Source organism: Sinohyriopsis cumingii, chromosome 1, assembly GCF_028554795.1.
Source record: "Sinohyriopsis cumingii isolate HCF-2022 chromosome 1, ASM2855479v2, whole genome shotgun sequence".
In the NCBI taxonomy this organism is placed as follows: Eukaryota; Metazoa; Mollusca; class Bivalvia; order Unionida; family Unionidae; genus Sinohyriopsis; species Sinohyriopsis cumingii.
In genome coordinates this window covers 187,647,122-187,719,210 of record NC_142961.1, presented here as the reverse complement: position 1 = coordinate 187,719,210, position 72,089 = coordinate 187,647,122, and the positions used below count along the sequence as shown (strand labels likewise).

At 39.3% G+C, this 72,089-nt stretch overlaps 1 long non-coding RNA gene across 2 annotated transcripts; it reads right to left on the bottom strand.

The window, feature by feature from the left end:
* Positions 1–15,634: 15,634 nt before the first annotated feature.
* LOC149808545 (uncharacterized) lies at positions 15,635–68,532 on the bottom strand. Of its 2 annotated transcripts, none has more exons than XR_016419838.1 (3): positions 68,463–68,532; positions 18,841–19,023; positions 15,635–16,272 (listed from the first exon to the last, which is right to left on the bottom strand). It is a non-coding gene; the product is annotated as an uncharacterized LOC149808545 (long non-coding RNA). The 2 variants fall into 2 exon arrangements; XR_016419839.1 differs by lacking the exon at positions 68,463–68,532 and adding an exon at positions 67,377–67,509.
* Positions 68,533–72,089: the final 3,557 nt, after the last annotated feature.

Below are 72,089 nucleotides of genomic sequence, written 5' to 3'. Positions count from 1 at the left end.
GCCGACCGCTTTCTTTTAGTCAACCGTTTTATGTATTTGTAAATAAGTCACACTAATCACATACAATCACCGATTTTAACAAATTTGATCTCAATGTTTTCATAAGATCCGATAATTTATCGCCTTATTTCTTTTAATGAAAAGTCGCTATATTATGATCCTCTCTCTGTGATATGATATAGGATTTTTGTAGGTTTATAAGCTATTTATATTTGCGTTTCGCTCCCCGACGAGTTCTGTAACTAATTGTGACGTACTTATACACAACCTGACCTATTTTTAAAAAATAAATGATGCACTCATTACAGTAAAATCACAACTTATTAATTTAATTAATTAATTAATTTATTATTATTATTATTATTATTATTATTCGCAGTAGCAGTAGTAGTACTGGTAATAGTAGTAATAATATAAATAAATTTACTACTAATATTAGTTGTAGTAATGGAAGTAATAATAGTAGTAGTAGCATTATTGCTAAATTGTGAAAATACTGCCCTGTGAAAGTTTTCACTAATATGGCTATCTCTTCGTCCCATGCCTCAACAAAGAAAGTATTATCTTATAATTTTGTAATGACCTAGGAGTTGTTCGTCAAACTAAAGACATCAACATAGGTCCGACATAAAACAATTGGTGCCTTCTTGTTCCAATCCCGGAGGGATAGTTAAGCGGAACATGAACATTTAGTCCCGTATCAACTCTGACATGATTGCAACATATTTGCTGGCCTTGGTCACGCTATCTTCACCAACACCGAACATCTGGATAGCTCTCTGTCCGAGAGAACTTCAAACCCAAATTTCTGTCCAACGTTAGACGTATTCTACGAAACATTTTCAAAAAAGTATGTATGTATGTATGTATGTATGTATGTATGTATGTATGTATGTTTGTTTAGCTATCTTTTGCGCTTGATATTAAATTATCAATATTATTAATTTATTCTATACGTTTAAAATCTGCTGAAAAAGATGGCATTTAAATTTGTAATGTGCGCTTTATTTATTGTGTGGTAACCAAGCGTCAGTTGGTGATGCTACCCCTTTTGATCAAATTTCACGTCGTTGTTGTTGTTGTTGTTGAGTTGCATTATAGAGGTGTGCGTCTGCAATAGACATGTACCTCTGTTTAATGATGCCACAGGCACCTTTTTGATTACTCCTGAGGGAAGGAATGGTGCCACATCCCCCAGGCATTTATGTTCTCAACGAGAACTTCTTGATTGTAGCCGTTAGATTGTAGAAGCATTATGTTCTTAACAATCTAGATGTAAGGCTCTTACATGAGTGGGAACAGTGAAAGCGCGCACTCATGTTAGTTTACATTCAGTCTGCATTAAGATCGCCCCAGGTGTCAACCCAAACAGTATGGAACGTCCGCTGCGATTGGTCGGCAGCGATGACGTCACATTAGGACACCTGGTCGTGTTGCAAGTGGAAATCGTTCCACATCTTGCCACGTGTACGAAATCCGAGCGTGGTGAAGGAGGAAAGGTGCTCGACAAGCCAGCCATGGATGTTGTTTACTTCCCGAAACGCCAGCCCGTACGTATTTCAAATTAAGTCCAGTTGTACTAATGGACAATAAAAATACCAATATTGTGTAAGCCACCTGTGCAATTTGTTCAAATCATACTAGTCTGTTAAATTTCCTATCCCTAACTGTTCTATCTAATCTAGTACGAGGTGTACATAAACGAATTCCCTATTTTTCCCTATTTAAAGTAATATGCCTAAGCGACATTTAAAAGTTTTGTCACTGTTAGGTTTTTGGTAGTTGTGAATTTTGAGAGGTGGTCCAATGGTTCAAATTTGTAAGTTTTTTGGTAAATTCAAGGAGGGAAACCAAGCCAATTTAGGTTTTCCTATTATATAAGAGGCAAATTTTTAGTCCTTAGAAAGGCTGTTTAGGTGGTGCACCTCTGAATGGTTCTCCACCCTGATTTATGAAGTTTCTTGGCGGTGAATATCGTCTCCGGGGGCGGTCTTTCGGAGGGCCTGATTCGATTAGGTCTTTTAGAATCCAGTCTTGCATTCGAACCTGGTATGCTATGTTTGGTGATTACAGATCGTGATGGACCCTCACAATGGTAGCGATCATGACTGCTAAGTTTAGTGGACATTCCTGGAGTAGTTCACCTCTCTTTTTGAAAGCAGTGTTTTTTTTTACTTTTGATTTACTCGGCTTGGTGATGGTGGTTGTTTCCTCTTCCCATTTGTTTAGTATAAGGGTGTTCAATTTTTCCAAAAAGAGAGCGGCTTCCTCTTTGTTGTACCAAATGTCAGTTAAACCATAATCCTCTGTGTATCCCCAGGCAATATGTCTGTTTGCCTCATACAGACTGTGTTTGCCCACCTTTGGGTCTGCTGGATTTGCTGGTTTGGGTGGAGATGTAGCTGGATTTGCAGACTCCGATTTGTCAGATAGGGTAGGTGATACGGATTGTAGAGGTGGTGGTGGCGGTGATGGAGTTAGTTTTAGCTTCTTCTTCGACTTCACAGTTTGAAGAATTGGTGTTACAGTTGTATTTCTAATGCTTTTCAACATAGGTGAAAGTTGTGGTGGTGGTGGGATTCCCCGACTGGTTCAAACTGCTGCTCTTCCATAATTGTCGTCATTGTAGAAGCTTCCTTGGCGGTCGCCGCCCTTTGTATTTGTTGTAGTTCATTGGTCTGGGTAGAGTTGGTAGTGGTGGTGGTTGTCCCAGTTAATAGGGGCGTCTTTTTCGGGTGAAGGTGACCTTTTGTTTCGTTCGGTCTCGTTAAAGGCGTGGTAGAGTGGCTAGTCGCCTGTTTCGGGTCGAGTTTCCTTCTCTGCCTACGTTGCCTATTATTACGTGAAGTCCGTTTAACGAAGTATGTCTTCCTTCTCGTCGATTAAATAGCCTCCCTCATTACTGGTTTCCCAGACAAGTAATAATGTTGTTCGTCTCGCTCAAGCTCGTAAGCTCCAATTAGTAGCCTGTTGAAGGCTCTAATGGCTCTCAGGGGACAGGGTCCAGTTTTTATGTACAAATTTAATGCCGCAATCAGCGACCTGGTATAAAAAATCATAAAAAATCAAATACACAAGTGAGGTCAAAAAGGTCCATATTTTTAGATACCTATATGAAAACAAAGCATAAGAATAGTATTCACTTGACCAGAGAAGTCAATGGCAGTTCACAGCAGAAGAGGTTTATGCACCCCAACCCCTATTTTATACCTGCATTTTTCACATCCAAATGCCATTTTTGACAGCATGTGGTGCTCACAGTGCAAACGCAAGCCCTTTTCCTGGATGAAAATTTTGAAAAACATTGTCTACTAAATAGTTTGATGCAATTCAGAATAGTTGTCATCCAAGCCGTTTTTGAGATACTCTAGTCGCCTTGAACCCACATGTCTACTGCTATGGGAGGCTAGCTCTTCTTCCTAGCCAACTATTGGTATTTCACTATCAACATACTGCAGAGCAACTATGGAAGGTGTACATGCCTGACATCAATTTCAAGAACAATACAAGCCCAAAACACCTAGTTCACAAATATATCCATAACTATAACCACTAAACAATAATAGCTGAAAAAGTCACACCATAGCCTTAAGTTAAGAAATTTGCCAGGGGCCAATTTACGAAACTGGACCCTGCCACCTCAGTGCCGGTGCGGGGATTACTGCGATAGCCGGCAGCCATTCTTTTTGTGACGCCTGACTCGCTTTGTGCGCTCTGTGCAGTACTGCTTTCCATCGCTGTCCTGTTATCTCTTGCTCTGTTCAGGTGGCAGGGTCCAGTTTCGTAAATTGGCCCCTGGCAAATTTCTTAACTTAAGGCTATGGTGTGACTTTTTCAGCTATTATTGTTTAGTATTGATAGATATGGATATATTTGTGAACTAGGTGTTTTGGGCTGGTGTTGTTCTTGAAAGTGATGTCAGTCACGTACACCTTCCATAGTTGCTCTGCAGTATGTTGATAGTGAAACACCAATAGTTAGCTAGGAAGAAGAGCTAGCCTCCCATAGCAGTAAACACGTGGGTTCAAGGCAACTAGAGTATCTCAAAAACGGCTTGGATGACAACTATTCTGAATTGCATCAAACTATTTAGTAGACAATGTTTTTCAAAATTTTCATCCAGGGAAAGGGCTTGCGTGTGCACTGTGAGCACCACATGCTGTCAAAAATGGCATTTGGATGTGAAAAATGCAGGTATAAAATAGGGGTTGGGGTGCATGATCCTCTTCTGCTGTGAACTGCCATTGACTTCTCTGGTCAAGTGAATACTATTCTTATGCTTTGTTTTAATATAGGTATCTAAAAATATGGACCTTTTTGACCTCACTTGTGTATTTGATTTTTTATGATTTTTTTATACTAGGTCACTGATTGCGGCATCAAATTTGTACATAAAAACTGGACCCTGCCCCCTTAAGGAAAATTGATCATTTTTTGATGGTGCAGCCAGCCACATCTATTATACTTTTCTGTTTCTTTGTGTATATTTAAATAATTTTTATGCGTTAGCTTTATTATATCTCCTTCCTTTTTCCATATATTACTTAGTGTTGTATGTGATGTTGTTTGGAGAGGGAGGTAACTGTGTTTTGTACCTCCATGTGAGAACTGTTTGCATCATGACAAAGTAGCATATTTTGGATATAACTTTCTAAATATGGGAACAAAATGGTAACCATAATGTATTGTCTTCCACTTTCTGTAGCTGTCAAGGTTTTGCACCTCTATTTTTATGAATAATATTCACATTTCAATACAGACACACCTAAACAATTGCATAGCATGTCAACATGTATTCTTTAAAGTAATTTAACTCCACAGGAGCAGATAGAATTCAGAGGAATCATACATAAACATACTGTTGTGAATATTGAATGTCACCAGTGGAACTTTCTTAGAAATAATGATGCATATGGCATATTACTTGCTGTATTTTGGTGAGAAGAATGAAAGTTTTAGCACACCGACATAGTTTCTACCTTCATGACCCCACTCTGAAGTTGACATAAGAGATTCATATCTCACACTTGGGTGATAATAGAAAATGTTTCAATGTTATGTATATATCTTGAAATTTCTAGGTTCAGTTAACAAAGGGGGAAAAGCTTAAAATTAAGTGGCAGCTTCATGGGTTTGACAATGCACATAGTTTCTCCTCTGAAAGTCTTATGTTTTCACTGAATGTTAAAAGTACATCAATATCACTTGTTTCTTTTCTTTTTGCAGGTGTCAGTTTGCATAGTAAGAGATTAGGATTAATCGGTTAGTCATGCTGAAAGAAACAATAGCTTCAATCTCATCCAGATACTCATTCTGATCTAAGTGCACAAGAGAGTGACTTTGACAGACAGACTTAGCTTCTGCAGGAGTTGTTTTATGGTACGTGCTTATCAAAAGCCAAGCCGGTGATATGCTTTTTTATCTTGAACTGGATTTTCCACTATTAATATTTGTTCTATACCTTATCTTATTATTTACTATGATTTTATAAACTCCAGAAAACATTAAAGTCAGTTGTAAGTAAACTGGTGCCTGAGAAGAAATTTCTCTGTTAAACTGTATTGAGTAATTTGTATATGTATGGTCAATTTCATTGGCTATGTATCAATGAATTTATTTGATATGTCACTCTTTGTAAGTTTTAGAGTCCTACACATCAGTATATCAATATTCCAGCATTGTCTAATGTTAATTGATTAAACTTTGACTTTTCCAGACTAGCTAGACTTGTGTTGCGATTACCCCCCCCCCCAATATTCACTTACACAACACTGATGTCGCTATTAGCATCTCCAGAATGATAATGAAAAGTTAGGAACCACTTCTTTTATATCAGTCTAAGAGTACTTCTAAAGCACATGATTTACTTAAATGTGTGATTTCTTTAAGTTTGCTAGAAGAGTTTAGAGAAATTTTTCACTTCTGTCACTGACACCTAACATATCATTTCTATTATTCCCTCCTAAAATTTATAACTTCCAGATCCCTTCTTGACATTCATGAAACATTGTAAAGGAATTTTGATTTTGTACTGATGCTATGGCGGTAAACAAAGACCAAGAGCATTGTAGGTTGCAAACAATTTGAAATCTTTCAAGAAATGCAGTCAGTCATAATTCACAATGTAAATAATGCAGTGTTTTTTGCCACAAAGAGGTAACTTTTTTTAAAAGCATAATACCATTTTCAGTTTTGTGCACAAAAAGTTTTCCTTTATGCCACTGTACTAGATAATGTCTAAATATGTGATATAAACACAACTTTTGACATAAACCATTTTCAGCCAAATCCTTAAGGTGGCAGGGTCCAGTTTCGTAAATTGGCCCCTGGCAAATTTCTTAACTTAAGGCTATGGTGTGACTTTTTCAGCTATTATTGTTTAGTATTGATAGATATGGATATATTTGTGAACTAGGTGTTTTGGGCTGGTGTTGTTCTTGAAATTGATGTCAGTCATGTACACCTTCCATAGTTGCTCTGCAGTATGTTGATAGTGAAACACCAATAGTTAGCTAGGAAGAAGAGCTAGCCTCCCATAGCAGTAAACACGTGGGTTCAAGGCAACTAGAGTATCTCAAAAACGGCTTGGATGACAACTATTCTGAATTGCATCAAACTATTTAGTAGACAATGTTTTTCAAAATTTTCATCCAGGGAAAGGGCTTGCGTGTGCACTGTGAGCACCACATGCTGTCAAAAATGGCATTTGGATGTGAAAAATGCAGGTATAAAATAGGGTTGGGGTGCATGATCCTCTTCTGCTGTGAACTGCCATTGACTTCTCTGGTCAAGTGAATACTATTCTTATGCTTTGTTTTAATATAGGTATCTAAAAATATGGACCTTTTTGACCTCACTTGTGTATTTGATTTTTTATGATTTTTTATACTAGGTCACTGATTGCGGCATTAAATTTGTACATAAAAATTGGACCCTGCCCCCTCAACGCGAATTGAAATTTCACGCGGGAATAGGATCATAAATTAACCGTGTAACCGAATGATACAACACACGTGCTTTCTTGCTATTGGTTAGTTGCTGGGACATTTTATTTTAATGCATTGTGTTAACCACGTACTTGATTGATATAAAAACTTATGTAAACAGTTGCTCTTTCCGATTTTCAATCGTATATGCTTTGGAATAATATCTTGAAAAGTAATCTTTCAAATCGTGTCTTTACGACATTACTTATCATTCTGACATTGAGAAGTTACAAGTTGTCTTCAAGAAATTTGCATAATTGTTCTGTGATCGAGATAATTTAGTGACATTATATTGATCAACTTAAGACACAACTGTGACTTTTTCCTGAGACAAATTCGAACATTATTTACACCCATTTGCAAGCATCAGATCGGTGAGTCACAATTATCTATTTTGTATTATTATTTAAAATTATACTCCATTAAAAATTATTACGATGTAATATTCGTATTATTATTCTTATTATTGGTATTATTATTATTAGTAGTAGTAGTAGTCGAAAATTACTACTAGAAGTACTGGTACTAGTAATAGTCTTAGGTTATAATAATATATACTATATCTATATCTATAAAAATCGAATAGTACTGCTTCGTTAGCTTCGTTAGCTCATAAAGCCATATGCGATATTTAACTTGTTTATTTAAATATAGTGTTTATGTTAATGATATTAGTCTTACTGGTTATTAGTGGAAAAAACCCTAACAATCCGTGTATTACTTAGTACGATCCGATCATGTATATCGTTAAATATTATAATTATTCGCAACATAATTATCCGGTCTCGTTAATATGATACAGGAGTTTTGTAACTAATTGGGACGTACTTATATACAACCTGGCACATATACTTTAATAATTTATGCACTCACTTTCTTAAAAAATCTCCGGTACTAATCGTATATTACTGATAAAAATGTACGCATCCATATTCGCTCAATTATCATTAAAATGATCACATTCCATTGAAATATTTTCAATTTCTGTACCTAATTAAGACCTACTTTTATACAACCTGGCATATTTAATTTGATAATTTATTTAATAACTTTATGATTATTATTAGTAGTAGCAGTAGTAGCAGTAGTAGTAGTTGTATCAATAGTTTTATTAATAGTAGTAGTATTAGTTGCAGTATTAGTAAATGGTGAAAATGTTGGATTTCACTACTATAGCTATCTCTCGCTGCATGCCAGCGGTCGCCTCTCGCTGGTTGAAAGTTTCGGCACTATCGCTGCTAGCGAGTGGTTGTTAACATTTCTAACTTTGTCTTCTTGGACCCATTAATCTGTAGCCGCTGAAAATTGTTTTCCTGCCGTTTGCGGTGGCATGTAGGGCCTCCGGAGTATTATGATTAAATTTGTTGTTTTAAACCAATTGTAAATATTATGGTTTTCAATATTTATTGTACATTATTATTATTATTATTATTATTATTATTATTATTATTATTAATAATAGTAGTAGTAGTAGTCTACAAGCACTACTAGTAGTACTATTACTGTTGACAGTAGTATTAGTCTTAGGTTATAGTCTATAATATATCTATAATAATCGTATAGTACAGGTTATTGGTGAAAAATTCCTAACAATCCGTATATTCCTTAATAAGATCCGATTATTTATCGCATTAAAATATTTATGAAAAGTCGCTGTATAATTAATATCTCTCGTTGATATGATATAGGGTTTTCTATGATTATAAGTTATTTATGTTTTTTGCTTTACTCCTTGCCGTGTTCTGTAACTAAGTTAGAATTACTTATATACAACTTAACATATTTATTTTAATAAATTATGCACTCACTATAATAGAATCACCACTGTACTAATCGCACAGTACTTCTATTCAGCTTTGTTACTTCTGATTTTATCCTGCCATGAGGCCAAAATCCGACATGCGCAAGACGGACAGCATGGCTCAAAATGCATTGTGCGCTTTTCAACATATTCATTTAAATGCAGCGGTTATGTTTTTGATATTAAATTGCTGGTTAGTAGTATAAAAGAATCCTAACAGTCCGTATATTACTTCGTAAGATCCCATGATTTATAGAATTACTTTCTTCGATGAAAACTCGCTATATAATGATCCGCTCTTTGACATTTATATAATTTTTTGTATATTTATAAGTTATTTATATTTATATTTTACTTCAGACAGCATGCCTCATAATGTTAATGATAATAGCATTGCAGGCTATTAGTGAAAAATTTCTAACAATCCCTGTATTACTTAATAAGATCTGATTATTATTTTGCAGTAAATATATTTACGAAAATTTGCTTATAATTATCGGCTCTCGTTAGTATGATATAGGATTTTTGTGAATTTATAAGTTAAATATCTTTGTTTTTTTCCCCCGCCGCTTTCTGCTTAACTGGAACTTACTTATGTACAACCTGTCATATTTGATTTAATAATTTATTCACTCATTTAATTATTATTATTATTATTAGTAGTAGTAGTAGTTGTATGAATAGTTTTATTAATAGTAGCAGTATTATGGTGAAAATGTTGGAATTAGAAAGATTTTACTACTGTATATATATATATATATATTCCACTAATCTTTACAGATAATTTAAGATCAAGTCCTTTTTGCAAGCATCATATCTGTAAGTTACATTTTATTTAAAACTTTACTCTGTTAATAAGTATTATAAGTTAATTTCTTGTCATTTTTCTTCTTCTTCTTAATATTAATATTAGTACTAATAGTAAGAAGAGTACCAACTCTTTGTATTATTATTAGTATTGTTATTTATATTTTATTATTATTATTATTATTATTGTTATTATTATTATTATTGCTGTTGTCATTATTATTATTATTATTATTATTATTATTGCTGTTGTCATTATTATTATTATTATTATTATTATTATTATTTTATGTTCATCATTTATAAATCTCCATCTTTAGCTGCATTGAAAAGTGTATTAAAATGAATTTTCAGCCCCTGTATGAGGCCAAATTAGACTTAACATTGAGTCAGCTTTCCTTTAGTCACGTTTTCTTTTTTCAACGACTGACTGTGCGATAGTGTTATTGACCACATTGTTAAAAAATGTCAGATATATGTATATATCGCCTTCATTTAGATGTATATACAACGATTATACCATATTTTGATACCCAACTATTATTTGCTTCCCCTACGTAGAATCATGGATACAACTAACAAGAATAACCGTACAAATAGCCCCGGAAGAAAAGGACCACATGGCGGTGAAGATACTAGTCTCCCTTCTAACTCAGGTCAATCAGACATTACATTTAGTAGGAGGAATGAGAACTGGAAACTGGAAGTGGTAACTGTAATTCATTTATTTTATTCCCTAATAACCGTTCCTCTATTGCGATATTTAAATTATTTCAATAGAATCAATACGTTAGCCAGTGTATTCATATAATTTTAATAAACAATATATATTTATTAACGTCGTCTTCAAATATCATTGATATTATTTCTAACAGAATACTTGATATATAGATTTTATGATAAAATATCATACGCTGAATAAATGTTAGTACATATTTTGTATTCAATACGATGTAATATTTTGCGTTATACATTAAAGAACATGACGTTTTTGTTGTAGGGTTGCCACCTAAGTCAGAAGGGATGCATAGGACGTATGCAGAAGTAATCGCAACTTCGCGTTCTGCACCCCACGCTCCTCGTCACATCCCATATGACAAAGGAACATCACCTCCTCCAGTTGCCAGCCAGTCGGTTTGTAGACCTAAGGGAGTAAAATGTAATAAGGGTATAACGTATTATCTAACTAGAATGCAAAAAATCCCAAAACGCGCGAAAAAAATAATGGTACCTCTGACCACCATGTCTTCTTCTAATTCGAGCTCCTCGCCCGAATCTACCTCCGCAATCATGCCCTTTAGTTCCCCCTCTCCGTCCACCTATGTATCACCGATTTCTTTATCAAGACTTTCTCCTATCGAGAAAAATTGCACTCCATCGGAACAGATTCTAGAAAGCCAACCAAAGGACAATCGTATTGGGGATAGGTCCGACAACTCGTCGATGGCCACCTTGACACAACGCACAACGGTGGATCCGATAACAGAACCGGTTGACCATTCCAACAGTCCAGTTCAAGACACATCATTAGTCAAAGACTCGTTAGAAAAATACCCGGTTCAATCGGAACCGTTTCCCTCGGATCCAATAACCGTACCAGATGACACCTTTTCTAATGATATTGCTTCACAGAAAGATTGTTTGAACAAACATTTTATCCCTGAACCACATCCCTCACCAGTAAAAAACACAGATATGACTCCGACTTCGGAGAAGAAGGCAAGATTTGTTTGTCCTCGATGTTTCCAACAGGTGCAACGCATCGGTGAACATTTAAACTGGACCTGTTTGACCAACACCCAGGGCTACACGTCAGACGACTGTAAGCTATTGAAAAATGAGATGGCCGCCAGACGTGCAGCGCATAAAAACGCAGTTGTTAGAGTATTAGAATTAATGAACTCCATGTATTTCGAAGGGAATTCCTTTGTAGACTATTTGACCTATCTATTCGAGCGGTGCGGTGTTTCAGTCAATTGCGATCCAGAGACTATAACTAATAAGATACGATTAATGCCACCTTCGCAACACGAATGCTCCACACACACGTTGCCAATTACACCTGAAAACTTGCGATTACCGCCACATTCAAAAAACGAACGCTCCACACAAACGTCGCCAATTCTTCATGAAATGGTACCATCGCCAGTACCCTGTCCATCTTTGTTGGAGCCGTGCTCTGATGACGCCGGCAACCAATCGGTTTACGTTTCGCCAGCGTCACAAATGCGGCATAGAACAGTACCGTCGCCATTAATCAGTTCATCCTGGCAGGAACCGTTAGCAGCACCCTCTGTTAATGACGCGTCATCGGTCATCGAAATGGCATCATCAGAAAAGGATGAATCTATTTGCGATTTGAGTAAGTGCAACATGAACCCGGTTGTAGTACTTAAACGAATCCCAACCGAAAGAAAGTTGCAATTATCTGAGAGTAAGTTTCCAGCAGTGAAGAAATGTAAGTCAGACGAAACATCATCGGCGTCCACTATTGTTCTAAAAAATCAATCTAATTTTACTAGACCAATCAACATTCAAATATCAAAGTTAGGATTTTATCAAAAGTTCGAAACCGGTTGCTGTCCAACATTAGATAAATTTGATAAACATTTAGAGTTTACAATGTTCATCCCTAAAACAAGTTATCGTAATCAACTCGTTGCAAATGTGAATCGCATACTTAATCGTTTACATCCTGCATTCGAGAATCCTGATGTTCTAGCAAATACGGAAGCCATTAAAGAGTACTTTAACCTTTTACCAGCTTCCTTAGTTGCCAGTACTAAAGCTAATTATATAAAATCACTCGGACTGTTTCTTTCATTTTGTTCGCAGACGACATCAATTCGTGAACGCATAAACATTAATTGAAGCGTTGCCTTCCATTCGTGAATGCTTTGCCAGCATACGGGCCGGTTTGTCCAAGAGGACAAGTAGACGAATGGCTGAGAGACGAGCTACACAATTCCGCGGCGAACAAAAAAACCTGTTCTATAGAAGAAATCATTAATTGCGTAGACGTCTTAAGGAAACACTCGATTAAGTTTCTTGATAAGTCATCACGCCTATCGGATGGCAACTTGAAGTCTATCAACATTTATTTCAACGCGTTAATTACTTTAAAAAATGCTCATCGACCGTCCGTATTTATGAATATAATGATGGAAGAATTTGAGAAACCCGTTCGGATTAACATGTACAACAGCCAAGTCAAACTGAGCGTTGGCGTCTTTGAACATAAAACGGCTTCGACGCAATTAGCAACGGTATCATTTAATGAATCTGAATATGAAGAAATTAAAAAGTATATTGCGAATATACGAGTCAAGATTGCCACCACTAATAGTCCTAGGAACATATTTTTAAATCGTAATGGTAAGAAAATATACAACGCGTCATCGGACCTACGTACGAAGCAGATCGATCTCAGTCTCCCTCTTATAACATCTACACAAGCGAGACATTCTTATGAAACCAAGTCTTCAGAGATGTTAGAGCCTAATCAGCGCCAAGCTGTTGCGAGCTATCTTGCGCATAGCATAGGTACCGCCAACACCAACTACGTCGACATTACAGAGGAAACGATCAAGGGGATGGTTTCTGCAATGTCGGTATTACAAGATCCCCAATCATCGACGAGCCGGCCCGTACTACGGGACACCAAACCAGTGACAGTCATTGGACCAGCGACCAATGCAGCACCAGGGACCGCTCCTGCACCTGTTCCAGGACCATCGACCGATGATGCACCATCGACCGATGCTGCACAGATAGCAAAGCTTGACATTGGGCAACTGCCAAAAAAGGTAGATACTAAGAAAAGTATTTATAGGTCGATCATAGAGCGATTTGAAATATCAGCCGATATGGACTTACCATGCACGCGAGACATTCAGTACATAGCAAAACAAGTAACAGGAGGGTCCTCCTTACAAGCGAAAGATTTTAGAAAGATTCGCGATCGTTTGACCTACGAACACATGGTAAAACGCGCATTCGAGGTAGTGTCCTATTTCCCCCGGCTGAGACCAACCGATTCAGAAGTAGTACAATTTCTCGAGAAGAAGGGTTGGAACAACCAACACACAAAGTCGATGGTAGAGAAAAATTGGAATCCTTGTACTACTGAACACCAGGCGCCACATACCAATACACGATTAGAATCGCGTATTCGTAAAAAAATCGCGTTGCAAAATTGGCACAGCTCTGTTATCAACCATGGAGTCCTTCACACTAAGCATTATATCATCAAAGGCGAAATACTGTGCGATTATCACGATGATGTAATCTCGCACAAAGAAGGAATGAGACGGTATGACAGCTGCATGGATCACAAGTATAGGCAACATGTTTTTCTTCGCGCATCGTGATAAGAAATATTGCCTTGATGGCAACAAACCATGTAGTTGCCATCAACTGCCTTCCGAAAAAAATTAAAGGTAGGATGCTGGAGGACTCCATACAGGGCGCGAACGTCGTCCCTAGATTATATATGATAGATAACAGCCCCCATTTAATCTTCGAGGCTATCCACGACCTACCCGTAGGACGAAAGCTCTGTTTCGACTACAGTGCTCCAATCGTATTAAGCAGCGAAGGTGGCGCTAAAATAAAATGAATCCCAACTCGCAATTTTAAATTAATAGACGATTACATCTAAGAACCATACGCATATAATGATATATTTGAAAAGTCGATTTGTGACGTGATTATTCAGCACATATATGATATATTTCCAATAAAAAATATGTCCAACTTGAAACTAAACTATACGTACTCGTTTTTAAAGTTTAGATTTTATTTGGTCAAATATTGTATAAATGAAAAAAAATTATTATTTTTGCTGAGTATCCACGTCGATAAGCGACTATTCAATTTTTATGTACATGCCAAATATATTTCTTTTTCCATTTCTTTTTCTATTTTAAAACATAAGCCTAGCTAAAATTAACATTTCCATACGCGATTATATCTAGGAAATACCGCTTAGAATGATATATTTGAAAAGTCAATTTTTGACCTGATTACTCAGCAAATAAATTTTTGTATTCCTTTTTAAATTAATGTTGCAGATGATATAAAGTTATGCTCTATTTACAAATATTTTATTTCTGCTACGTCATTTCCAGCAGTTTTTATCTTTGCTGTTGGCTAATTTTTTTAATTGATGGGAGTATTTCATATATAGGACGATGTTTAGCAAGAACAATACATACTTTGGTAGTAAGTACAAAAACAATGTTCCTAGAATCTTTTGTTCAAGACAGTTTCTTCATATAATTTGTTTTGCTATTGATTTAACCTAATGGCTTGCAATTAAATTGTACACAGTAGATAATCAAAAAGAAGGAACGCATATTCTTGCGGTTCATATTTCAAATCAATTATGCAACAAATTTAAATTAAATCTTTAGGGATTATAAAGACTTAGCATACACGAAACAGGACAAAGAACGGAATATAGCCACATTGAGAGGATTGCTAACCAAACTTGGTATTTTGATTATTCAAATTTATTTCATTGCTCAGAAAGATCTATGTTGTTAAGAATTTGGCAGTCGATGAGTTATATATTATTTACCTTTTGCGTTGACTTTGGTAATACTGAGCTACTGAAATACTGAGAGAGAGATATAAATATAAATGTTTCTTTAAAATTAGGAAGATCTTGAGTACATATAAATAATATTACGACGGAGTTTTTTTTTAACAAAGTTTAATAAAATAGTATTCCACTTTGACTATTCGAGAGGGATTATGTGATAAGCAGATTTGCATGAAAAAATGAACCCATTTACTGATTATCCAATGTCACGTTTGCAATTTGATGTTGAAATAAAAACGAAAATAAAATTCCAATGACTGCTTCAATGCTATCATCAAACGTTTATTTTAGCAAAGAATTTTTATGGCGACTTTTTTGTACACGTATGCACACAAAGACATAGTAGCATTTCCTTGTATCTCTGTACTCCATTCATATTGATAAATCTAATTTCACAATGTGAAATTGATCTGAGCAAAATATCTTACTTCCTGTTCAACTTGCTCAGACTACATGCGATTCTGAGCGATGAAAACTCCTCCCTTTCATCCAAACTACCCACCTGTAAACTACTATAGTTTGACCTTTTTAAGAGATATGGGATAAATAAGCCCGAAAAAAGAAAAACAAATGTTGGAAATATACTAGGAACACAGTTTGGCAGGTTGCATGTACTCATACAGAAGTTAATATCTAAGTCAATGGCGGAAGAAAACACGCACTTGCCTCAAGCTGTTAATATTTACATTGTAGTGCTTTAGGGCATTGTTAGGTTTAAACTTAATCATAATGGCAAAGATTGATTTTATGCAGAGAAGAGACATTGTGTTGCAATCTGGACTAGGTATTTCAAGCATGATGCAAGCTAATCCTGCATTCTTCACATTCACACTCGTTATCAAAAGCTACAGTGGTTAGCGTGACATTATCCTGGACCAAATGGTGTGGGTTCTAATTAAGCCATCGGCGATAAAAGGAAATATATGTAGATTTCATCTTAGATAGAATAAAAGGCTCATTTGCATAGTTATAACTCTCTTTGACTGCATGATTCCACTACCTTGGCACATCCTTCTGGAAGGAAAGTAGAACCAGTTACGTTGGATCTAAATAGGGATCATTTGGGTCTGTGACTGAAATGCCCAACAAAGAAAATTAAAATATAGTGCAAACAAAAAAGAACACTTGTAAAGTCATCAAGGATTAAACGAATTTCATAATGCATAATGGATAATGGAAAGTCGATAAAGGACCAGTATAAAAACCAAGGGAGAAGATAGAGGAATAAAATTTTATTTTTTATCTTATCTATCATGGTCCCAACCACCACAAACGCCACGTGTATCATCATTTAAACTTGAGGAAAATTCCATAAACTTGATATCCAATGAAGTCAAGGTGATATGTGTGATTTTCATCCTATACAAACTGTATATTCCATTTTTACCACATTTCTTACTCTTACATTCCCTGTAACTTCATAGTGTTTCTATTAAATATTGTAAGTGGCCATGGATAGAGTTGTGTATGCAGGATTAAAAGACAATAATGACATCGCGTGCTCTTTATACTACGGATTAGACCATCATCATCCCATCCTAATAGTCTACTACAATTTTTATCTGTTTCTATTTCTTTTTCTTCTTCTTCTTCTTCTTAGTATTATTATTAGTAGTAGTAGTAGTAGTAGTTGTGTTGCAGCTGAGCACGTTTAGTGTTACAACTGCAAGTTTAAAGTTGGAAAAGCGGTTTTGTTACTTTTGTTGAGATTCTACTGATAAGAACTCTGGCTGACTGATGCGTTAAATATATAACGTCATTGTGGTATATTCATTGTAAATTCAAATATCATTCGTTCGTTGCGAATTTGATTGTTTTCTTGCTCTAGAGTACATGTACTAAGACTGTTTAAGGAAGTAATATTTTCTTCTCATCAATATGATGTATATGCAGTTGTATATTCTAGCTTAGGACATATTGCTTTCAAATGGCTAAAACGCTTTCACTAAACACACTAATATGAAGAATGTAAAATCGTCTCAATGTGCTAGTATGAAAGAAAAGCATGTGCCATTCAATCTGTAATAATTTTACTATGCTATTCTAATGAAATATGAAATACATTAGAGTTAACTGCATATCTCTTTGTAGGTATTTGTTTTTATTTCGTAAAGATTTATGTTGCATATAAAACAAAATGCAATGAGGTTTAACTTTATTAATAGTTTCCTGTGTATATTGCTTAAAAGTAAACACTGTACTTTGCATTTACAGAACGAACGTGCTAAGTTATATATTTTGTATATCATTAAATAATGACTAAGTGAACACCTGATTCGGAAAGTTTTCATCAAATAGATAGTATTATATATACATTTATTATATGCTCATTTCTTTTCTCCGTTAACATTACATTGTCTGAATCGTTTAGTATTTTACGATATTGAACTCGCGCGTACTTCATATTGCACTCATAAATGAACTACTTTCTATTGTAAGCAAACAAAAGAAACAGACGCCAGCACTTTTGATTTGTAAACAAATCATGTACACTCGCATAGTAGGCGTTTTACGTTTTGGTTGATAAAATTTGCTTCTCAATGATCTAAAGCAGATGTCTCGTGGACTGCCACATATCAGCTGCTTTGCTACATACCGCGTTAACTTTTTTGAAACAGAGTTTCGGATTTAGGCAGGCGATAGACGCCAGATTTCAAATATGCTGGTAATAAGAATGGCAAAAACTATACTTAACAGTTTTACATCCTGAATTTCCTCAAAATGTACTATCTTAGTTCTGCTAATCCGAATTACATGAGTCATATAACGGGTTCTCAAGCTTGATTACACATTTTGAAATTGTACTTTAATTTCGACTACATTCCAAGTGCAATTACTTCCTGCTTACTGCACTCAAAATGAAATAAACATTATATTCCATAGCTTCTTTTAGATAATTGCAACTGAAAGACTTCTTATTTTCCCCACATTATGATTTCAAATATTCAACGAGAGAACATAAAGACACTTGGAGATTCAACACGCTGTTCCGTCGCCGTTGAAATCCATTCAATAATCACGAAAATTCGTAGAATCGACAAAAATACCAAATCTATTAATTCCAGATCAAAGAGAAATATTTTTGCAATGCGCATTTATTCACAACATGACTCAAAATTGAAATTGTAGGTAGACCAAAAAGCCATTTTTTGGCGGGAACGTTATGTCTAGCGCGCGACAAATTCAAATTTATCTGGGCGGAGCTATGTGCGCATTAATAATATTGTTGTGTAATGATGAATCTGAGCTTGTGTATTTAGTTTGGAGTACGGCAATCATTCAGTTACTTTGTTTCGTGTAGTGTATTTTTTATATACATAATTCAGATTTTGATAGAATAAGAACATGAGCATGTAATAAAAGGTTACTGCATTTGTATGGGAAAACATGAACTCTTTTTGTCGTGCAGTATTTCCATCAGAAAAACTCGTTCATATTTTCCCCATACAAATGCAGTAACCTAAAAATATCTGAACTCACACTTATTTTGATAACTATTGCTTTCTTGTCAGTAGAAATATTTAGTGCAATTACGCAACCTATCTACTGGATATCTCTATAATTGATAAAGCGTTCTATATACTAGATATTTGTTTTAAGAGTTTTCAAACAATGTTGAATAACATGCTACGCAAATTTACCTTTCCAATGACTTCGATATTTTTCGTCCTCTCCAGGATGAGCCAAACTCCAACAATACAGACGGCAAAAGTACAGCAGATCCAAAGACACATATTTGGTTGCTTCCAACGACAGAGGGACATTTTCGTTTTGCTGATGAGTCACCATATAAACGTTTGAACTCGGAAGGGCGGTTCAGTGATCTGTAAACGAAGATCAAATAGTGCGTCATTCATTGGTATTCAATTTCAGATGGAAACCCTCACAAATAGCTACCCTTTTAATGTGTTTACTTTTCACAGTCCTTACAGCAATGTCATCTAAACTCCAGCCAGGAATCGAATTTGTTGTTGTACTCTGCTTAATCCTTTAACAGTCAAATCGAATATGATGTTGATTGCTTAATCCTTTAACGCAATTGTCTACTCTGTCTGTTTAAAATACAAGACAAATTTGTTTTTGTTTTTCAATTTCTATTTTATACAGCATACTTTGTGTTGACTTAACACATTTCAGAGAGGTGAAAGAAGCGTTCTCAATAGTTTAGCATGAAAGCAATACTACCGGTATCAAAAGATTACGCATATTGTTGACATACATAAAGATCATTTAGCATTAAATATTTTCTCGTCGTTTTTATACCGAAACATCGGTCAATCGGAGACTACTGATAAAGGAAGGAACCTTAGTTAAGACAACTTGTCTATGATCATACAGCCTTATTTGCTTACACGAATATCAATCAAGTATGGGAAGTAATTTGACGAACTAACTCTCAAAGCCGATGTTCCTGTATTGCATCTCTCCACTGAAGACAACCAAAGAGTATTACATAAAAAGCAGCATCAAAGAGTACGAAATGATTTTCAAAAATAATGAGTTTCTAATATGAAAATACAAATGGTGGAAAAAAGAATGTACATCTAAAGACATCACTAGATGGAAAGAAATGTTACATACGAGAACAAAAAATATAGCTACTAAAATTTGCACAGTGTCCTTATCAGAGCAATAAATAATATTTGTATACATCCCATTAAATATATGAATTCGATTCGAACTACAGGCTGACACGGGACACAAAGTGAATGATTTAAAGCTATTTATTAAGGTTATGAGCACAATTAAAGGCAATGAAAATGATAAGTGCTTATGCAATCACTAGCCTACTAATACTGTCTTGCCACAGCCAGAGAAGACAGTCATCGCGCCACGTACACAAACCAACTTTGCATTTTGCAGGGCAAACATTTACCATGTACAATATAAACGGGTCCATAAAACCTTCAATGGTAAGAATACCACTAAAATATTAAAGTGAGTGGCCATAAGAGGACTTGTACGCCAAATAGATGAAGCAAAATCCAGTACGCCATTAATACCCTGAATATATGGAGATTTAGTAGAGTTGTTATCTCAGAACTTGTTTTGACATTTGACAATCCGGAACAGCATATGCATTGTTGTACACACACACACACACACACACACACACACACACACACACATATATATATATATATATATATATATATATATATATATATATATATATATATATATATATATATATATATATATATATATATATATATATAATCTGTATTAGCGTCCAGACCTTGTCGTCCGGAAAGGAAGGAAAGGATTAAATTCGTTACATGCTGTCAGTCCAGTTGTTTTACGACTGTCATCCCATAACACAATCTGAACCAGATACATGAGTCTGCAAATTGTTGACAACGTGTTCTGTTTGTTGACATCATGTTCTTACCAATATTTAAATCGCAGGCTAGTGAGGTAAAGAAACGACATCTATTTTACGGCCAAGTCTACGAATTGGATCATCAGAGATAAGACAAGGAAAACGAAGAATGATTGAAAGACCAGAACAAGACAAGAAAAACAAGTGGGAAATAAAGTTGATTTTATACTTTTTGATTTTGACTTTTAGGAAGAGACTGGAATCCAGATTCCTAACATTTGGGTGGATCTTGATCTACTGATAGTCTGGAATGTCTAGATAGTCTTACATTTCATGGTGTAACGATAGTCTTGAATCTCATTTCTACCACAATGATGGAACCCAAAATGTCTTTGAAATAGTTCTCATTAATCCCAAAATAAGGTGTTGTCCAGAAATCAGAGCACTTTGTAATTCCAGTGAATAGATCAAGTAAATAATATGTAGCGTATGATGTCTGAACACAGCTATGAAAGCTTCAACATACCGATCTTACAACAGGAATTAATTCTTTGGGAATAAATTACCTTTATATATATATATATATATATATATATATATATATATATATATATATATATATATATATATATATATATATATATATATATATATGTGTGTGTGTGTGTGTGTGTGTGTGTATTATATTTCCCTTGCCCCACGCTGGAATAGTGTTTTCGGGAAGACTAATGGTAAATTCCACTAACTCGTACACAAGTTAAGACCTAAAACTCAAATGTCTGTCAACATTTTGTGTACGATTGTATAATCATAACAATAGTCAGAATGCAATAAATACACCCACAACCATCCATCACAGAGAAAAGGCAAGCATACAAAATAAATGAAATATATATGATATAGCACTATTAGACTCGTAGGAGGATTCCAGAGGAACATGAAAATGTATTTTTGTGGCTCATACGCCTTCATAATTTCCTGACAGGGTTTAAACTCAGCTGACAATAACTGAGTCGAAGATGAGGTACTTCATTACAAGAACGGTAAAAAAATACCCTATAACCATTGCTCATAATTTCTTGAGATATTGTTACACGCACACGGGTATTTACTTGACCGAGCGGTTGTCAAACCCTGGCGCGATTCTCGCTAGAAGTCATAAGTTTATCCCGACTTTCCAAAGACTTCCATACAACTTCAATTGTAAATTAGAAAGCCCGACGTGTCCATTCTACACCTAAATTTTCCTCTAATTAATGCAAGACCACAGATAAACCAAACTTCCAACTATCTATCAACCGCACCTCTGCGTGTAGTACTCCTTAACAATGGGAACTATTTTAACTCCGCCACCTTAGGCCAGTCAATGCATCCCTAACAATGGGAACTATTTTAACTTTGCCACCTTAGGCCAGTCAATGTATGCTTTCCAGGCACATTTCGCCAATATAACTGCACCATATTTGCCCACATGGCGACATAAACGGTGTCTGCCAAGTCCCTTTTTATTTATTCCCTTGTGTAATTTACCGGTTTAATACCGTAAGTACTGTCCTTGCAGTCACGCTACCAATGTATACCACTAGATTTTAATATGGGCTATTTTACGACAGGGAAATTCATTCGGTTTTGGTCGGAATTCACTACTAGCGAACCAGGACATCATGGAAACCACTAGCACTTCACTCCGTGACGTTTACTCCTAATAACTAGCTCATTATTTCGGGCTAGGAATATTTGCATGGCGCCGAATTCCAATAATCACACAAGTAATCACAAATCTAAGAATTGATTAAAACGGGGCGCTATAACCAAGTGCGCATACTCTAAATTTACTACAATATTTTAAAATATTATTCAGAATAAGGAATATAATTTCACCTAGACACCCTAAATGGAGTCAAACTTATATACATGCAGTTGGGGAAAGTACAGTCTAAAGAATCATTGGCTATGCCTCTGAGTAAATGCCTTAAACATTTGGAAATATAAAATTGGCAGAAACTTATTTTCCACATTTCTTCGGTAATAAAGCAAATCAGCACGTCGTGCGAAGCTCCATTACTACGACTCGACAGTATGGAACCAAACCAACGAGACATTTTTTAAACTTTTAACCGATCCTTCCGAATATGTTGAATAACATGGAAGAGATTGTGAGATAGAGTCGATATGTTGTGGGTATTATTTGATGTTACGTTGGAGAATTTGCAGCTATGTATGGATCAGTGGTATAGAGGTCGATTAAATCAAGATATCATTATTACCAAAGCGTGTAGATTAGTGTACCACATGACACTCATGCCCACGAATAACCTACCCATCATACCACCTCAGTGATATTAGTCTGTCAGTCCTCGACATTCATCCAAAGTTTACGGGTAACATTTTCGCCCTTTAAAATGAGGTTAACTTCGTGTGGGATTTCAGATTAAACTTGCCGTCTAGAACACAATGAACGTGATATTGTAATACAGCTGGACATTTCATCATCTTCTGACAAGCGGACTCGACATATCCCCCCTTTTCTCTCTCTCTCTCTCTCTCTCTCTCTCTCTCTCTGGTAAATATCCCAAACTCCCCACAAAAATCACATATCTATATCTCTCCTCATCGGTCTCTCTTTTCTCTGTCTCTGTCACTGTATCCACCTCTTTCTTTCTCTCTCTCTCTCTCTCTCTCTCTCTCTCTCTCTCTCTCTCTCTCTCTCTTATGATGTATATTTCATTTGGCTGGTTTTTGACCTTTTTTAATTCATTTTCTGCTATGGATAGTTGAATTTTGCACTTGACTTTGTCCAGAAGCAGGTTGACTGTCTTCTTGACTTGAGACATTGATGATGTTTTTATTTTAGTAAAAAAATTATACAAAGCTAATATTTTCTCACTGAGTGCGGGTTATATATAAGGAACGTTATTTATACAAGTAAACATTTTTATTAGGGAATTCCCCAATAAAATACCTTGTCTAACTGATGTTTGCTAAATTCTGTATGAAAATTCCATTAAGACATAGTATTTCCAGAAAATGGCAATTGTGACCTAATTCAATTTTTTATCTAGAAATCATTAATTTGTGCTGTAAGATATTGGAGCTTTATTGTTGTGTGCAGTACTTGATTTGGATAATTATTTATTCAAATTATTATTATCTGGGATCAGAAAGTGCTCGTTAATATTTTTGGACAGAGACATTCAATTGGAATTCAAGCAAGGACACCATGGCTTATATTATTGTAATTCATCTAAAGACTGTTAAAATATCACAGGCTACAACAAGCAAATCAACACCTTCAGCGCTGGATCTTATTTCGAACACCATTGGAATTTATTTAGAACTATATTCATTAGGACTGCTGATACAATTCTTCAGACTATTTGGGAGTTAATTCATAATATTGTAAGTTCTTTTAAATGTTCATGTTGTATTGTATGAAATATAAATTATGCGTTGAATTTTACAAAAAATGTTTAGTTTTCGCTCTTTTATATTACTTAAAGTTCATAAGAGTTCTAATTGTTTGTTTTATATGGTCCTCTCTCTCTCTCTCTGTTTATACATACATACATACATACATACATATATATATATATATATATATATATATATATATATATATATATATATATATTAAAAATTAAAAATAGCATAGGTTTAAAGTGTTTGCATAAAGCAATTTGATATACCAATACTGTTAGTTTATCAACGTGTTATCTGCCCATGGTCCATAAATATGCACATATATGTATAAACAATGTTTCAACAGTACGCTATCGCGTCTTTGCTGTTTAAAGCAATGATGAAATTCCACTGATAGTTGACGTAAAAAATGAACATTAATAATCCATATTTCTTAAATGCATTAAATATGGCAATTTGGTATGTGTGACAATCATTATTGCTACCATGTGTATCAGCGAAATTTTTGAAATTGTTTTAATGATTTTTTTTCCTTTTGGGCTATGTCATATAGGAAATAATTGTGGTTGTTTTTTTGTTTTTTTTTAAATAAACACGTGTTGGATGCTTTAAAGCAAGCAATAATTGTTCTTTCTATTACATATATACTAATCACTGCGTGCAGAGATCGGGACTAAGCATTATTCTCCATAATTTGCATTGCATCTAGCTTCCATCTTTCAGCTGACAATATTTTTTATATTTATTTTTACTTTTCTATATATATTATTTTCATATTTTAAATTTATCTTTTATTTTTATTTTTATTTTTACGTTCCATAGTTAATAGCTACATCAATCTAGTAATTTCTGTGTTACAAAATCGGTGATAAAAGATATAGATATATTCTCTGAGTATGTATTTCATATAGTATTAACATTAATGCATGACCTATCCAGATTTCCAGTCTTGGCAATCAAATCATAACTAACATAATATTTTGTTTCCAAACAAGATAGAAATGGTTAAACTGTAAATCTTCAAAAATTGTAATGTATTAAGTAGTATCTATGGCTTACCCAACCTAATCACACCCACGTGACTCCATTATATGTTGCATTAAAGCAAGTATTCAGTTTGATATAAATGTCGGTATATTCGAAAACATTGAAACATAATTTAACATAATGGTAAAACTCAATCGAAAAACACTTTCATTCAAATAAAGCATATCTAATACAATTAATCATAACCTTACAGTTTCTCTCACCGTCATCCTCCCCTCAACTCACCCATTATGGCTGAAATCGACAGTACAGCTTAATGATACTTTAAACAAACACCATATCTTCTTCGACTGACAAATTTGTGACTAGTACAACGAAAACGCAGGTGGAACACAGCTGGAAATAACTGGTTGAATGTTGTTTCTTTATTGCCAAAATATTTTTGAATTATTTTTCCACTGATATTGGTCATTCGACGGTGCGTGCCTGGATGGAACATCATGAGAGTCAAGGAACCAGGCTGTCTCTATGCGCTGGCTGGTCCGTCAGCTTATCAGTTCTCTCTCTCTCTCTCTCTCTCTCCGCAATTTATTTAGATTTACAGTTGTGCCATTTCCATCTTGGGTAGCAAATTGATATTTTGCTAGTTAGGGTGTGATACCCAGGGACTGAAAATCTGGATAGGTCAAATGTTAATATTAATAATACTTTAGATACATAGCCACTGACTGACTATATGGATAGGTCATGTGTTAATATTAATAATACTTTAGATACATAGCCACTGACTGACTATATGGATAGGTCAAGTATTAATATTAATAATACTTTAGATACATAGCCACTGACTGACTATATGGATAGGTCAAGTATTAATATTAATAATACTTTAGATACATAGCCACTGACTGACTATATGGATAGGTCAAATGTTAATATTAATAATACTTTAGATACATAGCCACTGACTGACTATATGGATAGGTCAAGTGTTAATATTAATAATACTTTAGATACATAGCCACTGACTGACTATATGGATAGGTCAAGTGTTAATATTAATAATACTTTAGATACATAGCCACTGACTGACTATATGGATAGGTCAAGTATTAATATTAATAATACTTTAGATACATAGCCACTGACTGACTATATGGATAGGTCAAGTGTTAATATTAATAATACTTTAGATACATAGCCACTGACTGACTATATGGATAGGTCAAGTATTAATATTAATAATACTTTAGATACATAGCCACTGACTGACTATATGGATAGGTCAAGTGTTAATATTAATAATACTTTAGATACATAGCCACTGACTGACTATATGGATAGGTCAAGTGTTAATATTAATAATACTTTAGATACATAGCCACTGACTGACTATATGGATAGGTCAAGTATTAATATTAATAATACTTTAGATACATAGCCACTGACTGACTATATGGATAGGTCAAGTATTAATATTAATAATACTTTAGATACATAGCCACTGACTGACTATATGGATAGGTCAAGTGTTAATATTAATAATACTTTAGATACATAGCCACTGACTGACTATATGGATAGGTCAAGTGTTAATATTAATAATACTTTAGATACATAGCCACTGACTGACTATATGGATAGGTCAAGTGTTAATATTAATAATACTTTAGATACATAGCCACTGACTGACTATATGGATAGGTCAAGTATTAATATTAATAATACTTTAGATACATAGCCACTGACTGACTATATGGATAGGTCAAGTATTAATATTAATAATACTTTAGATACATAGCCACTGACTGACTATATGGATAGGTCAAGTGTTAATATTAATAATACTTTAGATACATAGCCACTGACTGACTATATGGATAGGTCAAGTATTAATATTAATAATACTTTAGATACATAGCCACTGACTGACTATATGGATAGGTCAAGTGTTAATATTAATAATACTTATGATACATGCTCAGAAAAAAGAGTTTACTCTTTAATAACCAATTGTTTTTGACAAAGAAATTATTATATTAATGAAGCCACCAAGTTTTCATACAGACTGTGTATTATATTAATGAAGCCACCTAGGTTTAGTGCAGACTTTGTATTATATTAATGAAGCCACCTAGGTTTCGTACAGACTGTGTATTATACTAATGAAGCCACCTAGGTTTCGTACAGACTGTGTATTATATTAATGAAGCCACCTAGGTTTAGTGAAGACTGTGTATTATATTAATGAAGCCGCCTAGGTTTAGTGCAGACTGTGTATTTTATCAATGAAGCCACCTAGGTTTAGTGAAGACTGTGTATTATATTAATGAAGCCACCCAGGTTTAGTGAAGACTGTGTATTATATTAATGAAGCCACCTAGGTTTAGTGCAGTCTGTGTATTATATTAATGAAGACACCTAGGTTTCGTACAGACTGTGTATTATATTAATGAAGCCACCTAGGTTTCGTACAGACTGTGTATTATATTAATGAAGCCACCTAGGTTTAGTGCAGACTGTGTGTTATATTAATGAAGCCACCTAGGTTTAGTGCAGACTGTGTATTATATTAATGAAGCCACCTAGGTTTAGTGCAGACTGTGTATTATAAGTAGTAAATGGGGATACCCTAGCGACAATGGGAATTAGCATTACAAACACCCCTGGGACAATTTGGCGACAAGGGAAAATTAACATGGAGAAAAATCGTGGGACAATCTGGCGACAAGGGAAATTAACATGGGAATAAATCGTGGGTCACTCTAGCGACAAGGGGAATTTAACATGGAACTATAGTGTGGGTCTGTCTAGCGACAAGGGGAAATTAACATGGGAATAGAGTTTGAGTTTGTCTAGGGACAAGGGGAATTGAAAATGGGATTTTTTTTAAAATTTAAATTTAAATTTAAATTTAAAGAAAGGGGTAGGCAATGGAAAGGCTATCTCTTTTCGAGAAATATGGCTGGCCCTGAAAAGGGCCTTTGGGTTTTCTTCTTCTTCTGCTTCTAATTTCTTCTTTTTCTCCACCAAGTTCTTATTTTATCTCCAACACTCTTTCTCTTCTTCTCTTTCCTTTTCTCCTGCTCTTCTTTCTTCTTCTTCTCTTCCTCCTCTTCTTTCTTCCTCTTCTCATTTTCTTCTTCTTTTTCAATCTTTTCGTTCCATTTGCTTATTCTTATTCTTTCCTCTTCATCCTCCTTCTCCTCTTTTATCTCTTTCATGACACCACTAATCTTGTCCTTTACCTTATTTAAGTTATTAATTTCCATCTTTACACGATGGGGACTATAGGAATAATGGTCTTCAACCAGTCTTATTAACATCTGCTCCATCATTCCTAAGTTGTCTAAAACGTCTTGTAATGTTTGTATTTTGTCCATTTGGTTAGAAGCCATCTTCTTTTTTTATTCTTCGCAGAATGGTTTGAACGACGAATACTGTGGGTTCTTATACTTAAAGCGCGTACGTGAAGGAAAACATCCCCCTAAAACGTAAAATTGATCTTACCTAGATCATGACCAAACAACGCGCGAACGTGAAGGAAAACATCCCCCTACTTTTTCATTTTATATAATAAAACCCAAACTATACCTTCTCATTTCATATAATAAAAACCCAAACTATACTCTCCACATACGCTAAGAAACAATAAACAAAATCCATAATCTACTATCCACACAATCTTACGTGAGCGCTTACAAAACCCAAACTATACTCTTCACATACGCTAAGAACAATAAACAAATCCATAATCTACTATCCACACAATCGTACGTGAGCGCTTACAGAACCCTAACTATAGTCTTCACCTACGCTAAGAAACAATAAAGAAACCCATAATCTACTATTTCCACAAACATACCTTAGCTCTTACAAGCACCAACACACAAACACATACCCTCACACTATCTTAAAAAAGAGTTAGTGTTTATAATCACACTACTCTACCTACACACATTGGCAAATCGATCGTTATTTCTTTTCTAGAGTATTGGGTAGCCCTGAAAAGGGCTGTTTTATTTGGAACTTCATGGACACGTGGTTAATGGTGGCACCTTCCAGGCCTGGCGCCACATACACATCTTGTCCTCCAGTTACTTTTTACCTTTTTGGGGGAGAGAGCAGAGTCAGGATATGTCGCTTCAGAATCCCAATTTTCGCTCTCTGGGATTCTGAAATTTCTTCTTCTTCTCTCCTTTTCCTCCTCCTCCTCTTCTTTGTATCTTCTCTCCTCCTCTTTGTATCTTCTTTCCTCTTCTTCTTTATATCTTCTCTCCTCCTCTTCTTTGTTTCTTCTTTCCTCCTCCTCTCTTATCCTTCCCTCCTCCACAGTGGCTTCCGCGGCCAGTTCATTTAATATGCGCCTGGCATATTCCAGATGCACATGAAGTTCCAACAGTTTCTCCAGTCTCGTGTTCATTTTTGGTGTTGATCAATCAACAAGGGTAGCTGGACTGCCGAACGAGTTTCAATTTATAGTGAAAGCGCGGACGTGAAGGAAAACATCCCCTAAAAACATAAAATTGATCTTACCTACATCATGACCAAAAAACAACAACGCGCGGACCTAAAAGAAACACTCACTCACTTTTTATGCTACCCATCACTATTTTAAATTTTTTTTATAAATCACTTCAATAGACTATCCACATACGCAAAGCAATCCAATCTAACCCCAAATTTACACCTCAAACACAAAAAAAGACATCATTTTAATCTACTATCCATACCAACTTACTTAACCACTTACAAACACAAACACACAAACACATACACTCTCACTGTCAATAAAGAATTAGTGTTTATTTTCACACTACTCTACCTACACACATTGGCAAATCGATTGTTATTTCTTTTCTAGAGTATTGGGTAGCCCTGAAAAGGGCTGGTTTTTTTTGTTTGCTATGGCATTCTTTTTAGTTTCTAAGAATGCGATTTCCTCTGAGGATAGACTTTCTGGCGATAGGTCTGCTTCTTCGGAAAGAGAAGAAGAACTCTTTGGTGTCGATACGACAATCGACAAAGCCTCTGTAAGCTTCAGGTTGCTGCTGCTGCTCTTGTTGTTGTTGTTGCTGCTGTCTCTGAAGTCTGTACTTCTCTGTCCGTTCTTCTTTTTCCCTGTTCATTTCTTCTCTGAAGAGCTCTTCTATCAGGTCTTCAGTGATTTTTAACATTCTCACATTCTCTATTTCTTCTGGCTTTGGTATCAGACTGTGTCTGACCCTATGCAAATTCACGTAGGCTTCGTTGAGTTTAGCTAGTTTGGAGCACATCTTCTTAGGAGGATGATTCGACAATGGATGGTTAGACTGGAAACAACCCGGTTCTTAAAGTCAAAGCGCGGAGGTGAAGGAAAACATCCCCCACACGGTTTTTGAGTCGCAACGTTTAGTGAGTGTCATGAGAGGGATAGTAAGAAATGAAAGAGCATCAATCCAACATTCTTATAGCTAAACAAAAGAGAAAGGCATTTTTTTCAAAACACAACATTTTTTATTCAAAAATCACTTAACACTAAACAACAACTCTAACATTTTTAACAATAATCCAACAATATAACATCAAACAATTTTTTCAAAACACAACATTTTTTATTCAAAAATCACTTAACACTAAACAACAACTCTAACATTTTTTAACAACAATGCAACACTAAAAGTTTCTCCACTAGGTAAAGAGGGATAACAGTCTTCCATGGTTTCTAGTAATCTAGGATGACTTCTCTCAAACTGTTGATTTCTATGGTATTATCGAATTCTGCATACAGGATGACGTTCACCGTTTCATCAGGGTCTCGGTCTTTAAACTGAATTTCCACACGAATCTGGCCGGATTTTATAGGGTGGAAATGTCCCTCGTCGCTGCCTTGGTCTGGAGTGAAATCGAAAGCCCACAAAGAGTAGCCTCCTGCATAATCCTCGTACGTAATACCGTGACTAGTATTGGTTCCTAACTGTCTGGTGGCTTCGTACAAGGACAAATACGATCTCAAGTAATTCTTCTTTATAAAGTCAGGTTCGAAAGGTCGGGTACACAAGGTCTTGCCATCGCGACTGACTTCGATTTTGGACACGCCAAAGTGTTGAAAGTAGAAAGGATTTTTTTCGGCAGCTCCGTTGAAGGCTGTATTCTCGACGATACCAACGATCAAACGTTTGGGTAACTGTCCTTGGAACAGATGATCTTCGATCATGGATCGCTGTCCCTTGGGAATGGTGAAGGTTTTCACTTCCACGCGTCGTATGGGATACTTGGCGGTCGTTCTGCTCAACGTCTGACTGATGTCGTTTCCCACTTTAGGTAACACTTCCACACGGCGTACGTAGAGTCTGGCTTCTAGGATTTTGGTTTTGTAACCGTCACTATCAGCCATCAAATGGAAAGCGGCACTGCTACGATTCAGTCTCAGGCGGACATCCACCCCGTTCAGCAAATACTTTTCTTGCAACCACATGTCCAAATGCAAACGATCCAAACTTCTAAACTTGTGTCGGCTCCCGTGATTCTCTTTCTTCGTTCTACAACTCCATCATTGTTGTCTTTCTTTTCATCAGTTTCCAATATTTCAAGCTTGGTAGGTTCGTCAGCTTACCATACCACACAGGCATTGAGATGAGTGTTCTTGGCATCTATTCCGTACGTCAAGAGATTTTCCAGGTAGGCACGATAAGGGTAAGTATCCATGCTGCTACTGACCAGTTTGTTATTCAAATACAAGTCCACTCCACTGAACAAGGAATGCATGAAATTGTTGACGGGAGCTACTGCTTCATCGTCTATAGCACCTCCAGTCTTATCTAGAATTTTGACTTTCAGGTACAAGTAACTGCTATTCAGATCGATGTAATCTTCGGGCTGTCCTTTGATTTCAAACTCGATGGGAGCGGAATCGGTCAGTGAGGAGACGGGGTGAAATTCCACCCACTGGGATTCTTGCATCGTCATCATCGTGGGGGGCATGGCAAACAGATCCAGTTCCGTCTTGGAACAAGCGCAAGATTCTCGGTGCATCATTTTTTTTGGTCTCTTTTCTCAATAATCGAAAACGTCTAAGTCTCGAACGGTTCTTCTTTTCTTGGCCTTTCTCGCTTGAAGTCTGGTGAAAGGGTGTTTTCTTCGTCGTCTCTTTCTGCCTTGTCCTTGCTGAATGCCTGACTCGGTAGCGTGCAGGGCATTTATAGGTGTTTCTCGTTGGCCTAAAATGTCTTTGCCCGTTTGCAGCAAGACATTTTTGCCTGCCCTCATGAAGGCTTCTTTAGGGTTTTGTTTGTCGATGATGACATTTTGGAGAAATTCTTTGCCTTGCGTCAGTGCCGCATCATTCAAGGCGTGCAATCCGCGTGTCACCATCGGTTTCAACACCGGGGCCACTGAACGAAAGGCCGATTTTAACATATCTCCTAAGCCGTGTCCTCGCTGTCGAGCAACCCCTCGGTACACTGGATACATGACTTAAGAGTCGTGAGAAAACCGTTGTCGAAAATGGAGTTTCACCGTGACTTTTCCTTTGGTGAATGGAATATTTTGTCCCAGATCTCCTTTTATAGCAATGTTGACCGTTCAGTTCTACCGGGGCACGAAATAACTTGCTAAAAGACTCGTTGTCGTAAACGATGGGTAATTCGTTTTTCTTGATCATGGTCTTTCTCATGTCCATGTCTCCGCCCAACATGTCAAACAATTCAGGACAAAATAAAATGGACAGGATTTTACTCCGTTCAAATTTCATCGACGAGCTGCTTTGTGGTACTCCATGGTGACATTTTTGTTGACATGCTCCAAAGCTTTCAGAAACACGACATTAAACCTGGAGGTTATGGTGCTGACCAAATGTTGACCACTAAAATAATAGCCTGGGGGAATGAACAAGTGATAGGTGGTGTACTTTTGTGTACGGGTTTTCTTGTCATATTTGACATTGCTATCCATCCACTGTTGCATTTGCTCGTCATGAACTTCCACATCAAAAAAATTTTGATTGGGAAGGACATTGAGGACTTGGGTCGGGTGAATCATTTCTACTAAAGCCACTTCCCAATGGGCTTCGTGATCTAACTGGATGGCTTGAGGTAATTTGGCCGTGTAACAGCACAACGTGTTCTTGGGAAACACCTCCATGGAACTGTCACTGGGTAAGGTTAAGTAAAATTGGTTTTGGTGACTCATAATTCCAGAGTTCTGTGGCTGTCCGAGGGGTTACTGGACGTCAGAGGCGTGTCTCCGTCTAAAATGGGGTTCTGATTGTGGTTGAAGTGGTGACTGGCACTGGCACTGGACACAAGGTTCCCGGGGTTCCCGTTCGAGGAGAATTTCAGGGAGGGATTAGGAAGCAGGTAACCGATGCAACTGCTCAATAAAATGGTCCACAATTGTTTGTCTCCTTGTTGCAAACTCAGATTGGCGATGGCTGCCCCGATGACACAATACACCACGAAGATTTGGCAGAAAAAGACGATTTGCTGTTTTAGGCACACGTTCTCCACACCACACCCACAAGGGTTGTTTTTTTAAATCTTGCACAGAAGAACTAGGTGAAGGAGGAGTGGTCGACGTAGCTGCGTCTGCTGTGTGAAAGGGCATGATGGTCACTTCTTTTTATAGTCGATGACTTGCGAAGCGTCGATCCAAGAATCAAAACTGGGTGGATATCCTTTCCAACGTACTTTGACTTCTTTGACACGTCGTTTGCCCACTTTACGGGTTCTGCGTTCGAGAATGCTTTCGATGTCGTACACGTCGTCTTCTTTTTTGGTGACACGTTGTAACTCGGGCAAATAAAACGTTCCTTTGAGCACTTCTCCGTTCATGTCTTCCAATTTATAGACGGCAGGATGACGGCCATGCACTCGTCCAGTGACGCGAAACAATTCGGTCGTCCAGTTAGGTAAGTAACCTTTGTCGAAAGTGCGTTTGGTTTTGCCAATGCGCACCCAATCTCCTACGGTCAACTCTCCACTTTTCTTGGGGACAGCCCTCGTCGGGGACGTACCGAACAGACGCTCGAACACCATCACTTCGTTGTCGGGAGTCACGTCTTGCGGGGCACGTCCGATGCTTCGATGGTAAGATTGGTTGTACGCTTGCACCAGGTGCGGTAAGATGTCGATGTACTTCAGAGTGTGGTGATGCGTAAAATATTTCCACATGCGTTCTTTCAAAGTGCGTTGAAAACGTTCCACGATGCTGGCTTTGGTTTCGGGATTCTCGGTGGTAAAAAAATGAATGTCACGTTTCTTTAATTCTTTTTGGAAAGCTTGGTTCAGAAATTCGGTGCCTTTGTCCGTTTGCCATCGAAGAGGGTGACGACCGCTTTGTTTCAACACCCGTTGCAGGGCTCGCACTAACTCGCTGCTCGATTTGGAAGTCAAGGGTACGACCCAAGCAAATTTGGAAAAGACGTCGATGACACAAAACAAATATTTGTAGCCACGATTGTAGCTGGCCAAATGAGAGACATCGGCTAAATCGGCTTGCCATTGATGATCGATGCCTTCCACTCGGGTGCGACTTCTGGCAAACTTGCGTCGAATGGGTTTGTGTAAAGTGTAGGTAGCTTGTTCTTGTAACCATCGTTGCACTTGAGGTAAACGGAGACTTTTCAGTCGCGTTTTGGCAGCACGATACAATTTTTGAACTCCTGCGTAACCTGCAGGATGGGAGGGATCGTAGTAAATGCTGGCTAAGACTTTTTCCATTTTTTTTGTGTTGGTTGGTGTGTTAATAAGACACCCACTCTTGGAGGATGCTACTCTTTTTCTCTTGGGGTATTTTCTTGGATTGCAATGCTTTGCGTGTGCGGCCGGCAATAGGTGTCGAAGAGGAGGAGGATGTCTGAGCGGGGGATATCGGTTCTTGTTTCACTTCTGTCTTCACTTCTGTCTTCACTTTCTTTTTCTCTTGTGATGAAGAAGGGGTGGCCATCATCTTTTTAATCCATCCAATTCTGGAGGTAGGTGGTGTTGTTAACTTGCGTACTTTTTCTGGTGGAGTTTGAAACCCTTCCTCTTCTTTTTCTCCTTTTTCTGTCTTGGTCACTGGTACTGGTGGTACTGGTACTGGTACTGGTGATGGTGCTGGACTTTTCATCAAGGTCTTAAAGAGTTGACCGTACTTCTGCGATTTTTCTGTTTCGGACAAATCTTGGCGATCCATCAAGGACTGCAATTCGTGTTGTAACTGGGGCATCTCGCTCAAATGGGGATTGGGAGGTAAATGCGGGGTGCGTTGTTCTTGCCACCGATGGTATTCCATCCATCGTTTGTAAGGCACTAAAGCTAGTTTTCGTCCTTCCATGGGGTTGTCAGGGGTCGATTATGAGATCTTGGGACATCCGAGGGCCTTTTTATCTTGCTCCCACCAGTCCTCCCAACATGGTTCCCAAGACTCCTTTCAGTGTGGGGCCTAACAAGAGAGGTAAAATACCTCCACGTTGCACTAACATCTTCTTTTTTTGACGAATGGGAATTTTCTTTTGAACCATTTGGCGAAGAACGTGACGATGTATGCCTAAGCATTGTTTCTGGTGCTTGGACGAAGGGATCGTGCCTTTCAAAACGTTCAAACAACATTCGCACACGGTATCGATGACCTCTTTGGAGGCTGTTTGAATGAGTTTTTTCGTAGGGGTGGAGAAGCTTTGGACAGGACAGATAACATGTCCCCATGTTTGGCTAAACGTGGTGGCAGTCCTTTCCTTTTCTTTCCTTGGGGTTTTCTGGAGGGTGACATCTTTGAGTCTTCAGGAGCACCAAAAAACACTGATACCCGACTTGGTCACAGGCCTTTTTTATACTGGAACGCGTCGCCACTGATTGTCTTTACGTCGTATTAGTTTGAGGACAGGCATGACACGTCGTGCAGGGGTACGTAACGGACTAAATCGAGCCAGTTCTTGCTTGAACAAATCCAGCAAACTTTGTAACATGCCCGATGTTTCTTGAACTTTGATTTTGGGAGAAGGTACTTTGTGAGCAGCAGCCACTGCCACTAAATTGGAAGGTCCTGCCACTGGGGAAGTTCTTTTGGGGGTCATCAGCGGAGAAGTTCTTGGTGTGATCAACGTCTCCAAGTACTCTTCAGTTCTGGGTGTCATTAACGGAGAAGTGGACAAACGTGATGCTGCGGGAGACGCAGTCTCCGGTGTGGCAGGTCGTGGTTTGCGAGTGTAAGGTTGCGTCCTGGCCGAAGTGCCTCTCTTGCGTCTAGTTTTCTGTGGACTTTTCTTTTTCTGGGGGCTTCTTTTCTTTTTCCGGGGTGGTGGTGGTGTCTGGTCAGAGGAGGGTCCTGCCACTGGAGAAGTTCTCCTTTGGGACCTGGTCTTTCTCTTCTTGGGGCTTCGTTGGACTTTTGTCTTGGGGATAACTTTGGGGGCATTAGGATCCCATCTTAAGAGTGAGCGAATGATGACCCCTCCTAGAGTACCGCTCCCTCCAGGTTTCAAAATGATTTGTTTTTTGGTTTGAGTGTCGATGCGGGGATCGGCCAGTTGGACCAAAGCGACTTTGTTTCGATCGAAAAAGCGTTTGGTTTGATGAGGAATCTGAATGATTCCTTGGAGTAATTGACGTGCCGTCACCGTGAACGATCGTAAGACTTCTTTGAGACTAGCTTCTAAGACACGAGCTCGTGTTTGTGGATCTTTTTCTCGACTGATGCCATACAAGGCACGAATCAATTTGACGGGAAGATGCGACTGAAGGGACGTCATGTTCGCACTGAGAGTGAGACAGACGAGAAAGGGTCTGAGGTTTTTATAGATTTTTTTATGGGGAGTGAAATGAAGTCGAGGACGGAGACGTGTACAGGACAGGCCCTCCGTCTTGGCACCAGTGGTGAAACAAGTGGGTACGAAATTGCAAATCCTCGGGAGTCGTAGGTTTCAAATCGACGAGTAAATAGGCGTGTGGAGTTTGAGTGGCATCGTCGTACGCCTGAGTCAACCAAGGCGTTCCTAACTGTTTGGCTAAGACTTGCACTTGCGATTTATCTCGAGGGCTTTTAAACAAGACCACGTAATGCGCATTGAGACTGATGGTGCGATGTGCTTTACTTTGTTGAAACAAATTTTGGGTGATGTAAACGACACTGGCATTACGGTGATGCCCTTTGCGCGTGAACCACAGTTTAATTTCTTCTTCGTCTTCTCCTAACATGTCGTCGAAAATGACCAAATGGGTTAGACGGGAGTCAGAGACGATGCCATCGTCTTCTTTGGGAATGCCTTCCACAATGCCTTCCACAAACACGATGGAATCGCCTTGACTTTCTCGCAAGAGGCTGTACGCCGATTGCCACTCTTTGTAACACCACACGATTCGTTGAGGGGGTCGATCGATCAAATGATGTTTATGTTCGATCAAACGTTTGACAAATTCGGTTTTGCCTGAACCGCTAGGTCCGGCAATGAGCATGTTAAAGGGATGGCGAAGATACAAAGCCTCCCAACTGGCACGATCTAAGTGTTCGTCGATGACTTTGACAGTAGAGGAAGAGGGAGCAGAGACAGCAGAGGTAGCCATGGTGTGAGAAATGTCACTTGTGACACGAAAAACAAACAAGACAAGAGTTTATATACTTTTTCAGAACACGTTTATTGAATGTTTTTTTCAAACATGAATACGAAAGACAAAAATACATAAAAGCCAAAGGCTTAAGTACAAGAATAAAAGGCACATGATAACCATGAACGTGGAATAAACACAAGTGTCTGTACAACATGTTTTGGATAAAGTTCTAACCAGTTCTATAGTAGCGGTAAGGTCACACAAGTGTCCTCCCGAAAGGGTCTTCCAGGCCTGTCCACGACAGTCCTGTCCTGGGTGACGGGTTCTTCTGGCACCGTCACTAACACAGGTTGAAAAGTAACTTTTTTCCTTGAATAACTCTCGTGCATACTGGGCCACCTCTTGTGTCCAAGCCTCAAAACCCTGGTCTCGGTGATGTCCAACATTTGACTCCTAACCAATCTGGTTTCTTCTTCGTCAACGACATGGTAAGTTACTTAAATGAACAATGAACTATCGATCTTGCCTAGGGTTCCTTTTTATATACAGACCAATACCGACGTGACCGTACGGTAAGGTGAAGTGATTGGGAAGTCGCACTCGCTTCTGGTATACAATTTGATAGACTTTTTCCAAGGGTCGACTGACCATGTGGTGAGTGGGTAAACGTACAATCTTGTTCGGTTGATAGGTGGTCACTTTAAAGTTTCCATCCTCTCCCGATTGCAAGGCTTCTTTCAATACCCCAAAGTTGACCACTCGACTGGTACGATGATTCAGAGTCAGTCCTTTCACTTTGCACGTCGTGTGCACTTCTCCTTGTTTGTCCCGGTATTCGTAGCCGTAATTTTTGGGACCACCACTGACGAAACTTAGAATCTTGTCGTCGGGATGCTCGTCTGTCCAGGCTCCTAAACGGTCTCCTTCGATGTCAGGGTGCTGTTGAATCGGGTGATGGATGTAAATGCAACTGTCAGTGTCAAAGTACAGGACGCGTTCTTCTAACAGTTCTAAAGCTTCGTACAATTTTAAGCGAACATGAGCTGTCACGTAAGCCGCAATGATGACATTTCCAAAAGGGTCGTCTTGTACAAAGTCCAGATCTTCTTCGTAATTGACCAAGATCAAATCCTCTCGAACGACGTCCACGTGTTTCATGTATTTGGTTTTGTCGTGAATCATCTGGAAGTAGCGGGAAGGTTCTGTCAAATATTCCGTCTTGGGTAAACACGGTCGTTGTGCCATTTTACCCCACAAGCAATTTAACATCACTTTGGCAAACGATCGCCTGCCTTCGTTTTTTTCGATGTGGTCTAAAGAGATGCCTTCTTGTGCGTAGTATTTCTCTTTGAATTGTATTTGGTCTTCGGGAGTGTGACACCAGGAAGGATAGCCGCTGGCTTCTTGTTTCAGTTTCAAAAAGGCATCCACGTAGTCGGCGAAAATGCCTTTCTGAGTAGGGTCACCCTTGTGGTACTGTTGTGTCTTGGGAAAGTGGCAAATTTGGTATACTTCTAACAGTTGGTATCCCATGTCCAGAGCTTTGAACAATTCCACGCTGACCCAGGTTCCCGTCAAGGCACGTTCTTCCTGGCTGTGATGGCAAGGTTTGTCTTGGTTGCACGTTTCGGCACAAGTACGGCACAAGGGAAACATCAGTTTGCCTTGACAATGGTGAGGTAAGACGGGATGGTATAGGTTCGTGGGAGGCAAAACTTTACACTTGATCAAGCCTTCGTATTGTCGAATGTTTTTCAGGTCGATGTGTTCCGTGAACAATTGCGGGTGCCCTACAGGAAAGCGACAATATTTGCACACGTAGGGATACAGCGAACACACGTCCAAGTATTTGATTTCTTCTCCTTTCTCTTCGTCGGCTTGGTACAGCAAACAGGTGGCATTGGTCCTTCCTCCGTACAAACTATCCCTCGGGTTCAGCGGGTCCATGAACTGGTAACTTTCCACGAGGCGTTTAAACTCGGGATCGGTTTTCAAACGGTGATCGTACTCGTGTTCCCACATTTCCACCACTTGGTATCCTTGCTGTTCTAACTTTAGGCGTCGCTGACAAGTGTCCTGGTACAAGTCTTCCTTGGTTCGTTGCAAAAACTGATTTTTAGTGTCACGGTCAGGGTAACAGACGGTACATCCGTGAAATAAGCAACCGTTAAACTCGTACACGATCTTGGGGTTTTCTAAGTCCCAGCCATCTACCGAATACGTTCCGATGGTCTTTTCGCCTCCTCCGTTGCGGGCATGCTGAATCCATTTGTCTTCCTTGTCGCACAAGTAATGTAACCAACGTAGGGCTTTAACCGAGTATTGACGCTTGACATAGTGGGTCGTTTGAGGACTGATGACAGCCACGGTGTTTTCAGGCATGAATCGTTGGCGGTACACTAAGGAACACGCTTTGGCAATGGTGCAAGCTTCTTTCAAAGGATCGACTCCTCCGTGTTCCATGAACAGTTCTCGAAATTTTCCACAGCAACGTCGTAAAATGTCCACGTCGGAACGACAATACTTTAACATTTCTTCCTGAAAGTCGAAGGGGTCAGAGGCATGAGCCTGGTACCAAGCGTAGAAAGCATCTCGTTGTTCGGTACGCATGTTGTCGGGGTCGTAATAGTGATCCTCAGGTAAATGGGGTAGAACGGCGTGTTGATTGGCTTCCGTATTGAAAAAGTGTGGAAAGTACCCTTTAGCCATTTCTGTCATTCCAAACGTTTTAGGCATTCGACTGAAAGGCATGGCCAAGTAACTCATCGAATCTTTAAACTGTACTTGTCCCACTTGCATGAAAATGATTTTGGCTCCGTTCAAAGTCACTTTAGGACGTTCGGTGCCTTGTTCCTTATAGTATCTGAGAAGAAACTGTCCATCGTATCCGGAGAAATTGTGAGCCATCACCGTGGCATGACGATGACAATCTCCGTAACGTTCGATGTCCTCTTGGCTCCACGTCTTGTCGATGGGGTCTAAGACCCATTGGGCAAAATCGGCTAACGTGTTTGGTCCTCGAAAGATTTTTTCACGTCCTCCAGGAATCTTGCTGCAGTGAGGGCAATGACTGAAGATAGGTTCTTGAATGCACTTCTCGCACGCTCGATGAGCCACGCAGAAATTAGGAATGTGAATGCCGGTCTCTTGCATGCATTCGAAATCGGAAAAGATGAAATTGCCTTTCTTCTTGTGACCGTCCTCTTCCTCTGGTGGGGGTTGGTATTTTTGCACGTAACATTCGTGTTCCAAGTCCACGATGTGGTGACAAATGTGACATTTTTTCTTTCCTCGACATACGTGTGCCTTGGTACTATTGGTACGTATGCCTTGTCCACACGTAGGGCACAATCTCAGGAGTTGACAAGCACATTTCTTCTGTGAACCTTGTGTTTTCAAATGTTGCTGGTAACAGGTAGGGCTGACAAACGTGCGCAGACAAGTTGAACAAGGCACTGGTTCTTCGCTCAGACAGGGTGGAGAGGCCAAACATCCTGGGCATTTCCATCCACAAGACTTGTGTTGCTCTCGATTGTTATAACCATAATCACATTTCTCACAATAATAACCGTATCCCAGGAATCCAGTTATACTGGTAATGGTATCGAAATGTTCATCGTGATAATAGACATGAATGTATTTTCCGTCCTTAAAATCTTGGCCTCGAAACAACAGAGTTCCACGCATTTCTTGAGGGTGCACTTTCAAGGTGTAACGTGGAGCTAGGGCATCTTGCAATTTTTGCATCTCAGGAATGCCACAGGGTGTGTCTTTGGACAGTCCGGCTTGTTGTAACAGGAGTTCTGCTTCATTTCGTTGTTTGGCTCGATCGGATCGTTGAATAGTTTTCCAGGTTCTTTTCCATTCTACCGTGTCGTTCTTGTTGGCATAGGTTCGTCCCACCACGATGGCACGGGCTAAACACATCTGGTCTTGAGGGTTGTGAATTCGGACGAGACTTGTTTTGGTGTTGCGAAGGTTGTCCACCAATAACATCTTTTTGCGTCCTGTCCCTTGAGGAAGAGAGACCATTTTCAGTGTGGCTTTACCATCGGTGATGTCAAACTGGTCATTAGATTGTTGTACGTGTTGAATCTTGTCCATGATTTTGGAAGGGGTTAGTTCTGCGGGTCTGCTAAACTCGATCCAAACAGGGGATTTCAAACCGTCGTGATCTATGGATAGTGTCAAGCGATCGTCTTCTTTGGGTTGACATTGTCGCTTGAGTGCGGTGAGCAAAGAATCCCACATCTCGGTGATAAACCCTTCTGCTTTCTCCAAGGGTACGTCGGCCTTGAAATCTTTAAACTTCACCGTGTAGGTGTAAGCCGTGGTTCTAAATTTTCTAGAGGAGCGCCTTTCCGTCTCTCGAATGGAATAGTACTTTTCAGGGTTGACTAAGGGTGGTGAACTTGGTTTAGAGGGTTCGGATTCTGGTTCACTCATGTGCTCTTCAAAATCACTGGCATGAATTTGTGCCAAGATTTCAGCCCTGGTACGAGGCGATAGATCACGTTTCCGCCTCTTACTTTCTTCTTCTTCTTTCTTCTCGAATGAATAGGATCGTTTCATCTTGAGTGCAAAACGTCAAATGACTCAAGTTCAAACACCATAGACTAATTTATAGTCATTGCAAACCAGCGTATATAAAAAGGGTGTGTCTTGTCCTTTCACTATTCATTTCACTCTCAAATCGAGGAGAACGATGGAAGAGACTAGCCAAATCGAACGTTTCGTCAGAGCTTTGCGAGGGGTCATTAGAAAATTCAGACCAGCCGACAGACTACTCTCCTTCCTTTCGAGATAAGAGTCAGGATACTTGCTATATCTGTCAGAAGAAAGGGCATTGGTCTTCAGAGTGTCCAGACCGTCAAAAAAGAAAAAAAAACAGGGGCTAAAAAAGACAAAAGTCAAGATACCTGTTATTATTGTAAAGAAAAAGGACATTGGTCTCCAGATTGCTCAAAAAAGAAACAAGAGGAGTCAGAAGAAAAGAAGGATTCTTCAGAAGAAGAGAGGGATTCTTCTGAAGAAGAGAGGGATTCTTCGAAAGAAGAGAGGGATTCTTCAGAGGAAGAAAGAAGACAATTCTATTTAAAAGAAGCAAAGAAACAGGAGAAGAAAAGAAGAAGGGAAGAAAATGAGGAAAAAACGGTGAAGAAATTTAAAAAACAGAGAGACTAAACAAGGAGAAAGAAGAAGTCAATGAACTTTTAATTAAAGTGTTGTGCTGTGAATTGGATTGTAAAAAATGGATAAAAGAATACATGAATGATATAAAGTAAGTGTCTTTGAGTTTTGATTTTAAAATAAGAAGCTACACTCACGCACTCATACACAGACACGTACTATAAGGGTAAAATGGGTGGGGTTTATTTTTGAGTTATTGGCAAATTGAAACTGTATTTCTTTTCGAGAAATGTGGGTGGCCCTGAAAAGGGCCTTTTTATTTTGGTGTAGGGGTGAGTTTAACCAATCAACTTTAACTGCCTTAAGCCTTTGCCACGGCCAAGGCCTACTTCTGATGATTGGGTTGAAATCACTAAGGGTGGTACGACAGGCTTAGTCACAGGGTTGGCGTGTTTAGCTCGGGAAGGTCGTATTCTCTTCGGTCGTGATAAAGAAGTCTGATACATTTGTTTCAGACTTCTTAACTCCGCTAAAATGTCCAACAGTACCGTAGCCGTTTGATTTTCACCCTCTTGTTTCTTTGCTGCTACTTCTTCTTGCTTTTGTTGCTGTTGTTTTTTTTTCTTAACTCTTCTTGTTGCTGTTGTTGTTGCTGTAGGAGAAAAGCTTGTTCCGCTTCCTTTTGTCGTTGCATAAATTTCTCCAATTCTTCTTTCTGTCTCTGTCTAAAATTCTCCACTTGCGGTAATGAAGAAGGTAACGAAGGTTCCGGAACAAATTCTTGCGAGGTAAGAAAATCCACAAAATTCCAGTGTACCTCTTCTGAAAGTAAGTCCGGGTTCCCTTGGGCAGTCTCCCCTGCTGGTGCGCCCCAATGGATCGTTTTCTGAGTTTCCGTCATGTTGAATCACTGTCGCATAGATTGACTGCACACAAGCGCTAACGAATCTATATAGACCACGTGACGTCACAGACTGCTTTCTTCGGATTGGATGCGAGCTGACTGAATTTTGTAACGCGTGTTCGGATTGGTGAATGAATTCAATCCGTTTCAATCCTTCCTGTACCTATAAATAAGCGCAGTTCACTGCATTGATTCACCTATTCTCGTCGCTTCAAGATGTGGACCACAGTTGTGTCATCCACCCTTGTGTCTTCCATGATGTTTAGGATGGACATGCTCATGTATATCAGGTCCAAGTGGACTGTTGTTGATGGGACAGATACTAGTCAATGGATGAGGAGAGTTTACATAGAAAGACAAGGATGTCTCAAGAGGGTACTTGTGTATGGACCGGCAGTTAGAAGGAGTTTAAGAAGAAGAAGAAGATGTGACAGATGCCATCTATGTTAATATTAATATTAACATAAACCCAAAGGCCCTTTTCAGGGCCAGCCATATTTCTCGAAAACAGATAGCCTTTCCATTGCCTACCCCTTTTTTAAATTTAAATTTAAATTTAAATTAAAAAAAAAATCCCATATTCAATTCCCCTTGTCCCTAGACAAACCCAAACTCTATTCCCATGTTAATTTCCCCTTGTCGCTAGACAGACCCACACTATAGTTCCATGTTAAATTCCCCTTGTCGCTAGAGTGACCCACGATTTATTCCCATGTTAATTTCCCTTGTCGCCAGATTGTCCCACGATTTTTCTCCATGTTAATTTTCCCTTGTCGCCAAATTGTCCCAGGGGTGTTTGTAATGCTAATTCCCATTGTCGCTAGGGTATCCCCATTTACTACTATTATACTAAAGAAGCCACCTAGGTTTCGTACAGACTGTGTATTATATTAATGAAGCCACCTAGGTTTAGTGCAGACCGTGTATTATATTAATGAAGCCACCTAGGTTTCGTACAGACTGTGTATTATATTAATGAAGCCACCTAGGTTTAGTGAAGACTGTGTATTATATTAATGAAGCCGCCTAGGTTTAGAGCAGACTGTGCATTTTATCAATGAAGCCACCTAGGTTTAGTGAAGACTGTGTATTATATTGATGAAGCCACCTAGGTTTAGTGAAGACTGTGTATTATATTAATGAAGCCACCTAGGTTTAGTGCAGACTGTATATTATATCAATGAAGCCACCTAGGTTTAGTGCAGACTGTGTATTATATTAATGAAGACACCTAGGTTTAGTGCAGACTGTGTGTTATATTAATGAAGCCACCTAGGTTTAGTGCAGACTGTGTATTATATTAATGAAGCCACCTAGGTTTAGTGCAGACTGTATATTATATTAATGAAGCCACCTAGGTTTCGTACAGACTGTGTATTATATTAATGAAGCCACCTAGGTTTCGTACAGACTGTGTATTATATTAATGAAGCCACCTAGGTTTAGTGAAGACTGTGTATTATATTAATGAAGCCACCTAGGTTTAGTGCAGACTGTATATTATGTTAATGAAGCCACCTAGGTTTCGTACAGACTGTGTATTATATTAATGAAGCCACCTAGGTTTAGTGCAGACTGTGTATTATATTAATGAAGCCACCTAAGTAGTGAAGGGGGATATTATAGCGTCAATGGGAATTAGCATTACAGACCCCCTTGGGAACATATAGCGTCAAGGGAAATTAACATGGAGAAAAATCGTGGGAACATATAGCGTCAAGGGAAATTAACATGGAGAAAAATCGTGGGAACATATAGCGTCAAGGGAAATTAACATGGAGAAAAATCGTGGGACAATATAGGGTCTATGGGAATTAACATGGACAAAAATCGTGGGACAATATAGGGTCTATGTAAATTTAACATGGTCAAAAACCCCTGGGACTATATAGGGTCTATGTAAAATTGAAACAGGGAGGGACTCTATTTTTTTTTTTTAAAATAAAAAATAAAATAAAAAAAGGGGTAGGCAATGGAAAGGCTATCTCTTTTCGAGAAATATGGCTGGCCCTGAAAAGGGCCTTTGGGTTTTCTTCTTCTTCTTCTAATTTCTTCTTTTCTTCCACCAAGTTCTTATTTTATCTCCTACACTCTTCTTCTCTTTCTTTTTTTTCTTCTCCTCCTCTTCTTTCTTCTTCTCTTCCTCCTCTTCTTTCTTCCTCTTTTCATTTTCTTCTTCTTTTTCAATTTTTTCGTTCCATTTGCGTATTCTTATTCTTTCCTCTTCATCCTCCTTCTCCTCCTTGATCTCTTTCATGACACCACTAATCTTGTCCTTTGCTTTTCTTAAGTTATTAATTTCCATCTTCACACGATGGGGACTATAGGAATAATGGTCTTCAACCAGTCTTATTAGCATCTGTTCCATTATTCCTAAGTTGTCTAAAACGTCTTGCAAGATTTGTATTTTGTCCATTTGGTTTGACGCCATCTTCTTTTTATTCTTTGCAGAATGGTTTGAACAACGAACACTGTGGGTTCTTATAGTGAAAGCGCGGACGTGAAGGAAAACATCCCCACTTTTCTCATTTCATGTAATATAACCCAAACTATACTCTCCACATACGCTAAGAAACAATAAAGAAACCCATAATCTACTATTCACACAAACTTACTTCATCATTTACAAACACAAACTCACAAACACATACACTTCCACTATTAATAAATAGTTAGTGTTTATATTCACACTACTCTACCTACACACATTGGCAAATCGATCGTTATTTCTTTTCTAGAGTATTGGGTAGCCCTGAAAAGGGCTGTTTTGTTTGGAACTTCATGGACACCTGGTTAATGGTGGCACCTTCCAGGCCTGGCGCCACATACACATCTTATCCCCCAGTTACTTTTTACCTTTTGGGGGGAGAGAGCAGAGGCAGGATATGTCGCTTCAGAATCCCAATTTTCGCTCTCTGGGATTTTGAAATTTCTTCTCTCCTTTTCCTCCTCCTCTTCTTTGTTTCTTCTTTCCTCTTTATATCTTCTTTCTTCTTCTTCTTCTTTATATCTTCTCTCCTCCTCTTCTTTGTTTCTTCTTTCCTCCTCCTCTCTTATCCTTCCCTCCTCGACAATGGCTTCCGCTGCCAGTTCATTTAATATGCGCCTGGCATATTCCAGATGCACATGAAGCTCCAACAGTTTCTCAAGTCTCGTGTTCATTTTTGGTGTTGATCAATCAACAAGGGTAGCTGGACTGCCGAACGAGTTTCAATTTATACTGAAAGCGCGGACGTGAAGGAAAACATCCCCCTAATAACATAAAATTCATCTTACCTAGATCATGACCAAAAAAAAGAACAACGCGCGGACCTAAAAGAAAGACTCACTCACTTTTTATGCTACCCATTACTATTTTAAAATTTTTTATAAATCACTTCAATAGACTATCCACATACTCAAATCAATCCAATCTAACCCCAAATATACACCTCAAACACTAAGAAAAGATATAATTTTAATCTACTATCCACACCAACTTACTTTAGCTCTTACTAACACAAACACACCAACACATACCCTCACATTTTTTAAAGCAAGAGTTAGTGTTTATTTTCACACTACTCTACCTACACACATTGGCAAATCGATCGTTATTTCTTTTCTAGAGTATTGGGGTAGCCCTGAAAAGGGCTGTTTTTTTTGTTTGCTATGGCATTCTTTTTTAGTTTCTAAGAATGCGATGTCCTCTGAGGATAGACTTTCTGGCAATAGGTCTGCTTCTTCGGAAAGAGAAGAAGAACTCTTTGGTGTCAATACGACAATCGACAAAGCCTCTGTCAGGTTCAGGTTGTTGCTGCTGTTGTTGTTGCTGCTGTTGCTGCTGTTTCTGAAGTCTGTACTTCTCTGTCCATTCTTCTTTTTCCCTGTTCACTTCTTCTCTGAAGAGCTCTTCTATTAGGTCTTCAGTGATTTTTAGCATTCTCACATTCTCTATTTCTTCTGGCTTTGGTATCAGACTGTGTCTGACCCTATGCAAATTCACGTAGGCTTCGTTGAGCTTAGCTAGTTTGGAGCACATCTTCTTAGGAGGATGAGTCGACAATGGATGGTTAGACTGGAAATAACCCCGGTTCTTAAAGTCAAAGCGCGGACGTGAAGGAAAACATCCCCCACACGGTTTTCGAGCCGCAACGTTTAGTGAGTGTCATGAGAGGGATAGTAAGAAATGAAAGAGCATCAATCCAACATTCTTATAGCTAAACAAACCACAAAGGCATTTTTTTCATAACACAACATTTTTTATTCAAAAATCACTTAACACTAAACAACAACAACAACAACTCTAACATTTTTTAACAATAATCCAACACTATAACATCAAACAATTTTTTTCAAATCACTAACATTTTTTTGTTCAAATACAAACTACTTTAAACAAGGCTGACAACGTTGTGAATTAAATCGTGATTTCCACTGTTGGAAATCATTAGGCCATTGATGGACACTACGTTTCCTAGCTTGAAACAAAAGATAAACATAATGGTCACAAAACCATCGATCTACTTTCACATCGTTTCTAGCAGAAGAACGAGAATCGAAATGAGTCACTAAATGTTCTAAGGAATAGCCCAGGCTGCGATGATGCAGAAAATACACACAATACTTTCCACACACCAATGAATCTGTGCCTTGTAATTTCACATTATTGAATCCGGTGATCTGAGCATTTCTTCTCATAAAGTCGATGATATCGTCTTCCAAAGGGGGTAATCCATAGGAATCGAAATATTCCACACATCCTTCTTGAGGAAAGTAGACGGCTACCCAGTGGGTTCCTGGGAGATGACTGTCGTCCGTGTTGATCACGTAAGCTTGATGGTCTTTAGGTTTGCGATGAGGAAGTTCATCTTTAGCACAGACGACAGGATTCCAAGAAGCCGTATACGAACTGTGGTTCAAAAGGTAATGAAGTTCCCAGGTATCCATGTTTTTTTCTTCTTCACAGGTAATAATAAGTCGTCAATTCGATCCTGACTTTTTGCTTGAAAATGTCTGACGAATAAACGGTTATTCGTTCTGTTTCCTCACTCTGATTCAGGAGAGCTTCGATACGATGGATCTCTTGAGTGGTTAATGGCGGACAAGAATGTTCACGCAAGTCTTTATACCACTGGTACAACATGTCTTTTTTCGAGATGAGACTCCAAGCTTCGTCCAGATACTCGTCCAATTTTTCTTCTTGACTCAACATCAGGCATTTATCGTGTTGAATTTGACTGGGATGATCGTTTTGACATCCATAACAATTTTTCTTGATCAATTCCGTCATTTTGTCGACCAAGTGTTTGGCAAAACAGGAGACTAAATGGGCTTCTTGTTCTGGCCATCTTGACTTCATCATGATTACTTCTTCTTTTTCCAGGGTCTCCTCACATTCCATGTCCAAAGTTTCTCCACTAGGTAATGAGGGATAACAGTCTTCCATGGCTTCTAGTAATCTAGAATGACTTCTCTCAAACTGTTGATTTCTATGGTATTATCGAATTCTGCATACAGGATGACGTTCACTGTCTCTTCCAGTGGCTTTGCAAACTGAAGTTCCACACGAATCTGGCCTGATTTTATAGGGTGGAAATGTCCCTCGTCTCTGCCTTGGTCTGGAGTGAAATCGAAAGCCCACAAAGCATAGCCTCATGCGTAATCCTCGTACGTAATGCCGTGACTGGTGTTGGTTCCTAACTGACCGGTGGCTTCGTACAGTTACAAGTACGATCTCAGGTAATTTTTGTTGGTAAAGTCAGGTTCGAAAGGTCGGGTACACAAGGTCTTGCCATCGCGACTGACTTGGATTTTCTTCACGTCGAAGTGTTGAAAGTTGAAAGGATTTTTACCCAAAGCTCCGTTGAAGGCTGAATTCGAGACCATACCAATGATTAAACGTTTGGGTAGCTGTCCTTGGAACAGATGATCTTCGATCATGGAATGATGTCCAACGGGAATGGTGAACGTTTTCACTTCCACGCGTCGTATGGGATACTTGGCGGTCGTTCTGCTCAACGTTTGACTGATGTCGTTACCTACTTTGGGTAACACTTCCACGCGTCGTACGTAGAGTTTGGCCTCTTCGATTTTGCTTTTAGGAGCCTTAGCATCCTCAGCCAACAAATGGAAAGCGGCACTGCTACGATTCAGTCTCAAGCGGACATTGACTCCGTTCAGCAAATATTTCTCTTGCAACCACATGTCCAAATGCAAACGATCCATCAGTTCTAAACTCTTCTTATCTAAGATTTTGAGTTCTCTTTGCTCAAAACCGTTATTGGTTCCATCTACAAGGTCGAACTTGCCCGCTTCGTCAGGTTCCCACAGCACACAAGCATTGAGATGGGTATCCTTGGCATCTATTCCGTACGTCAAGAGATTTTCCAGGTAGGCACGGTAAGGGTAAGTATCCATGCTGCTGCTGACCCGTTTGTTATTCAAGTACAAGTCCACTCCACTAAACAAGGAATGCATGAAATTGTTGACGGGAGCAATATTCTCAGTGTCATCTACTGCACCATCATCCTTATCTAGAACTTTGACTTTCAAGTACAAGTAACTGCTATTCAGATCGATGTAATCTTCGGGCTGTCCTTTGATTTCAAACTCGATGGGAGCTGAGGCTGTCAATGAGGAGACGGGATGAAATTCCACCTATTGAGATTCTTGCATCGTCATCATGGTGGGAGGCATGGCAAACAGATCCAGTTCCGTCTTGGAACAGGCGCAAGACTCGCGGTGCATCATTTTTCTCTGTGTCTCAATAATCGAAAACGTCTAAGTCTCGAACGGTTCTTCTTTTCTTAGCCTTTCTCACTTGAAGTCTGGTGAAAGGGTGTTTTCTTCGTCGTCTCTTTCTGCCTTGTCCTTGCTGAATGCCTGACTCGGTAGCGTGCAGAGCATTTATAGGTGTGTCTCGTCGGCCTAAAATGTCTTTGCCCGTTTGCAGCAAGACATTTTTGCCTGCCCTCATGAAGGCTTCTTTAGGGTTTTGTTTGTCGATGATGACATTTTGGAGAAATTCTTTGCCTTGCGTCAGTGCCGCATCTTTCAAGGCGTGCAATCCGTGTGTCACCATCGGTTTCAAGACTGGGGCCACCGAACGAAAGGCCGATTTTAACATGTCTCCTAAACCGTGTCCTCGCTGTCGTGCAACCCCTTGGTACACTGGATACATGACTTACTTACGAGTCGTGAGAAAACCGTTTTCGAAAATGGAGTTTCACCGTGACTTTTCCTTTGGTGAATGGAATATTTTGTCCTAAATCTCCTTTTATAGTAATGTTGACCGTGTCCAAATACGACTTGCTGACAGGTAAATAGTGAGGATGGACACATTCGCGGTGGACGTGGTAAGTGTTTCCACCTTCCTCGTCAGCGTTTGCGGCAGAATCCACTTTGAAAGGAATGACACGCAGTAACGGTACGGAGGTGTGTCCCACCACGTTATACTCCACCACATCGGAGTACACGAACATCAAATTCAGTCCTTGGTTCAGTTCTACCGGGGTACGAAAATACTTGGCAAAAGAATCGTTGTCAGAAATGACTGGTAATTCACCTTTTTCTTTTTCTACTTTCTTCCTCAGCTCCATGTCACCGCCCAACATGTCAAACAATTCAGGACAAAATAAGAAAGACATGATTTTAGGCCCCTCAGGAAATTTCATCAGGAAGCGAAGAGCTGTTTTGTGGTACTCCATGGTGACACTTTTTTTGACACTTTCCAAAGCTTTCAGAAACACACCATTAAACCTGGTGGCTATGGTGCTGACCAAATGTTGACCACTAAAATAATAGCCTGGGGGAATGAACAAGTGATAGGTGGTCCACTTTAGATTTGGTGTGCTACGGGTTTTCTTGTCATATTTGCTATGGGTATCCATCCACTGTTGCACTTGCTCGTCATGAACTTCCACATCAAATTTATTTTGATTGGGAAGGACATTGAGGACTTGGGTCGGGTGAATCATTTCTACCAAAGCCACTTCCCAATGGGCTTCGTGATCTAAGGGGATGGCTTGAGGTAATTTGGCCGTGTAACAGCACAACGTGTTGTGGGGAAACACCTCCATGGAACTGTCACTGGGTAAGGTTAAGTAAAATTGGTTTTGGTGACTCATAATTCCAGAGTTCTGTGGCTGTCCGAGGGGATATTACTGGACGTCAGAGGCGTGTCTCCGCCCAAAATGGGGTTCTGATTGTGGTTGAACTGGTGACTGGCACTGGCACTGGACACAAGGTTCCCAGGGTTCCCGTTCGAGGAAAATTTCAGGGAGGGATTTGGAAGCAGGTAACCGATGCAACTGCTCAATAAAATGGTCCACAATTGTTTGTCTCCTTGTTGCAAACTCAAATTGGCAATGGCTGCCCCGATGACACAATACACCACGAAGATTTGACAGAAAAAGACGATTTGCGTTTTAGGCACACGTTCTCCACACCACACCCACAAGGGTTGTTTTTGTAAATCTTGCACAGAAGAACTAGGTGAAGGAGGAGTGGTTGACGTAGCTGCGTCTGCTGTGTGAAAGGGCATGATGGTCACTTCTTCTTTTTATAGTCGATGACTTGCGATGCGTCGATCCAAGAATCGAAACTGGGTGGATATCCTTTCCAACGTACTTTGACTTCTTTGACACGTCGTTTGCCCACTTTACGGGTTCTGCGTTCGAGAATGCTTTCGATGTCGTACACGTCGTCTTCTTTTTTGGTGACACGTTGTAACTCGGGCAAATAAAACGTTCCTTTGAGCACTTCTCCGTTCATGTCTTCCAATTTATAGACGGCAGGATGACGGCCATGCACTCGTCCAGTGACGCGAAACAATTCGGTCGTCCAGTTAGGTAAGTAACCTTTGTCGAAAGTGCGTTTGGTTTTGCCAATGCGCACCCAATCTCCTACGGTCAACTCTCCACTTTTCTTGGGGACAGCCCTCGTCGGGGACGTACCGAACAGACGCTCGAACACCATCACTTCGTTGTCGGGAGTCACGTCTTGCGGGGCACGTCCGATGCTTCGATGGTAAGATTGGTTGTACGCTTGCACCAGGTGCGGTAAGATGTCGATGTACTTCAGAGTGTGGTGATGCGTAAAATATTTCCACATGCGTTCTTTCAAAGTGCGTTGAAAACGTTCCACGATGCTGGCTTTGGTTTCGGGATTCTCGGTGGTAAAAAAATGAATGTCACGTTTCTTTAATTCTTTTTGGAAAGCTTGGTTCAGAAATTCGGTACCTTTGTCCGTTTGCCATCGAAGAGGGTGACGACCGCTTTGTTTCAACACCCGTTGCAGGGCTCGCACTAACTCGCTGCTCGATTTGGAAGTCAAGGGCACGACCCAGGCAAATTTGGAAAAGACGTCGATGACACAAAACAAATATTTGTAGCCACGATTGTAGCTGGCCAAATGAGAGACATCGGCTAAATCGGCTTGCCATTGATGATCGATGCCTTCCACTCGGGTGCGACTTCTGGCAAACTTGCGTCGAATGGGTTTGTGTAAAGTGTAGGTAGCTTGTTCTTGTAACCATCGTTGCACTTGAGGTAAACGGAGACTTTTCAGTCGCGTTTTGGCAGCACGATACAATTTTTGAACTCCTGCGTAATCTGCAGGATCTGAGGGATCGTAGTAAATGCTGGCTAAGACTTTTTCCATTTTTTTGTGTTGGTTGCTGTGTTAATAAGGCACCCACTCTTGGAGGATGCTACTCTTTTTCTCTTGGGGTATTTTCTTGGATTGCAATGCTTTGCGTGTGCGACCGGCAATAGGTGTCGAAGAGGAGGAGGATGTCTGAGCGGGGGATATCGGTTCTTGTTTCACTTCTGTCTTCACTTCTGTCTTCACTTTCTTTTTCTCTTGTGATGAAGAAGGGGTGGCCATCATCTTTTTAATCCATCCAATTCTGGAGGTAGGTGGTGTTGTTAACTTGCGTACTTTTTCTGGTGAAGTTTGAAACCCTTCTTCTTCTTCTTTTCCTTTTTCTGTCTTGGTCACTGGTACTGGTACTGGTACTGGTGATGGTGCTGGACTTTTCATCAAGGTCTTAAAATCTTTCAGAGTGGGTAGAGCTGTTTCGTCTAAAGCTTTCTGGTGAAAGAGTTGCAGTCGTTGCAAGAGTTGAACGTACTTTTGCGATTTTTCTGTTTCGGACAAATTTTGGCGATCCATCAAGGACTGCAATTCGTGTTGTAACTGGGACATCTCGCTCAAATTGGGATTGGGAGGTAAATGCGGGGTGCGTTGTTCTTGCCACCGATGGTATTCCATCCATCGTTTGTAAGGCACTAAAGCTAGTTTTCGTCCTTCCATGGGGTTGTCAGGGGTCGATTCTGAGATCTTGGGATTTTCGAAGGCCTTTTTATCTTGCTCCCATCAGTCCTCCCAACATGGTTCCCAAGACTCCTTTCAGTATGGGGCCTAACAAGAGAGGCAAAATGCCTCCACGTTGCACTAACATCTTCTTTTTTTGACGAATGGGGACTTTTTTTCGAACCATTTGGCGAAGAACGTGACGATGTTTGCCTAAGCATTGTTTCTGGTGTTTGGACAAAGGGATCGTGCCTTTCAAAACGTTCAAACAACATTCGCACACGGTATCGATGACCTCTTTGGAGGCTGTTTGAATGAGTTTTTTTCGTAGGGGTGGAGAAGCTTTGGACAGTACAGATAACAGGTCCCCATGTTTGGCTAAACGTGGTGGCAGTCCTTTCCTTTTCTTTCCTTGGGGTTTTCTGGAGGGTGACATCTTTGAGTCTTTAGGAGCACCAAAAGAACACTGATACCCTACTTGGTCACAGGCCTTTTTTATACTGGAACACGTCGCCACTGATTGTCTTTACGGCGTATCAACTTCATGACAGGCATGACACGTCGTGCAGGGGTACGTAACGGACTAAATCGAGTCAGTTCTTGCTTGGACAAATCCAGTAAACTTTGTAACATGCCCGATCTTTCATGGACTTTGATTTTGGGAGAAGGTACTTTGTGAGCAGCAGCCACTGCCACTAAATTGGAGGGTCCTGCCACTGGGGAAGTTCTTTTGGGGGTCATCAACGGAGAAGTTCTTGGTGTGATTAACGTCTCCAAGTACTCTTCAGTTCTGGGTGTCATTAACGGAGAAGTGGATAAACGTGAGGCTGTCGGAGACACAGTCACCGCTGTGGCAGGTCGTGGTTTGCGAGTGTAAGGCTGCGTCCTGGCCGCAGTGCCTCTCTTGCGACTAGTTTTCTTCTGTGGACTTTTCTTTTTCTGAGGACTTTTTCTCTGTTTCTTTTTCTGGGGGCTTCTTTTCTTTTTCCGGGGTGGTGTCTGGTAAGAGGAGGGTCCCGCCACTGGAGAAGTTCTTCTCTTTGGGGACCTGGTCTTTTTCTTCTTGGGGCTTCGTTGAACTTTTGTCTTGGGGATAACTTTGGAGGCATTAGGATCCCATCTTAAGAGTGAGCGAATGATGACCCCTCCTAGAGTACCGCTCCCTCCAGGTTTCAAAATGATTTGCTTTTTGGTTTGAGTGTCGATGCGGGGATCGGCCAGTTGGACCAAAGCGACTTTGTTTCGATCGAAAAAGCGTTTGGTTTGATGAGGAATCTGAATGATTCCTTGGAGTAATTGACGTGCTGTCACCGTGAACCATCGTAAGACTTCTTTGAGACTAGCTTCTAAGACACGAGCTCGTGTTTGTGGATCTTTTTCTCGACTGATGCCATACAAGGCACGAATCAATTTGACGGGAAGATGCGACTGAAGGGACGTCATGTTCACACTGTGTGAGACAGACGAAAAGGGTCTGAGGTTTTTATAGATTTTTTGATGGGGAGTGAAATGAAGTCGAGGACGGAGACGTGTACAGGACAGGCCCTCCGTCTTGGCACCAGTGGTGAAACAAGTGGGTACGAAATCACAAATCCTCGGGAGTGGTAGGTTTCAAATCGACGAGTAAATAGGCGTGTGGCGTTTGAGTGGCATCGTCGTACGCCTGAGTCAGCGAAGGCGTTCCTAACTGTTTGGCTAAGACTTGCACTTGCGATTTATCTCGAGGGCTTTTAAACAAGACCACGTAATGTGTATTGAGACTGATGGTGCGATGGGCTTTACTTTGTTGAAACAAATTTTGGGTGATGTAAATGACACTGGCATTACGGTGATGCCCTTTGCGCGTGAACCACAATTTAATTTCTTCTTCGTCTTCTCCTAACATGTCGTCGAAAATGACCAAATGGGTTTGACGGGAGTCAGAGACGATGCCATCGTCTTCTTTAGGAATGCCTTCCACAAACACGATGGAATCGCCTTGACTTTCTCGCAAGAGGCTGTACGCTGATTGCCACTCTTTGTAACACCACACGATCCGTTGAGGGGGTCGATCGATCAAATGATGTTTATGTTCGATCAAACGTTTGACGAATTCGGTTTTGCCTGAACTGCTAGGTCCAGCAATGAGCATGTTAAAGGGATGGCGAAGATACAAAGCCTCCCAACTGGCACGATCTAAGTGTTCGTCGATGACTTTGACAGTAGAGGAAGAGGGAGCAGAGACAGCAGAGGTAGTCATGGTGTGAGAAATGTCACTTGTGACACGAAAAACAAACAAGACAAGAGTTTATATACTTTTTCAGAACACGTTTATTGAATGTTTTTTTTTTCAAACATGAATACGAAAGACAAAAATACATAAAAGCCAAAGGCTTAAGTACAAGGATAAAAGGCACATGATAACTATGAACGTGGAATAAACACAAGTGTCTGTACAACATGTTTTGGGTAATGTTCTAACCAGTTCTATAGTAGGGGGTAAGGTCACACAAGTGTCCTCCCGAAAGGGTCTTTCAGGCCTGTCCACAACTGTCCTGTCCTGGGTGACGGGTTCTTCTGGCACCGTCACTAACACGGGTTGAAAAGTAACTTTTTTCCTTGAACAACTCTCGTGCATACTGGGCCACTTCTTGGGTCCAAGCCTCAAAACCCCATTCTTTCCAGGCACGGACATCTGTCCAATGGGGATGTAAGTCACAAGCTACACACACATCGTCATACACGTCTTGGGTAGCTAAAAGTTGACGAATCTTTTTTTCCTGTTGAGGTCGAGAAGTATCCAGATGAAACCGCAAGGCTTTGAGCAAAAGGAGTTTTTCGTGACCATTTAAGGCCATGGAGGTGATAATTACTGATCGTAAAGAGTCCACAAAGAATCGGCTGGTAAACGAAATCCCAGAAAACAAGTCACTAAGACACACACCACTTGTCGTCCCAAATTGAATGGATACAGTTCTTGTAATAATCGATGGTAATGATCCACAGTTTGAATATGGTCATTGAGTTCCTTCCACGGAATCTGTTGGATGACATGTGACATAAACCGTGGCATGGCAGCCTGTTTTTATATTCTCTTTTTTTCGGATGCAATACACGTACTTTCTAGCCAGAGATCTTCGTTCTCCAGTAGCGAATCTAAATCTTGCATACTGTAACCGAAACGTCAGAGTTCGTTTAGGTGTTTCCTCTTCCTCTAAGTAGATTCCACGTAACAAATGTTTGTAATCCTTTAACTTGTCTTCCTCAATGCGTTGCACTAGGTGAATCTCGAAGTAACCATAATCATGAACATGTCGATCATTAGCGACCTCAAAGTTTTGAACAATGTCTGACCATTGAAAGAATTTCTGACGAATCAGTTCTCTTATACCATTCAGGTACTAGTGGTTAAAGATCTGGTGACGTATCGGATGCAATTGTTCTTTACGTTTCACTTGTATTTTCAACAGCTCTTGGTAAATCCTTTCTCTCAATTCCACAGGCAAAGCACGAATGTTCTCTTGTAAAGTACTCATGAATAGGTCAGTCTGTACAATTCACAAAAGTAATCCACATAGTGAGTAATTTCTGACCACTGCCATTCAGGGTAACGTCCAAGAATGTCACTGAACTCTTTTGATGTAAACGGTCTAAAGCGATATAATAGGATGAATGCACCCTTGACCCAAAGAAATCTAACACACTGGTTGACTTTTTTCACTTTCCTCTTATGAATTTCTCGACACAAAAGTTCTACAGTGACCCATTGAGATTTCACTCTGGCAAACCCCTGCCAAACTTCCTTGTAAATCTTCTCTTGCAGTTCTTTAGGTAATGATTCAATATCGTTTTTGAAATGAAGTTTAAATACTGGTCTCGGTGATGTCCAACATTTGACTCCTAGCCAATCTGGTTTCTTCTTCGTCAACGACATGGTAAGTTACTTCAATGTCTCGGTCCCACTAAGGGTAAGTAATGACAATTCGGTGACCATCGAGCATGTTCTACGTAGGCCGAATCTTGCGGTTCCCAGTGGTGAAGTGACACACCGCAACTGAAGCACTTGACTTTATCTCCTTCGCCCAAGTAGAAAAATCCGGCTCTGGCTAATTCTTCGGGGGTCGGTCCTCCCAGATACTTTGGCCATTTTCCTTTGAACGATTGAAGATGATTTTCAAAGTCGCAGTATTCCGACAAACGCACAGGGAACGAATATTCGTCTTTCACAGGTTCGTTTCGATGAGGGTTGAGTGACATTGGTAGGAGTTTGCTCAGGGCTGGATGACATCCGTAGGGGGGTAGACGTGAAGGTGAACATTCCCCTTTAAAACGAAACCCAGTAAAATGTCCAAGAGGACGAGCGGCATCACTTTCGCATCCCTCAGGTTTGACACGCACAGCATCCCTTTCCATGATAGGAGTAGGGACACTAAAGTTCCCATGATGCTTTACGGCATCGCTCAGGTCACAACGTACAGCATCGTACCCATCGCAAGGCTCACAATCGCACTCGTCTGCAAACTCCGTTACGCAATTACAATGGTAACCACATGGACAATCGCAGTTTCCTTCCGGACATTTTCCGTCGCAATGCCTGGGTCTTATCCATCCAATATTAGTCACACTAGAGGAAGATACAACTTTTTTACAATCCCCAAACTGGAACGATGTCTCTTTCAAAGTATTCATCTTGTTCGCTCGATCTTGGTAGTCACAATGAACTATCGATCTTGACCATCCCCCTTTTTATACTAGTCGCAATGCAGTCTCCAGCTTGTACATCTTTCCTTTTTTACGTTTTTTATGTCCTGTTCTGGAAGGTACCGTCTCTAAGGTACCGTCAACATTGTACCGTAGTGCGATGGGTGGAAAGGCCATAGAAAGGTAAGGGCAGTGCGGAGACCATCGAGTATGTTCCAGAATAGCTGAATCTTTATAGATACATAGATCCATTCGTAACTTCAGTCCACAAGCGAAACACTGTACCTCGTATCCCAATCCTGACTCAGGTCCCAAGTAGACAAATCCTGTTCTAGCTAAAACATGCGAAGAAGGTAATCCTTCCCTGTCCGTAGGCCATTTCTGAAACGTGTCCAATCGACGGGCACAATCACAATAGTCAGGTAAGAAGACTAGAAAATGGTAGGGTTTGAACTTGGAGTTCTCATTGGGTTTCTCACTCGATTCTTGCTGTGGCGAAGTCATCTTTCTGGTGGGTGACTATCCTCTTACAACCAATGTTTTATACCAACGTGTCCATACGGTAAGGTGAAATGATTGGGAAGTCGCACTCGCTTCTGGTACACGATTTGATAGACTTTTTCCAAGGGCCGACTGACGATCTGGTGAGTGGGTAAACGTACAATCTTGTTGGGTTGATAGGTGGTCACTTTAAAGTTTCCATCCTCTCCCGATTGCAAGGCTTCTTTCAATACCCCAAAGTTGACCACTCGACTGGTACGATAATTCAGAGTCAGTCCTTTCACTTTGCACGTCGTGTGCACTTCTCCTTGTTTGTCGGTATTCGTAGCCGTAATTTTTGGGACCACCACTGACGAAACTTAGAATCTTGTCGTCGGGATGCTCGTCTGTCCAGGCTCCTAAACGGTCTCCTTCGATGTTAGAGTGATGTTGAATCGGGTGATGGATGTAAATGCAACTGTCCGTGTCAAAGTACAGGACGCGTTCTTCTAACAGTTCTAAAGCTTCGTACAATTTTAAGCGAGCATGGGCTGTCACGTAAGCCGCAATGATGACATTTCCAAAAGGGTCGTCTTGTACAAAGTCCAGATCTTCTTCGTAATTGACCAAGATCAAATTCTCTCGAACGACGTCCACGTGTTTCATGTATTTGGTTATGTCGTGAATCATCTGGAAGTAGCGGGAAGGTTCTGTCAAATATTCCGTCTTGGGTAAACACGGTCGTTGTGCCATTTTACCCCACAAGCAATTTAACATCACTTTGGCAAAAGATCGCCTGCCTTCGTTTTTCTCGATGTGGTCTAAAGTGATGCCTTCTTGTTCGTAGTATTTCTCTTTGAATTTTATTTGGTCTTCGGGAGTGTGACACCAGGACGGATAGCCGCTGGCTTCTTGCTTCAGTTTCAAAAAGGCATCCACGTAGTCAGCGAAAATGCCTTTCTGACTAGGATCACCCTTGCGGTACTGTTGTGTCTTGGGAAAGTGGCAAATTTCGTACACTTCTAACAGTTGGTATCCCATGTCCAGAGCTTTGAACAATTCCACGCTGACCCAGGTTCCCGTCAAGGCCCGTTCTTCCTGGCTGTGATGGCAAGGTTTGTCTTGGTTGCACGTTTCGGCACAAGTACGGCACAAGGGAAACATCAGTTTGCCTTGACAATGGTGAGGTAAGACGGGATGGTATAGGTTCGTGGGAGGCAAAACTTTACACTTGATCAAGCCTTCGTATTGTCGAATGTTTTTCAGGTCGATGTGTTCCGTTAACAATTGCGGGTGCCCTACAGGAAAGCGACAATATTTGCACACGTAGGGATACAGCGAACACACGTCCAAGTATTTGATTTCTTCTCCTTTCTCTTCGTCGGCTTGGTACAGCAAACAGGTGGCATTGGTCCTTCCTCCGTACAAACTATCCCTTGGGTTCAGCGGGTCCATGAACTGGTAACTTTCCACGAGGCGTTTAAACTCGGGATCGGTTTTCAAACGGTGATCGTACTCGTGTTCCCACATTTCCACCACTTGGTATCCTTCCTGTTCTAACTTTAGGCGACGCTGACAAGTGTCCTGGTACAAGTCTTCCATGGTTCGTTGCAAAAACTGATTTTTGGTGCCACGGTCAGGGTAACAGACGGGACATCCGTGAAATAAGCAACCGTTAAACTCGTACACGATCTTGGGGTTTTCTAAGTCCCAGCCATCTACCGAATACGTTCCGATGGTCTTTTCGCCCCCTCCGCTGCGGGCATGCTGAATCCACTTGTCTTCCTTGTCGCACAAGTAATGTAACCAACGTAGGGCTTTGACCGAGTATTGACGTTTGACATAGTGGGTCGTTTGAGGACTGATGACAGCCACGGTGTTTTCAGGCATGAATCGTTGGCGGTACACTAAGGAACACGCTTTGGCAATGGTGCAAGCTTCTTTCAAAGGATCGACCCCTCCGTGTTCCATGAACAGTTCTCGAAATTTTCCACAGCAACGCCGTAAAATGTCCACGTCGGAACGACAATACTTTAGCATTTCTTCCTGAAAGTCGAAAGGGTCCGAGGCGTGAGCCAGGTACCAAGCGTAGAAAGCTTCTCGTTGTTCGGTACGCATGTTGTCGGGGTCGTAATAGTGAGCCTCAGGTAAATGGGGTAGAACGGCGTGTTGATTGGCTTCCGTATTGAAAAAGTGTGGAAAGTTCCCTTTAGCCATTTCTGTCATTCCAAACGTTTTAGGCATTAGACTCAAAGGCATGGCCGAGTAACTCATCGAATCTTTAAACTGTACTTGTCCCACTTGCATGAAAATGATTTTGGCTCCGTTCAAAGTCACTTTAGGACGCTCGGTGCCTTGTTCCGTATAGTACCTCAAAAGAAACTGTCCATCGTATCCGGAGAAATTGTGAGCCATCACCGTGGCATGACGATGACAATCTCCGTAACGTTCGATGTCCTCTTGGCTCCACGTCTTGTCGACGGGGTCTAAGACCCATTGGGCAAAATCGGCTAACGTGTTCGGCCCCCGAAAGATTTTTTCACGCCCTCCGGGAATCTTGCTGCAGTGAGGGCAATGACTGAAGATAGGTTCTTGAATGCACTTCTCGCACGCTCGATGAGCCACGCAGAAATTAGGAATGTGAATGCCGGTCTCTTGCATGCATTCGAAATCGAAAAAGATGAAATTGCCTTTCTTCTTGTGACCGTCCTCTTTCTCTGGTGGGGGTTGGTATTTTTGCACGTAACATTGGTGTTCCAAGTCCACGATGTGGTGACAAATGTGACATTTTTTCTTTCCTGAACATGCGTGTGCCTTGGTATTATTGGTACGTATGACTTGTTCACACGTAGAGCACAATCTCAGCAGTTGACAATCGCATTTCTTCTGTGAACCTTGCGTCTTCAAATGTTGTTGGTAACAGGTAGGGCTGACAAACGTGCGCAGACAAGTTGAACAAGGCACTGGTTCTTCGCTCAGACAGGGTGAAGAGGCCAAACATCCTGGGCATTTCCATCCACAATGCTTGTGTTGCTCTCGATTATTATAACCATGGTCACATTTCTCACAGTAATAACCGTATCCCAGGAATCCGGTGATGCTGGTAATGGTATCGAAATGGTCATCGTGATGATAAACGTGAATGTATTTTCCGTCCTTAAAATCATGCCCTCGAAACAACAGAGACCCGGGCACTTCTTGAGGATGCACTTTCAAGGTGTAGCGTGGAGCTAGAACATCTTGCAATTTTTGCATTTCAGGAATGCCACAGGGTGTGTCTTTGGACAGGCCAGCTTGTTGCAACAGGAGTTCTGCTTCGTTTCGTTGTTTGGCTCGGTCCGATTGTTGAATAGTTTTCCAGGCTCTTTTCCATTCTGCCGTGTCGTTCTTGTTGGCATAGGTTCGTCCCACCACGATGGCACGGGCTAAACACATCTGGTCATGAGGATTGTGAATTTGGACAAGGCTACGCTTAATGCTGCGAAGGTCGTTCACCAATAACATCTTTTTGCGTCCGGTCCCTTGAGGAGGAGAGACGTGGGTCATGTCCAATGTGGCTTTTCCATCGGTGATGTCAAACTGGTCATTAGATTGTTGCACGTGTTGAATCTTGTCCATGACTTTGGAAGCGGTCAATTCTGCAGGGGTGCTAAACTCGATCCAAACAAGGGATTTCAAACCGTCGTGTTGTATGGAAAGTCTCAAGCGATCGTCTTCTTTGGGTTGACATTGTCGCTTGAGTGCAGTGAGCAGAGAATCCCACACTCCGGTGATGAACCCTTCTGCTTTCTCTAACGGTACTTCGGACTTGAAATCTTTAAACTTCACCGTGTATTTGTAAGCCGTGGTTCTAAATTTTCTAGAGGAGCGCTTTTCCGTCTCTCGAATGTGATATTACTTTTCAGGGCTGACTAAGGGTGGTGAACTTGGTTTAGAGGTTTCAAATTCTGGTTCACTCATGTCCTCTTCAAAATCACTGGCATGAATTTGTGCCAAGATTTCAGCCCTGGTTCGAGGCGATAGATCACGTTTCTGCCTCTTACTTTCTTCTTCTTTCTTCTCGAATGAATTTGATCGTTTCATCTTGAAAGCAAAAAGTCAAATGACTCAAGTTCAAACACCATGATCTTCTTTATAGTCATAGCAGACCAGCGTATATAAAAGGGTGTGTGTCTTGTCCTTTCACTATTCATTTCACTCTCAAGCCGAGCACAACGATGGAAGAGACTAACCAGATGGAACGTTTCGTCAGAGCTTTGCGAGGGGTCATTAGAAAATTCTCTTCAGACCAGCCTACGGACTACTCTCCTTCCTTTAGAGATAAAAGTCAAGATACTTGCTATATCTGTCAGAAGAAAGGGCATTGGTCTTCAGAGTGTCCAGACCGTCAAAAAAGAACAAAAACAGGGACTAAAAAAGACAAAAGTCAAGATACCTGTTATTATTGTAAAGAAAAAGGACATTGGTCTCCAGATTGCCCAAAAAAGAAACAAGAGGAGTCAGAAGAAAAAAAGGATTCTTCAGAAGAAGAGAGGGATTCTTCGGAAGAAGAGAGGGATTCTTCAGAGGAAAAAGAGGAAGAAAGAAGACAATTCTATTTACAAGAGGCAAAGAAACAGGAGAAGAAAAGAAGAAGGGAAGAAAATGAGGAAAAGACGGTGAAGAAATTCAAAAAACAGAGAGACTAAACAAGGAGAAAGAAGAAGTCAATAAACTTTTTATTAAAGTGTTGTGTTGTGAATTGTGAATTGGATTGTAAAAAATGGATAAAAGAATAAATTGATGATATAAGGTAAGTGTCTTTGAGTTTTGATTTTAAAATAAGAACGTACACTCACGCACTCATACACAGACACGTACTATAAGGTAAAATGGGTGGGTTATTTTTTGAGTTATTGGCAAATTGAAATTGTATTTCTTTTCGAGAAATGTGGGTGGTCCTGAAAAGGGCCTTTTTTCTTCATGGTGAAGGGGTGAGTTTAAGCAATCAACTTTAACTGCCTTATGCCTTTGCCACAGCCAAGGCCTACTTCTGGACTGCGTAATGTTGATGATGATGATAATGATTGGGTTGAAATCACTAAGGGTGGTACGGTAGGCTTAGTCACAGGGTTGACGTGTTTAGCTCGGGAAGGTCGTATTCTCTTCGGTCGTGATAAAGAAGTCTGATACATTTGTTTCAGACTTCTTAACTCCGCTAAAATGTCCAACAGTACCGTGACCGTTTGATTCTCACCCTCTTGTTTCTTTGCTGCTACTTCTTCTTGCTGTTGCTGCTGTTGTTTTTTTCTTACCTCTTCATCTTGTTGCTGTTGCTGTAGGAGAAAAGCCTGTTCCGCTTCCTTTTGTCGTTGTATAAATTTCTCCAATTCTTCTTTCTGTCTCTGTCTAAAATTCTCCACTTGCGGTAATGAAGAAGGTAACGAAGGTTCCGGAACAAATTCTTGCGAGGAGAGAAAATCCACAAAATCCCAATTCACCTCTTCTGAAAGTAAGTCCGGGTTCCCTTGGGCGGTCTCCGCTGCTGGTGCACCCCATTGGATCGTTTTCTGAGTTTCCGTCATGTTGAATCACTGTCGCATAGATTGACTGCACACAAGCGCTAGCAGATCTATATTGACTACGTGACGTCACAGACTGCTCTCTTCGGATTGGATGCGGCTGGCTGAATTTTGTAACGCGTGTTCGGATTGGTGAATGAACTCAATCCGTTTCAATCCTACCTGTACCTATAAATAAGCGCCGTTGACTGCATTGATTCACCTGTTCTCGTCGCTTCAAGATGTGGACCACAGTTGAGTCATCCACCCTTGTGTCTTCCATGATGTTTCGGACAGACTTGCTCATGTATGTCCGATCGAAGTGGACCGTTGTCCACAGGACAAACACCAGCCTGTGGATACGTAGGATCTACGTTGAAAGACAAGGATGCCTAAAAAGAGTGCTGATTTACGGACCAACAGTGAGACGTAGCCTAAGGACAAGAAGAAGACCAATGCGGTGCCATTTATGTTAATAAATAGATTAACATAAAACCCAAAGGCCCTTTTCAGGGCCAGCCATATTTCTCGAAAAGAGATAGCCTTTCCATTGCCTACCCCTTTTTTTATTTTATTTTTTATTTAAAAAAAAAAAATAGAGTCCCTCCCTGTTTCAATTTTACATAGACCCTATATAGTCCCAGGGGTTTTTGACCATGTTAAATTTACATAGACCCTATATTGTCCCACGATTTTTGTCCATGTTAATTCCCATAGACCCTATATTGTCCCACGATTTTTCTCCATGTTAATTTCCCTTGACGCTATATGTTCCCAAGGGGGTCTGTAATGCTAATTCCCATTGACGCTATAATATCCCCCTTCACTACTCACCTAGGTTTAGTGCAGACTGTGCATTATATTAATGAAGCCACCTAGGTTTCGTACAGACTGTGTATTATATTAATGAAGCCACCCAGGTTTAGTGCAGACTGTGTATTTTATTAATGAAGCCACCTAGGTTTCGTACAGACTGTAAAAAATGCAATATTGCTATTATTCGCTACTACTCTAAGTCTTTGCGTGGCGATCAATATTAGTTTCATCATCATTCATCTGCAGCTTGTTATTTGTCATCGATGACTTCACATCGGAAATGCAGCTCTGTACGCCTTGGATGGTAAACTTAACTACAGCTGGGAACTAGATTTGTAAATTTGAGTGTTATCAGCGTACAGTTGGTGACACGCCGGATGTCGCTTATTGATCACACAAAAAGCACTACACCACCTCCCCCCAAACAAAAACAACATACAACTCCCCCCCCCCCAAAAAAAAAAAACAACAACCAAAACACAACGAGTGATAGCTATCAATGCACAATGCCTGCCAAATGAAGTATTTTATCATCGTATTGATATTGCATTTTTGAGCTCGATGCAATCAAATTACATGAATCAATTGCACAATTTAGCCGATCCGACAACTTACCGATACAAACGATGCTAATAAAGCATTACACAGGCTATTTTCGTTGTATTTGTTGCAATTATGTCTATAAACGAAGTGCCAAGTATTGCTTTATAGTTAAGATGTGTGACTTGTGGAGGGGTACGTACGTCATTATCTCAATGAAATGTTGCCTAAGTGGTCATTTATCTAGAGTTAAGGATGAGATCTGCGCATAAATACCACGTTTCAGCTGACAAAAGCTCTATGCAAAGACTGAGAAACTGGGTTATTGTTATATTTGGACATACATACTTGGGGTTGAGGAAATATAAGAAAAAGATAGAGCTGGTTACACCGTACAGGTCAAAGCTGATACGTATAAATAGATGTAAGCTCTATTAGCGAATTCACGTACGATAAAAATGTCAATATATTTGACAATGACTTCCTCTTAATTTAGACATTGATCAGACTAATGCAAAGGTTCATCGTAATCTAGAGTGCGACCAAATGCAAGAGGGTGATGTTTGCCATGGTGTCCGTCTTTAGTTATCTATACATGTATATACATACGTCAATCCGAATCTTCTCCTTTTACCTCATGTTTTTTTTAAATTGTTTTTTTTTAAAATAATAATTACATGTTGAAATTACTCACTATGGCACTAAGGTCACCAATATAAAGTTTATTAATATAGTTTTCTTACCTAACCTTCGTAAAATCCTTAAAGTTTGTGAGAGTTGCTGTCAACTGACGTGACAAGTATGGTTTTCAGTTATTAGAAATCCAGAAGATAGTTATGTAAATACATGCATTGCACAGTTTTATCTGAAATATTTAATATCTCTGCTTACAAGTGTGTATGTACGTGATAAGTAATGATTAATTTGACGTTATCATTTCTGCACGAATTTTCATGCAAAAAATTGGCCGTTCATATCCGTATATGACTGAGGATATGATTCACATAGATTTTATTTCAGACAGAACCATTATATTTAAATAGCTTTGCCCCAGAAAAAAAAACTGGATTGTGAGGTAGGGGTTCCAAGTTCACTCCCTTAAAATAAAGTTTCTCAGGGTCTTCTCCTGGGGTTCCATCCAATAGACCCCTTGTTACTTATACAGATCGTATCTCCCCCAATCCATATTTTTGGATACGTAGATAGTTACTCCGGACAGGATCCAATTATTTAATTTACGTGGTGAGCTACCAGGATTTTGTTGAGGTGGAATATTTATTTTTGCACCTCAAACTCTTTTTAAATATAATGACTATACAAAATTAATTTTAATGAATCTGAGCAAGACTATTTTTTAACATATTTTAGCTACTGAAATGTCTTCCCCCAAAATGCTCCAAAATCCCTACTCGATCAACTTCTGGTCTGATTGTCATCTACTTTTATAATCTCATAGGGGTATAAGCTCTTAAAACAAGTAACAGAAGAGAGTAAAATTTAACAAATAACTTATTTCCCAAGAATACATCGTGAAAAATGAGAAAGAAAAACTTACGGTATTCCGGATTAAATCCATAATTAATCCAAGAATTATAAACAAGCTTCATATCAATGAAAAGTTTTAAGTGAATCCCAGCTCAGATCCGGGTGAAATTCAAGATGGAAGGCGATGGTGTCTGTAATAACCTACAAAGTACAGATGTGTCAACAGTCTCTTGGTGAATCACAGAAAATATTATTCCAGTTTTTAATTCAGTATAAATTTCAGTGAAAGTCTTTGTCCACTCTTGTATTTCCAGTGAAAAACATCACTTGAATTCAATAATTTGAATAAAATAAAATTAAGCCCAAGCTGGACACAACATACTACAACGTAACGTGTCAAGTGTGTTAAGCCCAATTGACAAACTTTTATCAAAACATCGGTTATACGACTAATTAAAACGCAAAACAGATTCCAGATGAGGGTCAATAGTTTATTCTTCTGGAAAAAAAGAAGTTTGCTACCACTTGGCACATGATAAATGTCTCGTAGTCCAGATATGACCTTGATTCAATGATTCTTACTCTGAGATAGATTTTTAAAAAAATTGTTTACTTGAATAATAATTTGGTTAATAAGCTCATCTACATAGATTATAATGAAGCTATGTTTAGTTGTTTACAAAAACATTCAATCAGGTCCAGCAGATATGAATTCAATTTTGGACAAGGTCAAGTCCAGTGAACAATGTTACATTACAATAACATGTAATGAAAAAAATATAATTAAAACTAACAAACAATTAAATTAAATATACGTAACAAATCATTAGCTCAATAATCAAGCGAAATCAGGTAGTTGTAAGTGCCCATATTTGCACATAATAAGACCCATTTTCAATATACTGCGACAGATATAACCTCATTAATAGTATATGCAGACTTCAACCTGATGTTGAAGATAAGGCGAAATGCATGCAGATAAATACGATTCCCACTCGTGAACAGATGTTTATCCATTCATGATAATCATCCGCAAGTGTTAAATTCACCCTATACAGTACCAGTACAACTCCCAATTTAGGCGACTAAGTATAAAATAATAACATACACAATATAGATAAATGAAAAATGGAAACAAAACACGTATCTAACTCACCTGATTAAATAAATCCACTGTAACTTCAGGTTCCCAGACAACCCATGGCGCGCCTATATTTTAAATGTCAGCCTAGCCCATTTTCATGAAAGTTTCTTATTACTCTTCGTAAGGTCTTTTGTCAAAAGTTCAAAGATTATCTTACGAATTTCGCAAAGTGTACCTTGAGATGTTTCACTTAGGTATCGTAGGGATGTCTTTGCACATATAGATCTTATAAACTACCGAAATATTTCAAAAAGATATCATAGTAAAGTCGTTATACAAGTAGATCTAATAAAGGATTTTAAAACTTATTACTTTGGTTTTATATTGTTAACTGGAACAGTCAATGTTCATAAAAGCATCAGACTATTTGAAAGTTTGTTTCATTTGCAAAATATGACTGAGATTTTTCCGAAATTATAAGTATTAACCATTATATTTACTGCCAACATGAAATGTAATTCTTTATATATACATGTATATATAAAATTAAGCCTTTACCTTTATTATGGTTCGACTAGTTTATTTCAACATGTTATCAACAATTAAAGATGTTAGAGTTATGAACATGCCGTTAAACACCATTGCAAACCCATCTCCTACTTCATCTCTCCTAGGATTAAAGAAGCACCAATAACAATTGTGGACGTGGCGAGGAAAACGTGTTACTTCAATCAAATCGTTTTTTGTTACCACATGTTTGCGTAGTGTTTGTGTCTCTGGCACAAAGAATTTATATATCCTTACTATATTCCAGTCAGTAAATTGTATTTTCACAGTGTGAACTAAGTATAAAATGTGATGTAAGATAATATATCTACGAAAAATCAGCGTCAAACTATACTTTAGAAAACGATTTTAATTTTATTGCAACGGATGTATCATGTGTGCCGAAGAATAGTTCAAGAACAAAACACTTGTATTTGGATATATGTTAAAATCAGCATCTGTACGGTAACACCAATATTGAAACTTATTTCTTAGTATCTTGTCCTTGAGAGTCAAAAATTGTCAATGACGATAACACCGCCCAGGTGACAAGGAATGAGCGGGTCCCGTCGACAATTTCGGTCATTTGTCATCAGCAGCATGGGCATTTACCGTTACCAAGATTACCTTACGAATCCATTGACGAACGAAAAATAAGCCAAGAACAATTATCGTAATGCATTGGTGGTGTCGAAACCTGACACAGAGAATGCTTCAAATACACAGAGTTTGCAGAAGCTGACAATCCTCGCAATGTTGGATTGTTAAGACCACTAACATAAAATCAGACAAGGATGTAGTTAGAAAAGATGGGTCATTTACACTTGGACATGCAGTTGCTGTATTCGGCGTAACAAGTCTTATGGGATAAATAAGCAATATTTAGACAGATTCGATCTTTTATATCCAAATGATGGTTTTAGTACATAAAAAAAATTAAGGTCCTAAAGGCGGTGTAAGGGAAAATTACCACGATCTCAGCCAATAATTAGAGAGAATACTGCACAAAACTATCACGAGCTTACCAATCGGAACCTCATCTTAACATTATCAATAATACGAAACTGCACACATCATACGTAAAGTGTAGCGACTATGTGATCGATAGAATTCAAGACGTTACTGCAAATGAAATCAAAATATATCTGTATTCTTTAAAGTAAATGATCATACTGCTGAATAACGCCAAATTAAAGTGATTCATACTATTGACGCCCACAGAAGAAGAGATAGCAGGAAGTCAAAAAAATATGTATTGTTTGTGCGTTAATTAATTTGTGTTAAAACAGTTAAAAAGACAATGATGATTACGGTATTTTCACTGAAGCATTTGAAACGTAGATGTAAACCTGTAGTGAAAATGGTATTAACATCTTTATTAAAAATATGCATCTACTTTCTTCCTACCTTTCATAAAGTTAAGAAAGATTTTAAATAGGTTCTTGGCTATCAAACGATTTGTGACACAAGCTGGGACCAGGATTTTGGTATTCTTATGTTACGTGTTTAGGCTCGAATAAACAGTAACACAAGAAAGAGTGAAAACAACAAGTTTAAAAAAAAAATAATAATTTATTACCTTGGGAAACGTCTGTAAAAATGAAAAAATATGAAAATATGGTTTTGTAAAATCAAATAAATAAATAATCAAAGAATAATCCACAAATAAAATGTTAGAAGTCCTAATATAAAATGTTCTACTGATTTCAAGTTCGAGTCCCGACGAAGAACCCAAGATGGAAGATGATAACGTATGCTGTAACTTGTAGTGTTGAAATCTAGAGTTCCTTGTAGAAACAAAAATGTCACTAGAGTTTTGGAAATCCGAATGAACTTTTATAGGAGCTGTCTTTGTTCAAGATTTTCACATGAGCACACGTATTTTCCTTGCAAAAAAAGAATTAATCCTTTTGAATCCAAGTAATTTGCAAAAACTCCAAACAGCACAACATACACCTTCCAGTGTAAATAAAAAGCCCAACGGAGAATATCTCTCCCAAAACAAAGGTTATATCGTATTCTAAAACGCAAAAGCGGGGTCATGTGATCATATTCCAGAACCTCGTCGAAATTATTTACTTGTCAAAAATTACTTACACCAAGGGTGACCCTTACGAAAACCAATCAGTTACAAAGATTTATCTAATATTCCAAAATACCAATAAAATTACCAAATTATGTATACTCCATGTTTAATGTATATTTTGTACATTTTTGACATGAATAAAATAAATGTTACTAAAATTCATCAAATTCACTTTGTATACCCCCCGCCATGTGTGTGTTCACGTTCACCTGCAAATCAGCCTTCAGTAGTAACGCAATTGATTCACCTCCGTCTATTTTGATAAATCACACTAAAAATGGCAGTTAAATCTTCAGAGAGAGAGAGAGAGAGAGAGAGAGAGATGAAGGGTATTAAAGAACTATATGGTTAGTATCAGTGGCAAGTCAGGCACATTTATGAATTGGAGATCTGCTTGAACTACATTCTATTTGCTTTTCCCGTGTCACCCTCTTTGTAACTGTGATATAATGGCCGTGCTTTCAATATTCGGACATATATTTCCTATTATAGAGCTATAATTTCTTTTTATAAACCGACATCAAGTTAAAATCATAAAAGCTTCCTATCTCTTTGACGTAAATAATCAATATGTAGCGGACATGTTCATAAAAAGACTGAACGTATTAATTTCCAGCAGTTATAATACAACAACTGCATAACAACATTGACTGGAGGGCGAACTCGGCCGGCATGTGAACAACCAACATGCCCCGCCAATACACAGCTTCCTGTAGTCAATCTTAACTCCATAGCAAATGTTTGTATGTGTATATGCATGTGGTGTAAATAAAACATGTAGAATATTGCAATGTTTCTTTTATGGGCCTCTCCTTCTCTCTGTATATGTATATATATATATATATATATATATATATATATATATATATATATATATATATATATATATATATATATTATAAAGTTGTATGCTCTTCAAAACAGTAACAAGAAAAGAATGAAGACAACATGCTTTGTGAAATTTAACAAATAATTTATTTCCCTAGGAAAACAAGGTAGAAATGGGAAAAAGAACTTACAGTTTTACAAATCAAATTCAAAAATAATCCAAGAATAAAAAATAGGTG